Source organism: Azolla caroliniana, unplaced genomic scaffold (assembly GCF_043228905.1).
Source record: "Azolla caroliniana isolate FFs.n. ecotype wild unplaced genomic scaffold, voAzoCaro1.0.p SCAF_7, whole genome shotgun sequence".
Lineage (NCBI taxonomy): Eukaryota > Viridiplantae > Streptophyta > Polypodiopsida > Salviniales > Salviniaceae > Azolla > Azolla caroliniana.
Window position 1 is genome coordinate 13,003,998 of NW_028230442.1, and position 72,089 is coordinate 13,076,086.

Consider the following 72,089-nt stretch of genomic DNA (forward strand, 5'->3'; position numbering starts at 1 on the left):
TGCTTGTGTGGTGGGTCAACTCTTGTAGCGAGCGCGCCAGCACCAGGTACGACTCGACGCCACGACAGTGGTATGGGACGCTGATCGAGGCTCGAGTCCGTCTCGATCCCTTCGCTCGGGGGTGGTCGGGTGGATCGGCACCCTTCTTTCTCTTTCTCCTTTCTATCTTTCATTTCTTTATCCTTATCTTAAGCTTACTTTAGTACCTAGATCTATAATATTTGGTATCAGATTTTTGTACTAATGTTTCTTTGTTTTTCATTTGTCTTTTGATTGATGTTGATCGATCGTTGTGCGGTTGGCCTTGATCTAGACAACGATCAACAAAGAACTTCGGTAACTCTTTCCATAATTTTTCTTTCTATTCTCTCTTCTCCCATCTAATCATGTGTTTAGTTTATATGTAATTTTTTTCATTAAGTCAATGATGTTGTAGTGGTCTTTAATTGATTATCTAAAACGTTCACATATGTGCACGAGGTCAATACCTCGTTTGACATATTAATAATATGTGATGAGTGTCGTATGCGTACGAGGTTAATACCTCAATTACGTATTACGTTCACGAACATATGTTACGTTTGCGTATGAGTTTAATACCTTGATTTGTTGTAAACGATATGTGTTTGGTCTCGTATGCGTAAGAGGTCAATACCTCCATTGCGTATTACGATGATCTCTTATTTGTGGATGTTTCGTGTGCGTAGAGGTATATACCTCGATTACGTATCTCGATCACATCATTTGTGGCTATTTACTATAATGATATGTTTAATATAGGCATATGTGGTCACATATATACATATTTGATCGTATATATGTGATAAGTAAACATATGTGTATATTCGTTATTACGTGATTATATCGAAAGTTGTCATGGTCGGGAAAAGGATGTTGGTGGCCGTCCTCACATTTTTGTGAGAATGGCGTTGTCACCATCCCTTTTTCAACATTTTTTTATTGTTGATAACCCCGTTGACGACCTCGATTTCGTTACGTAAAGAAACGCCAATAGCCAAAATGATGTTGAGTATGTAGGGCTTGACCCACTTCAAGTGAGGTCGCTCCAATGACGCACGTATCCAACATCCCTCCCTCGTTACATGGATACGATGCCACCATGAGCTCGTTCTTACGAGAGGCATTCGTAATGACGTGACCATGTGATGGCCCACGTGAGCCTACTACGAAACAAGGGCTCATTTGGCTTGACCATTAGGTTGCACTTTGGCGTATGCCATCGTAATTACGAGACTTGAGGTTAGGTAACGTACCAACATAGTTTTGGTAAATGAGGGCGAAATAAGGACCCTTGACATATATGTTCTTTTAAAAAAACATATATGATCAATTGCTTCGCATATCTCTTATACGCATCAAACATTAAGCATTCGAGAAGAGCAACTTACTTGGTTGGCTCAAGTGTTTAATGTATTTGTTCTCGAGGTCTCGAGTTCAAATATGACCAAGACCATACAACATCCTTGATACATATGACTATAACACATGTTTAGACTTAAGGTCTAAGTGCACCTCGGGGTCCTCGTAATAGGACTTAAAGAGCCGAAACCACATATGTGGGCACCGAAACATAGTTTATTATTAACATTTTTTTCGTGTATAAAATATTCATGACGCGAACATACATGGTTGAGCCTCGGGGAGCCACCATGAAAAAATCGATATAGAGATCAGGGAAAGACATTTATTTGTCACCCCCATGGTTTTTAAAACACCTTTGTGTTACCATAGTAACCTGATCTTGAACCTCATCTCATACGTCTAGAGGGGTATTGACGTGAGATAATGATATCGATTAATGCTCGCCCATGATATGTTTACATCACGACATGATGTTATGACTATATCTCTGACCTTATCCTATTTCTTTTCCAGAAATAATTTTTAATGGCTCAAATTAACGACCCGATGTCATCCGCTCAAGCGGAAGGAACTCAAGGGAATCCTCCTGGACAAATGTCCACTGAGATGTATTTGGCACAAATAACCCAATACCTTAGTTTCACCGCTCAACAGATGACCGAACTTCGGCAATCTCAGAGTGCTCTTGGAGGCACGTGTCATTAGTCTACAACGTGAGACTAATAGACCTGATGAGCGACAAGGTGAACCATCATTTGTGGTTAAGCCATTTACGGGAGACAAAAAGGAAAGAACCGAAGAAGCAATCTGCACATGGCTGGGACGATGGGAGTCTCATTTTGAGCTCTATCCCACGCCAGATAGTACGAAGATTGCATATGTCGGCCGAGAACTCAGGGGTAAGGCCGCCGCCTGGTGGCGTGGCCTCCGTACTATGGGGAAATTGCCCGATACCTGGACAGATTTTGTCACGGTTTTTAAGGGCCAATTTCTGCAACCTCCCTCTCGAACCGAGGCAGCACAAGCTTTAATGAACCTCTCTAGCAGGAAATTTTCCTCGCTAGAAGACTATGTTCACCATGCTAGAACCCAAATCCAAAAATCGGGTCTAGAAGGGGACAATTGGTTGATAGCTTGTTTTGTCAATGGCATCCCCAATTCGGACTATCACTGGATAGTGCACGATAAGGATCCAAAATCCTTCGAAGAGGCCGTTGAAATAGTTCTTCGCTATCAACGCACTTCGAAGAAGGACCATAACAAACCCAACGAAGCGCCCGGGACTAAGCAAGACACCCAACGAATTCCTGGATCGCGATTGTAAGCGACAACATCCTTTTTGCGTATTCTGCAAAAAGAAGGGTCATACAAAAGATCAATGTCGAAAGCTCCAATGGAAAGAGCACGACAACAAAGCTAAAGCTGTAGACCATAAAGGTCAGATTCCTAATGTCCTTCAGGTCTATACACATCATTTAAGTAATTGTCAATGTTCTTTCCCTCACTATGTATTGGGTCCCAATGATTTACTATGTGCAAACGGGTATATCAATGGATCTCCCGTACAATTTTTATTTGATTCGGGAAGCTCACACAATTTTGTGAATGATCGTTTGGTTCAGATATGGGGAATCCAACCCACCGTAAGTGATCACACCTACACGGTGCACTTGGCTGATGGAAGAGTACAATACATCAACGGGGTGATTCATTCATTAGGAATTTCTATTGATACTTATATAGAGGAAGTAGACTTCCATGTAATGAATCTTTGTATCACCGATATAATACTAGGTTATCCCTGGTTTTATAATAAAAACTCTTCTTTATTGATTGATTGGGTTCGTCATTCCATTTCTTTTGTACTGAACGATTGTACGCATTTTATTCAATGTGTAAAAAAACAATCCCTCTCGATTGTTTCCTCGTGTCCATCAATATCCGAGTTGTCTTGTTCTACGTTATTTTATTGTGTACTTGATCCGGACATTCACGTTTACAATATCGATAATGTCCCGATTCAATTAACATATTTTGAACAACAACAACTTGATGAAATCTTAAATGATTTTCATGATGTTTTTCCAAGTGAACTACCTGATGGGTTACCTCCTAAACGTAATATAGACCATCGTATAGATATTGTACCTGGTGTTGCACCAATAAGTATACCTCCGTATCGCTTAAGTCGATCTGAAGAAGATGAGGTATCTAAGCAACTCAAGGACTATTTACGAATGGGTTATATACGTTATAGTAAATCTCCATGGGGTGCACCAGTTCTCTTGGTTAAAAAGAAAGAGGGCACATGGCGTATGTGTATTAATTACCGATGCTTGAATAAAGTGACGATCAAGAATTCGTATCCATTGCCCCGGGCTGACGATCTAATTGACCGTGTCCAGGGAGCTCGGTATTTTACGAAACTTGATCTCTGTACTGGCTACCATCAAATACGAATAAGTGAGGACGATGTTCCTAAAACGGCATTTCGTACGCGCTATGGCCATTACGAGTTTTTGGTTATGCCTTTTGGTTTGACCAATGCTCAGGCTACTTTTCAACAAGAAATGAATGACATTTTCCGAGAACAACTTGGAAAATTTGTCGTTATTTTCTTGGATGATATTTTAGTTTATAGCCGTACATTACAAGAACATGCTAGACATGTCCGCTTTGTTTTACAAACATTGCGTGACAAACAGTTTTATGAGAAGATCTCAAAATGTGAGTTCTTCAAGAAATCAATTACTTATCTAGGACATCTCATAACCGAACAAGGAGTTGAAATTGATCCTTCTCGCATTGAGAAAATCAAGCTTTGGCCCACTCTTCGGAATATTCGAGAAGTTCGATCATTCCTTGGTTTTGTGGGGTTTTTGCGAAAGTCTCTTCGTAATTACTCCCAATTGACGACGCCGTTTACTGATCTTTTAAAAGGTCAAACGCGTAAGTCTACAAAACCTATTGTGTGGAATGCTACACTAGACCTCGCCTTTAAGGAACTCAAGGACCTGGTTTGCAAGGCTCCTTCACTTCTTTTACCTGATCCTTCAAAACCTTTTGAGGTTGAAACCGATGCAAGTGATTATGCTATAGGTGCTGTCTTGTATCAAGATGGTAAACCAATAGCATTCGAGAGTAAGAAACTTGATTTTGCTCAATGTCGGTATACCGTTCAAGAAAAGGAATTATTTGCAGTTATACATGTGCTCAAAACATGGCGCCATTATCTTTATGGAAATCGTTTTGTGGTAACTACGGACCATGAGTCCTTGAAATATTTTTGTGACCAACAAGACCTGAAAGGTCGTAAGGCACGATGGGCTGATCTCATCTAGGACTTTGATTTTTCCATACGATATCATAAAGGTTCCATGAACACTGTCGCTGATGCACTAAGTCGCATCTGTGAAGTTAACATGCTTAGCTTCACTGAAATAACATCAGATCTTTATGATCACCTTCAAGGAAAGTATCCTGATGACAGTTATTTTGCAAAATACTGGGCAAGAGTTGAGTCTGGAACAGACACCACCACATCCTCGAAGGAATACTTCCACATTGCTAACGGTTTGCTCTACCGTAATGGGAAGGTTTGTGTTCCAGATTTACCCGAGGTCAAAAAGAGGATTCGTTTTTAATGCCATGATGCACCCTCAGCAGGGCACCTTGGAATACATCGTACACTCATTCTCATCTCCACTCAATTTTATTGGCCTAAGATGCGTCCTGACATACATAACTATGTGCTAAATGTCACCAATGTCAGGTTAACAAAGCCGAGCGACTTAAAGCCGCAGGACTTTTACATCCCTTGGACATTCCCAACAATAAGTGGGAAAGTATATCCATGGATTTTATTGTTAGCCTTCCTCGCACCCAAAAAGGTCATGATGCCATCTGGTTTGTCGTTGATCGACTAACTAAAATGGCCAGATTTATTGCTACTAAAACCACGGTAACAGCTCCTGAATTGGCTTACCAATTCGTTGACGAATTGTTTCGTTTTTATGGGTTACCGATGGATATCGTGAGTGATCGAGATCCAAAGTTTACTAGTGACTTCTAGACACAAGCCTTTAAGAAGTTAGAAACTACGTTGAGCATGAGCTCCACGGATCATCCTCAATCCGATGGACAGACAGAACGAGTAAATCAAATTATTGAGGACATGCTTCGAGCATACGTTGGTGCAAAACCAACAAAATGGGAACGTTATCTCCCAATTTTGGAGTTTGCTTATAACAGCTCCAAGCATACGTCGACGGGATATAGTCCTTTTATGTTGATGTATGGTTGCCAGCCACGAGCCCCGATTGATGTTAATATACATCATGATGAGTTGCGAAGTACGCAAAACTTCCTTCGGGATATGCAAGATATGTTGCATATTGCACGAGATAATATAAAAACAGCTCAAGATAGAGCGCGTTTTTATGCCGATCATCATAGGCAACCTCGTGTATTCAACCTTGGACAGAAGGTATTTTTACGTGTACCTCACAATTCTAAGACATTGTCTACGGGTAAGTGCGCTAAGTTAGCCCCACGGTTTTGTGGACCTTTTACAGTCCTCAAACGCATTGGGTCATCAGCCTATCGTCTCGCTCTTCCCGATGGTGTCGGAATTCATCCAGTCTTTCATGTGAGTCGTCTAAAAGAACTTCTAGGTTCTGGCGACAATACAATTACGACTGAAACTCTGGTTACTTCTGAAGAATTATCTTCTAAACCACATGTACTAGAAAGAATTCTAGATGTTAAAACAAAAAAATTACGTACTAAAGAAATCCGAGAATTTAAAATAAAATGGATCGATAAATCAATAAAAGATGCCACATGGGAACGCGAAAATACTCTTAGAACTAACTTCCCTAACTTTCCATTGCAAGAGTGCAATGTTTTAAAGAGGGGGAGTATGTTATGGGCATGACCATATAATATCCCGTGGTAAGAATTTACCGTAGTATTCTATACACGTGGATAAGTGTGAGGGTTAAACGAGAGTGTAAAGAAGGGGAGGATTACTTTTAATCCTCGGGATTGAGACAACCCATTAGGTCAAGTGTGAACTTGCTTGGGGGCCTTGGGTATCGCTATAAATAAGAGGCCTAGCTACCCTCATTTGATCATCTTTTGACTACATCGAGACTCTGGTCATGTGGTGGGTCAACTCTTGTAGCGAGCGCGCCAACACTAGGTACGACTCGACGCCACGGCGGTGGTATGGGACGCCGATCGAGGCTCGAGTCCGTCTCGATCCCTTCGCTCGGGGGTGGTCGGGTGGATCGGCACCCTTCTTTCTCTTTCTCCTTTCTATCTTTCATTTCTTTATCCTTATCTTAAGCTTACTTTAGTACCTAGATCTATAATAGGGAAGTTGGCTCAGTGGATGTTGTTACTACAAGAGTTCGAATTCGACATCCAGCATCAGCCAGGCGTTTAGCATGTCGTCACGGATTACCGGAGCCACATCGAGAACGGGGAAGACGCCGCCGACAACGGCGATGATTTTCCGGATAACGGAATTCAAGCAATGCCAAGGCGGATAAAGCAACGCCAGAAGACAAATGGCTCGAGGATATGAGTCATTTCCTAACCACCGCCTTACCTCCCCCATGGGTGCGAGCAGACGACAAGAAGCAATTGGAAGTCTAAACTCGAAATTTTTGTCTACTCTAGGACACGCTTTACCACAAAGGGAGCGACGACATTTGGCGGCGATGCATTCGACGCGATGAAAAGGAAGTGATGTTATGAGAAGCGCACCATGGGATAGCCGAGGACCATTACGCTGGCAAAGCAACAACAAAGAAAATATGGCAAAGCAGCCTATGCTAGCCAACCACACAAAAAGATACCCATATGTACTACCGACAGTGCGACTTATGCCAGGGGATGGGCCAACCCATGCAACAGGCTTGTATGCCTCATCAATCTGTATTGCCATTGAAACCATTCAAAAAATGGGGCCTTCACTTCATGGGCCCATTCACCCAAGCCGTGGCATGCATAATAAAAAAATATATCATAGTTGCAACGTATTATTGCATGAAGTGGGTAGAATCAAAACCCTTATGGGACAACACGGACGTATCTATCGCAAAATTCCTCTACGAAAACATCTGGTGTTGGTTCCGATGTCCCATCGAACTCATCAGTGATCAAGGAGGTCATTTCCTTAATAATGTTGCACATGGACTCACAAATCACTACACCGTAGTTCATAAGAAGAGCACCCCGTATTACCCTCAAGCAAATGGACTTGCAGAATCAATGAACAAAACCAGGTACAGAACATTTTGAAGAAAATCGTAAACGAACATCGCACCAACTAAGACACAAAGCTTCAAAGCGCCCTATGGGCATATCAGTCATGTTTTAAAACTAGCACCAATCCATCCCATTCAGGTTAGCCTTTGGCCTCGAAGCAGTGATGCCAGTCGAATTTTGGATTCCGAGTCTATGCGTACAGATCCGTGCAAACCTCCCTGAAAATAAGTCGGAGCAACTACATCTACAACAATTCATGGAACTCGATGAAAGTACGGTACTAAGCATGGCGGTTTTGGAACAAGAACAACGTTGTTGTAACGGATTTGTCGACTAACATTGAGGAGGAAACGAAAAAGCTTTCGAAATCGGAAAGGTCAGACTCGTGTTCCAGGCATGTATGGGAAAATGCCATTCAAACCCCGATTTCAATGGACGGAACCGGATTGGATAATAGGCGTCAAAAACGGCGCCTTTGAACTAGGAACCCTAACAAGAGAAATTTTGCGACAAAAGGTCAACGTCTTTCGACTAACACCCTACTCGGGGCCGACGCCTCCAAATCCGTTCAAAAATTCCACTGAGTTAATAGGTGAAGACGTCGGTCCACTTCCTGCCAAATCAACCTGGGGTGGCGAACCTACCTTCCATTAATACGAACCCTGTTGTTCAATATTGTAATATTAGTGTAAACTATTAATAACAATTACCGTTATATATTAAAAATGAAAAATAAAGAAAAGGAAAAAGAAAAAGTCACTCAACTTGAGGGCTATAATTAAGGTTTTGCATGCAGGCACACAAACCAAGAAAACAAGTACTCTCTCAATTCCCACGCATGGACAACATGGCTCCAAGGATCTTGAACATTATCGTTCCCACTACACAAAAAGGTAATCCAAGTAACCTATCTAACCGTGCACAACATAGAAGCTCTCATCACTACCCTTGCTCTCCTCACTCTCTCTGCCTTGAAAAACCGAGAGTATCACAATGATCCGAGAAGGCCTTGCACAGGGCTATCAAGCCTTGGCCGACCGCCACTCGAATGAAATCAAGCAGCTATTGGCGAAAATTGGCGACAGCCAGATCGAAACCTTGCTCGAACTCGAGGCATATGAATATGAATGCAAATAGGCGGAGCAAGGAGAAGGGACAAAAACCATAATACTCCCCCCGACCACGACTCCAACACACACGCAAAGGAAGAGACGCCCACTATTGTCGTGCTAGAGCTGACGCACAAAACCCCATTCCCTTAGAGATGCCTAACATTGTCCCCACCATCACAACCCACTGGAGCCAAGCATCCTACACATTTTCGATGACACATAGATTTCCCTGTGGGTTCGGCCATGCAGTCACTGTCGCACAGGTGTGCCATGTGTTGGCCACCTTAGATGACCAAGTCGGAAAGGACAAAGCGGAAAAAGACAAGTGGACAGTTACGGTCGAGTAAAGAAGACAGATGGGGGCCGAAAAGTAGTAAAGAAGAGAAAATGTAAAATGGCTAGGACATTCAGGAGGGACAACAGTTCACGCTCTGTGTATAACTCTCCATGACCCTATATAAAGGGCATGGAAAACCTATAAAAGAATCGAATCATAGTTTTTGAAGAACTTTTGAATCTAGAATTTGTTTGCCTATTTGTTGTGTCTCTATTCTGTGTTGAGCTTTATCTGTGTTGAGTCCGTGTACCCTGTGGAAAGTTCGTACGAGTCGGATGTAGCCATCTTTGTAAACCTCCACAGTACCCAAGATTGAGATACCTATCACGATTCTTGCTCACAATAACCCAGCCTACAAGTAAGCCCCTTCACACTCCTTCCCTGACCATGATACCCTTGAGCCAAACCACAAGGACTGAGTATTTGGTGCCGTGTTATTCTAAGCCGATAACAATACGTATCTCTTAAAATCATATATATCTTTTAGGTGGATCACATTCGGACGTGGTGTGTATGCATCACAAATGATATCAAATAACTTTGGTAATGTGAAGGCATCATTTCGGCTCAACTGTCTTGAGAAAGTACTGAACATCTGATCAATATGGTCACTTTCACTTTCCTAAACAATCATTGGTTGACCAACATACTCAGATATCCAAAGACAGTTGAGATTTTGTTCTCCCTAGCTGTGTTGTCCAATTGAATGTAGAGTACAGGGGGCAATGAATGTCCCAAACACATCAAAACCGTTTGAATCACTGTGACTGTCAAGTTTGGGTCATTGTGGAAATTTGGGCTAGTTACGAAGACATGAGGTCTAATGGACCCATTATAATCCAATCAACCCACCAAATGCATCTAAACGAGACATTCATCATTGATGTCTTTAGGAAGTCATTGCATGTGTAGTAGACATTGTCTTATTTTGGTCCATACCATCGATTGTTAGACACATGTATTGTTCAGGATTCTTCAATGGTTTCTCTTTGTGATGCATTGCTTTCTTTTGGTCCAAAGATTGAGCTTCGTGATGGTCATGTAACAACTTCTTATTTAAGTCCTTTTCCTTTGATGATTTTGGCACCCTTAGCCATGCTCTTTGGATTTGCACCAATTGAGCATTACCCCATGCGTACTTTCCGTGGTATAATAATGTTTGTAAAGCAAGTTGTCCACAAACTTGTGAATTGGCTATACGTGACGTATCTATCATTCGACGCACACATATTTGATTTGTAGGAGTCATATACCTCTTGTCGTGTGTAATTATCTGAGAGATGCATTCTGCCCGTAGTTGGCAATTTCTCTGATGTAACTAGGTCGAACCTCACTCGATGTATTCTACGAGGAATCCTTTGTATGTGCATGGGGCTTGCCAACTGGCTACTGTGTGCATTATCCACTAGTGGATTTGCATTGGAGTCGGAATGTCGGCCTTTGCATGTCCCTCAATAATCTGGGGTGTTTGAGTGGCACTTTCTTAAGATTTTGTATCGACATTGTAGTTGTACTCCTCAATAGAGAAATCTTAACCTATGTCAATATTTCTTCAAGTTTGGGAATATTCCTCAACAGAAAAAGGCGACCCTCTTGGGAAAGAATACTCCTCAATAGAAAATGGTGAATTTTGACTCATAGCTGAAATTTTTTTTATCTCTGACTATAATGCTCTCTTGATCAACTTAGAGCTTCTAACAAATGGATCAGTATAAATGATTATACGTTCTCTTATATTATTTTTTATAACATAATGACATTTATTTATATTTGTAATTATGTTTATAAAATAATAAATAAATATTTAAATATATATTCTAGTACTTAAATATATATTTAAATTTATATAGATAAATATAAATATAAGAGCCATATATGTATTCTAAGCCTATAATTTAATATCTATGAACATGTAATATATTGTTTAGTAGTATATAGTTATAAAGAATAGCTATATAGTTATATCAATACATATATATGTGTTAATATGTCTATAGCTTTATATGTCTCTATAGTTGTATTAATATATACACATTATAATAAATATATATTTAACAAGTTTATATACACTATATATATACTCTACCTATATATAATTGTATATATTATATATGTATATATACTATTACATAAAGATAATCTACCTATATATAAGTATATAAACTCTATATATACATACACATACTCTATATATACATATATGTATTGTATATATATACTCCACTTAGAAATCCACTATATGTAAAGTAACTATTTATATATATTTAAATTAACTAACCCCAGTTAACGAAACCATAGTCACCTAACCCATGTGGGACCTATATATAGGGCACTCTCCTCCATTTGAGGAACACATGCAAACAAGAGCACAAAACACAACATAACTTCCCGACCGAGCACTCAAACACCTCTCACCCAAACTCCACGCTTCTCCCCAAACCCCAACAAACGAATATGTCAAGTTACGAAGAAGATCGATCGTACTGAGTCTAGGTAGGTACCCCAATTGTATGGATGATACAATGCACATTCCAATTTCCAACAACGCACCAACTTGCTACTTTGTATTGAGTTGGATTTTATAGTGGTGTCCTTCCCACCAACTCACTACAAAGTGTCGAGTTGATGTTTACAAAACCGAAATTAAACGCCAAGTTGATACTTTGTATCGAGTTGGGATTTGATTTTTGTATTTTAGACACTAACTTGAACTTTGTATCGACTTGGGGTTTGATTTCTGTGTTTTAAACCGTAACTCAATCTAAAGTATCGAGTTGGGGTTTGATTTCTGTGTTTTAAACCGTAACTCAATCTAAAGTATCGAGTTGGGGTTTAATTCCTGTGTTTTAAACCCGATGTCAATAGTTTGTATCGAGTTGGGGTTTAATTTCTGTGTTTTAAACCCCAACTCGATACTTTGTATCAAGTGGAGGTTTAATTTCTATGTTTTAAACCCCAACTCGATAGTTTTCATTGAGTTGGAGTTTAATTTCTGTGTTTTAAACACCAACTCGTTACTTTGCATCGTGTTGGGGTTTAAACTCGATACATTGCATCGAATTTCCGTTTAATATCATATTTTTCAACTGGAACTCGATACATTGTAACAATTTCATGTTGAATTTAAGGTGTCTTGAATGAAAATGCACTTGAAACTACATATTTTGATGCAAACCACCTATACATAAAACTTACATAGAGATCATTTTTAATACATTTATAATACATTTATAATAGCTTTGGACCTAACAAATCTCATAATTGACTAGAAAAACTCATAAGTGACCCTAATTTTCCTTTTGATCCTTACAACTGACAAGGAAACCTAATATTGAGTTGCATCACAACTACATTCTATAGTTGGTATAAGATACGTGGATGGAATGTGAACATTGACTCATTAAAGCAATGTTGTGTGGTTTTTCACACAGGATATGAAAACTAGTAAAATAATTATTTAACGGAACCGGATGACGACCGAACCGGACCGGACGGATCATGCAGCGAACTAAAGTAAACGAAACTAAACTAAAGTAAAGGTTGTGTGAACGCATGCAACTAAAGTCAAACTTTATGTAAAGTAAAGGTCATGTGGATGCATGCAATTGAACTTAAAAAATGGAAACTAGAGTTCCTTCATGCAAGTGTGAGAAGGGAGGAGAAAAGCTAGCTCTCGATAATCCATAGATAAGAATGGTCCTTAGGAGATCGAAGCCATCTTTTGGGGGGGGGGCGGGGGGGGGAGAACTCTAATTTTCTTATTGGATGTATCCCTCGAGGAAGCCATAAACACTAATTTTTTTATCGAAGCCATAAACCTTAATTTTCCTTACGAAAGCTATCCTTACATAAACCCTAATTTTCCTTACAGAAGCCATATCATCCAGAAACCTTAATTTTCCTTACGGAAGCTATCCTTATATAAGCCCTAATTTTCCTTATGGAAGCTATCTCTCAAAAACCCTAATTTTTCCTTTCTATTAATCTTAGTAAACCTAAAACTTCTGAATACCAATCTTGGGACATATTGGAATTTTCTCTTCCTTTGCTAATGAAAAATTACTAAATTTTCTCATTTTTGTGAATTGTTAAAAGTATAAATGCACGAATGTGATATCCTCTAGTCGGAGGCCCCGGGGTCTTGCCTCAAGTTCACATATCCTCGTCGTATTTTAATGACATCTTGGTGAAACCGACATGAAACGAGGCGGCAGGAGGATATCTCATGGAGGCATATAGATACAAAGAGCCGAAGAGATGCAGCCTATACGAGTTCGACCAATGGGTATCTTCATTAAAGAACCACCCCAAAGGGCCATGAATGCTTCTATTGAGTTCGAGTGTCACTTTGCACAACTCTCGGAGCAGGATCAAAGATTGGTGGGGGTGGAAAAAGTCCTAATGTTTGTGAAGTCAATCGATCGGAAGGAAAGGAAGTCCATTGGAATCTGACTTAAGGATGATGATGGTGCAAATGGCCTCACCGAGGATTTGACGAAATTGGAAAGAGTATGTCAACTACATGATAAGAGGAAGACAAGCAACACAACCCACGAGGGATGGTGAAGGGAGGACAGGAAGCAACAGTTACAAACTACCACCTAAAGAAGAGAGTTTGAAGAGGGAAGGTTTGATGGTACTCGACATAGAGACCTTCATAAACGAGGCATATGATAATTTAAAGGTGCAAGTCGAGGCGAAAGAGAATCTTATAATGGAACCAAGACCGATTTAAATGGTTATCAAGGAAGAAGAGACCTCCCAACAAAGGTGGACTAATGATACGGCCAATACGAAGGCCCAAGTTCGGTACAACAACACCACCGGAGAAGGTGAGGAACAAGACGCCTTCTCGTCTTGCAAAGAAACAATGATGAAGAATGAAAGCAATGAATCAAGGGTGGCGAATGCCACTTCAAGCGAGGACAAATGTTTCAGAACACACATCGTGTCTGAAACATCAAGTGATGAAGGTGCAAGCATGAGCAAAGCTTGCATGATCAAGTGAGATAAAAAGTGTGAGGCCGACATGATTGAGGAGATAGCCACGAAAACGGACATTGAGTCAGAGGTTGCTATGGACAAGTCAATGGCGAATGGTCGTGTCGAGACTTTCTCCACATTTGTTCGAGAGACTTGGGTAGATGCGTCAGAAAGCAAACGTGAGACCAAATAGACGGAAGGTGGCGGCGAGGAAGTGAAGGCCGAAGCTAACACATTGGAAGAAGAGGGAGATGTCAAGATGAAGAGGGTAGAAGATGATCATGAAGAGACTTTCCCCACAAAAGTTCTTGAGACTTGCGCATTAACCGATGTAAGACCCAAGAGACGGAAGGTGGCGGTGAGGAAGCAAAGATCAAAGCCAATGCGAACAACCATAAGGTGGAACTGGCTAAGGGTAGCACGACAAAGACAATGGAAAACTAGAAAATCATATAAATCCCTCCACACTTGTTTGAGAGACTTGGGCATTAACCAATGTAAGACCCAAGAGAAGGAGGGTGGCGGCGAGGAAGCAAGGGTTGAAGCTAGTGCGTGCAATAAGGAACACTTTCGCGTTCACAAGTGGAAGGATCACGCATAAATGGAAGGATAAGGGAAACTTTGGTTCATTTTAGGGCTTTTTCAATGATTTTACAGAACACATTGATACCAGTATCATACATGTTCCAACATACTATGAAAAAGGTTAAAAATCCACTATTTTCGTGATTTAGAAGTAACTAAAAAAAGACGAATTTCAAAAAGTTACATTCTCAATTTATATCACAAACTTTACAACCAATGTTATTTTATAAGAAACGATTTTTTAGAAATCATAAGAATTCAAAACACATGCTTTGATATTACTCGATTTGTTACAAGCAGAATGTGGTTACACTTAATAGCCAAATATACATTCATGATCACTCCTTTACGGAGAATCACTACTATAACTAATATACAATGACGATTCCTCCTCGTCATCCTCGGATGTATCAATCAGTGCATTATCTTCGTCACTATAAAATACATCCCACCATGACGTGTCTTGTTGTGCGACATATTTCTTGGCGGCCTCAATATGCTTTCTTTTTTCTTCTAAGGCTTGGAGCCATGACCGTTTTTGTTCCGATACCAAGTCACTTTGCAATTATCCTTTCTTCTCAATTGGCATTTGCTTAGCTCCATAGACAATTGAACTCGACATACAAAGTAATAACTGGCAACCACCTTCAGGTTCCCATGTTGTAGAAGATGAATATTGTTTAGCATACAAAAGTGTAGAACCACTTATTCCATTTTTCTTTATCATAAAAATGTGATTGAAACTTATATTGTTTAACTGAGCAAGCACTTTAACATTCCCACCACCCCCATCTGATATATATCTCTTAAAGTCATATACCTCCTTCAAGTGTAACACTTTTGGGCGTGGTGTATATGCATCACAAATGACATCAAATAGTTTAGGTAAAGTGAAAGAATCATGCTGAGACAACTGTCTGGAGAATGTGCTAAACATCTGATCTATATGGTCATGTGTGTGGCCAACCGAAAGAAAATTGACTTTCACTTTCCTAAACAATTCTTGGTTGACCAACATACTTAGATAGCCAAACACAATTGAATTTTTGTTCTCTCTAGCAGTATTGTCCAATTGAATGTATAGAACAGGCGGGAAAGGTTGGCCCCAAGACATCAAAACTCGGTGAATGACTGTAACTGTTAGATTAGGGTCATTGTGACCATTGGGGTATGTAATGAAGACGTGAGGTCCAACAGACGTATTATAAGCCAAGCATCCAATTTTGAATGCAACTCTACATATCTGTTGCGCATGGAAGATATAATACTCGAATGATACTTTGATCCCCATACATTTGTCAAATACTAGTTGCATATGTGACCCGAGGTAAGTGTCTTGCTCATCACTAGTCATCGAAAAATAGTATCGCCTTAATTCTCGCAACTTTGATTTTCCAATCATAGACATACAACGACGGGCACAACATATTTTTTTGACATCAAATCCAATCTGTTTATCTGATGTCACAAAGCTAAATCTTGCTAGACGAATTCTTCGTGGGATTCTTCTAATATGCATAGGGCTTCCAGATTTCTCTTCCTGCATAAAGGTTGTGTAACCTTGTTACAATCTAATTCTTTGTTGTGACCATCGCCAATGTTATTCGATGTTTCATTGACACTACCTTCATTCTCCGTATCTTTATTAATATCGTATTCTTCAATAGAGAACTCTTCACTTGTGTCATTATTTACATTCCTTGTAGGTGAAGATGAGCTCAGACAATATTCTTCGATAGAATATGGTGAGTCTGTCGACAGACAATATTCTTCAATAGAATATGGTGAGTCTATCGACAAACAATACTCTTCAGTAGAAAACGATGAGTCTGATGACAAACAATATTCTTCAATCGAGAACGGTGAATCTTCACTCATGGCTTAAGGTCTAGATAGGGCTCTGTAAGTTATGTGCTTAGTCTAAGGCAAAAAACTAATAAGCTCCTCTCTAAATATAAACTTCTCTCTAAACAAAAGCTCCCTCAATAGAATGTCTATATTATTTAATATTATATTAATACAATACATAGAAATATTATTTTTAATATAGTATTTGTATTTAAAATATCAATAATTATTTAAACTAGGTCTATATGAAGTTAAATCAAGTATAATATAAATCCAATCATTACCAAGCCATAAATATGTTGGATTAAAGTTAAAATCATTGGCTAATTAATGGCACCCATATTTGATATGGAACCTCTCAGTCATTGGTTCATTAATGCTCACCATTGTAAATATTAGACTTATCAATCATTGGTTAATTCATGCCCACATCTTTAATACATATCAATTGAGAGTCATAAAAATGTTGCTTTTAGTAATCAATCATTGGTACATTCATGAACCTCTATCATTGTCTTCTTCATGACCTTTAAAGTCATTGTAAGTTGTTATGACTATAAAAGATTTATCAATATGTTAGTTTGACTTTGTAATCATTGATGTAATCATAAGTTACTCTAGTTAATGTGATTGTGGTTACCAACTAACTAACCTCAAACTTACCAACCTTGGTTAGGGTGACTATGGTTACTTTAACCACTGTGGTCAATCCCTATAAATAGGAAGACCTCGTCATATTTCACTCACAAGAGCACACAAGACCATACAAGAGCACAAAGAGCGAAGAGAGCACACAAAGCACACAAAACATATAGAGCACGAAGCACAAAAGCGCGATCTCTGCCTCCACTGCCACAAGATCAACCATGTCTTCAAAGAGAATTGAACGCCAAGACTCCAGGTAGGCCTCTGACACTGTGGACATTTTTGTAAATATGTTTTGTCACTCAAGAACTCGATACGTTGTATCGAGTTCCTGTATAAAATACAAACTTTATACAGGAAAGAAGAAGGGGGAGGGGCAGCTTGGAAGGAAACCCCATTTATGTATGGCCGTATTCTACGATTTTGACTACGAAGATGCAGATTCGGCCAACATACTGGTAATGATAGAGTGCTCCAAGGGGGTACGTAAAGTGTTCCTTTTAGAAGATCTTCTAGTAAAGGAATCTTGTTGGCTAGAAGCGTTCAAAAAAGATCTTGAAAGATCTATCATTACAGCAAAGAAGAAGGGGGAGGGGCAGCTTGGAAAGGAAACCCCATTTATGTATGGCCGTATTCTACGATTTGACTATGAAGATGCAGATTCGGCCAACATATTGATAATGATAGAGTGCTCCAAGGGGGTACGTAAAGTGTTCCTTTCAGAAGATCTTCTAGTAAAGGAATCTTGTGGGCCAGAAGTGTTCAAAAATGATCTTGAAAGCTCACAAAACCTTATTGCTACCTTGAGGCCTTATATACAAGGCCATGTAACTCTAAGAGATGAAGTGCCCTCCCCAATGAAGCCCACAAAAAGGGTATCTAAAGTACAATCAAGACCACCAAAGAAGAAGACAACCAAAATGTCGGAGTCCGATTCAACAAGTGAAAACGAAGAGGAGGACACTAAGGGGACGCCAAGAGCTGAGCTGGCATCGGGTGTGTTGTCATCCGAGCAGAATAAGATAAGGAGAGAGTTAATGCAGCGTAAACTGGTCAGGAAAGGGCAAGTGTTTAATTTTCCTATAACACACATCCATTGGCCCCCTATTGATGAAAAAACAAGTCGAAGACCACTTGAGATTAGAGAGCCACACCGCATGCATGTTCAAAATCTCAAGAAAAAAATGAAAATTAATCCTCATGCCACTGTGGTGCCTTTTATTGTTATGGTAGATCCTAAAGAATGTGAAACCATTAAAGATTTTGATATTAGAAAGCATGATCAATATAATTACTTTGTCATTGGTGGATCGCATTCAGCGGAGGCACGTCGACAACTTGTGAGAGAACATCCAACGACTTTCTTCTTCAAGTATGCCGAGTGCAAAATTTATGTGGGGCTCACAACTGAAGAGGCAAATTTTTTGGCATGGGACCATAATAATGATAATGACTATAGGCAGAAAATGTCGTCGATTGAGCGTATACGGTTCTTCCACCACGAGTATTTGGACGTGAAACAAAAGTTTGGTGTGAAGCTACATCCAGGTCTACGATGTCAATGCCTGCATGAAGTCGATATTGTTGTAGATGATAATGTTAAGTCCGATGGCCTTCGAAAATATGAGTCTTGGTTTCAACTGGCCTTTAGAGATGGAGAAGTATGGGACCTACAGGATCAAACTTCTCAATGTGGGAGAATAAGGAGGTAAAGGGTCAACGACAAAAGAAATGTAAGGTTGATCCTCAACTAGAGTTAAAGTCACAAGCTGCCAAGAAAATTGACTTGACAATTGAAGAAGCGGCTGACGAGATGAAGTTGTCTCTGTGGAGAGCGATGCAAGGTATTAAGGACGAGCAGCTTCTTGTGTCTGTTTTGTCAAGGGTTGTGGCGAAAGATTTAAGCCTTGAAGAAATGGTCACTGAGTTCAATAAGTAAGTCTTTCAAATACTGAAATTGAAGTCTGTTTACGTACCCATATTTAACGTTTAAATACATATAATACCTCATCATTTGTATAGTGCGTACTATACCTCAATGTTGTTCAGTCAAATATTATGTACATTTGTCAAATACGGTATAATACGTATTTATAAAAAAAACAGGTATAATACGTATTTATAAAGAAAATGTAAGTAAAACCCCAACACAAAGCAAAAGAAAAAAAAGATTTTAAGTGAAAAAGAAGTCAAAGGAAGGAAGAAAGAAGAATAGAAGAGACGATGATGAAGAAGATGAAGAAGAAGAAGAAGAGAGAAAAGAAGACATAAACGTATCCTAACTCTGAGTGTGATAATCGCAAAAGATAAAAGAAGAAGAAGAAAACAAAGAAAAGAGAAACCTATCATGAGTGTGATAATCATAGATGATTCCTCAATCTATGAAGGCATAATTCTAAATAATTACAATTTGAAGTAGAACATCATGATACACACTTACACTGATTTATAGAATAAGGGAATGTCGACATCCATATTACTACAAATATTTTAGGATGTGAAATGTTCAAATGTCTTATATGCATTTTAGGATGTAGAACTATATTGTACATCACAAATTTGTGTAAACATAAATGTTTTTTACAATATTATAGATATTTTTTAGAAAGGTAAATAATTTTCAAATTCTAGAAGTATTTAACGTACTATATGTAAAATACATATTTTACGTATTTTATAAGTATTTAACATATTAAGAAAACGTATTTAACGTATTTTTAAATTGGGAGGTACTATACGGGTATTAATACGTTATATACATATATGGTATCCGTAGTGTACCTAACAACCTTGGACCATACATTCAAGGCCATATGACATTAAGAGAACCATCACCATCACCAGTAAAGATGGCACCAAAAAAGGTGGCCAATCAGTCAAGACCTGCCAAAAAGAAAGTGACAAAAATGTCTGAGTTTGAGTCCTCAAGTTCGACAAATGATGAGGAAATGCGGGCAACACTAGGGGTAGAGTTGGTCTCTAGTGTGTTATCCTCTAAACAAAATAAGATTCAGAGAGAAATCATGCAAAAGAAACTTGTGAGGAAGGGATCAGTATTTAACCTCCCCATCACTCACATCCAGACCCCCTATCAACGCTAAAACAGGAAGAAGAACACTTGAGATAAGAGAGCCACACAAACTCCATGTTCAGAACTTAAAGGAAAAGTTGAAGATTAATCCCCATTCCATTGTTGTACCCTTCATTGTTATGGTTGATCCTATTGAGTGTGCTTTTGTAGAAGAATTCGATGTTAGAAAAGCATGACCAATACAACTACTTTGTTATTGGTGACTCACATTCGGTTGAAGCATGAAGGCAACTAGTACGAGAACATCCTATGACCTTCTTCTTCAAATATGCCGAATGCAAAATTTATGTGGGCTTAACAACTAAAGAGGCAAAATTATTGGCTTGGGATCATCATAATGGTAATGATTATAGATAGAAACTGTCTTCCATCGAGCGAATAAGATTCTTCCATCATGAATATTTGGACGCCAAACAAAAAAATGGTCTGAAGTTGCACCCAATGCTCAGGCATCAATTTCTTCATGAGGTTGGCATCGTCGCGGATGACAATGTGAAGTCTGATGGTCTCAGAAAATATGAATCTTGGTTCCACCTAGCGTTTAGAGATATGTATGTCTAGGATCTACAAGATCAAATATTCACAATGTGGGAAAGTAAGGAGGTCAAGGGACAAAGACAAAAGAAAACTTGAGTGGACCCCCAACTAGAATTGAAGTCAACAATGGACAAAAAGATCGACCTCACTATTGAAGAAGCGGCCGATGATATGAAGCTAACACTGTGGAGAGCTATGCAAGGGATTAAATATGAGCAACTACTTGTGTTGGTTTTGTCGAGGGTCGTGACCAAGGAATTAAGCTTGGAAAAAATGGTCACAGACTTCAACAAGTAAGTCTAGTGAGTTTATTAATTCCTAAGTCTTGTTTAGTTATATATCCAGAGTTCTAATGTGTCATAATGATTTTATAGCCACAAGGTATATATGAAAATCCAAGAAGTTATGATGAAACAACTTGGATGCATTACTTGGGAGCAAGTGACCGAGGATTATCCGATGACGTCTTCTTATAAGGCGTTGTCTGAATACTTTATTGCATTCAAGGATTGGGTTAGTATTTTTCTTTTAATTGGCATTTTACTATGGTATATATTATTATAGTTAACTAAAGTTTTCTTTGTTGTTGCAACTATTAGAAACCTTGTCGTGGTAAGAAACTAGTAGAGGTCAAAGATATACACAACTTTCCAAGATCCTTCCTTGCACATCTTGAGAGATCTAGAAAAGAAATGGATCAATGCTTAGCGAAAGCGTATGATGTTGAAGATGAAGGAACTCTCAAGAAATTCAGCCACAAAAAGGACATTACTAAAGACTTATACTATGATGTCTTCTCTAGAGATGTAGCAGACATGAACTTGAAACTACCAAAGGACTATAGTTTGCTTATACAAAATATACCGTACAGATTTCAAATGGCAGGTTCATCCTATGATTATGAGCCATTCAGGTTCAAACAACTAGAGAAAATGGTCAAAGATTTTACGGAACTAACCACAATGTCCTTGTGGAGAATCATTGTGTTTCATAGCATGGACCAAGGGTACTCTACGGCTCAGGCATTGAGATCTCATTACCATGGCATCGAGAACCTTGCTTGGTAAGGATTTTATTTTGTTACATCTTGAATAAATTGATTTGTCTATGATTCTTCCTACTTCATTATAAACCGTGTCTTTTGGTTCGTTCTGATAGGCAGGATCAAAACCAACGTGAATAGAGGACTCACATTTCGGTTCGAGTACATAATGGTTAGTTATTTCGACGAAATAAAGAAGCAAAGGATTAAAAAGCATTCTAATGAAGTTGGAGGTTCAAATTTGATGGTGTATCCAACAGTTACTCGCAAACTGCGACATCTTGCCACAACCAAGTCTTAGATCACTTCTTTGAGAATCAAACACAAAAATGGGAATAGAGATGAATACTCATACACCAAAAGAAAGTACACAGGATGTTTACATGGAAAACCCTAATAGGGATAAACCACGGGAGCCCACAGACCTCAAACTAACACTATATGAGAAAGTTGCAATCAAAGACTCGGAGGCAATGACCTTGACCTCTGTTTCTTCACCAAGCGTCGGTTACAATAGTGTATCGTTCTATATCTCCTCTCTCTCTATACAACAATTTTGCACATACAACACTTCACAGTTCACACAGTAAAGTGATTGCCCTAAGTCATATTTATACTTATATGAACTTAGGGCTATTTACAAATATCGCCTCAATAGGCTTACTCAACACATTTGCAAATATGTCTTCTCTTCCGGTTCTCATCGGATCCATCCGATCCAGTTTCTGAATCTCTTCCAGTTCTCACCGGGTCCTCTTCATTCCTAATTGAATCCCATCCGGAGGGACCAACTTCACAACAATCTCCCCCTTCACTCCGGCATGGATGTCTCGTCAACTTGATCTGATTTCGGCACGCGTCCAGCTTGTCGGTTGTCAACACCTTGGTAAACATATCCGACCCGTTCTCCTCCGTGTGGATCTTCGTCAACATGAACTCTTGATCTTCTACTCTCTCCCGGATCCAGTGGTACCTCCGTTGGATATGTTTCGTCCAGGAATGGTAGGCCACGTTCCTTGCAAGGTGGACGACACTTTGACTGTCGTAGTAGAGCCAGTATTCCTCTTGTTGAATCCCTAGCTCTCCGATGAAGTCCTTCATCCAAATTAACTCCTTGCTGGCTTCCACAACTACCATGTACTCCGCCTCTGTGGTTGACAATGCAACCGTCTTCTGCAGCCTCGACTGCCACGAAACAACTCCCCCTACATAAGTATTAGAGATCTAAGTACTAAAGTAAGCTTAAGATAACGACAAACAAATGATAGATAGAAAGGAGAAAGAGAAAGAAGAGTGTCGATCCACCCGACCACCCCCGAGCGAAGGGATCAAGACGGACTCGAGCCTCGATCGGCGTCCCATACCACCGTCGTGGCGTCGAGTCGTACTTGGTGATGGCGCGCTCGCTACAAGAGTTGACCCACCACAAGAGCAGAGTCTCGATGTAGTCAAAAGATGATCAAATGAGGGTAGCTAGGCCTCTTATTTATAGCGATACCTAAGGCCCCCCAGGCAAGTTCACACTTGACCTAATGGGTTGTCTCAATCCCGAGGATTAAAAGTAATCCTCCCCTTCTTTACACTCTCGTTTAACCCCCTTACTTATCCACGTGTATAGAATACTACGGTAAATTCTCACCACGGGATATTAAATAGTCATGCCCGTAACATACTCCCCCTCTTTAAAACATTGCACTCTTGCAATGGAAAGTTAGGGAAATTAGTTCTGAGAGTATTTTCGCGTTCCCATGTGGCATCTTCCATCCATTTTATTTTAAATTCTCGGATTTCTTTAGTACGTAATTTTTTTGTTTTAACATCAAGAATTCTTTGTGGTACATGTGGTTTAGAAGATAATTCTTCAGAAGTATAAAGAGTTTCAGTTGTAACTATATTGTCGCAAGAACCTAGAAGTTCTTTTAGACGACTCACATGAAAGACTGGATGAATTCTGACACCATCGGGAAGAGCGAGACGATAAGCTGATGACCCAATGCGTTTGAGGACTATAAAAGGTCCACAAAACCGTGGGGCTAACTTAGTGCACTTACCCGTAGACAATGTCTTAGAATTGTGAGGTACACGTAAAAATACCTTCTATCCAGGTGTTGAATACACGAGGTTGCCTATGATGATCGGCATAAAAACGCGCTCTATCTTGAGCTGTTTTTATATTATCTCGTGCAATATGCAACATATCTTGCATATCCCGAAGAAAGTTTTGCGTACTTCGCAACTCATCATGATGTATATTAACATCAATCGGGGCTCGTGGCTGAAAACCATACATCAACATAAAAGGAGTATATCCCGTCGACGTATGCTTGGAGCTGTTATAAGCAAACTCCAAAATTGGGAGATAACGTTCCCATTTTGTTGGTTTTGCACCAACGTATGCTCGAAGCATGTCCTCAATAATTTGATTTACTCGTTCTGTCTGTCCATTGGATTGAGGATGATCCGTGGAGCTCATGCTCAACGTAGTTTCTAACTTCTTAAAGACTTGCGTCCAAAAGTCACTAGTAAACTTTGGATCTCGATCACTCACGATATCCATCGGTAACCCATAAAAACGAAACAATTCGTCAACGAATTGGTAAGCCAATTCAGGAGCTGTTACCGTGGTTTTAGTAGCAATAAATCTGGCCATTTTAGTTAGTCGATCAACGACAAACCAGATGGCATCATGACCTTTTTGGGTGCGAGGAAGGCTAACAATAAAATCCATGGATATACTTTCCCACTTATTGTTGGGAATGTCCAAGGGATGTAAAAGTCCTGCGGCTTTAAGTCGCTCGGCTTTGTTAACCTGACATTGGTGACATTTAGTCACATAGCTATGTATGTCAGGACGCATCTTAGGCCAATAAAATTGAGTGGAGATGAGAATGAGTGTACGATGTATTCCAGGGTGCCCTGCTGAGGGTGCATCATGGCATTAAAAAAGAATCCTCTTTTTGACCTCGGGTAAATCTAGAACACAAACCTTCCCATTACGGTAGAGCAAACCGTTAGCAATGTGGAAGTATTCCTTCGACGATGTGGTGGTGTCTGTTCCAGACTCAACTCTTGCCCAGTATTTTGCAAAATAACTGTCATCAGGATACTTTCCTCGAAGGTGATCATAAAGATCTGATGTTATTTCAGTGAAGCTAAGCATGTTAACTTCACAGATGCGACTTAGTGCATCAGTGACAGTGTTCATGGAACCTTTATGATATCTGTTGGGATTACGGTCCCTCCGGATGGGATGGTCGGATGTCCGGGAATCGGGATGAAGACCCCGGTTCCGGATCCGGATGACGAAGACCCCGGCTACGGAGCCGGATGACGAAGACCCCGGCTACGGAGCCGGATGATGAAGACCCCAGCTACGGAGCCGGATGACGAATGTACCCGGAGAGAGATCCGGATGCGGGGACATATTTGTGAATATGTTTGCCAAGGGCCCTTGAGGCTATATTTGTAAATAGCCCGAAAGTCATATGTGTATAAATATGACTTAGGGCAAACAGTTTGTTGTTGTTACTCGTTTTTCTGGTTTTCCACTTAGAGGGGGCTAAGTGAGCAGCCGAGAGAGAGAAAGAGAGAGAGAGAGACGAAGAGGTCGTTGCCTCTGTGTATTACCGCCGCCTGTGGCGAAGACAGTGAGCTCAAGGTTGTTGCCTTGTAGCTTCACCATTGTACATCTTTGTTTATAGTGATAGTTGGAGTTTGAGGACTCCCGTGGTTTTTCCCATTTAGGGTTTTCCACGTAAAACATCCTGTGTACTCTTCTCTCTATTGTCTTCGTGCATTTTGTATTTCCTGTTTTCTGTGAGTTGATCCTATTCCTTGGTGGTGTCTGAGCACTGTGTTCAACAATATCGTATGGAAAAATCAAAGTCCTAGATGAGATCAGCCCATCATGCCTTACGACCTTTCAGGTCTTGTTGGTCACAAAAATATTTCAAGGACTCATGGTCCGTAGTTACCACAAAGCGATTTCCATAAAGATAATGGCGCCATGTTTTGAGCGCATGTATAACTGCAAATAATTCCTTTTCTTGAACGGTATACCGACATTGAGCAAAATCAAGTTTCTTACTCTCGAATGCTATTGGTTTACAATCTTGATACAAGACAGCACCTATAGCATAATCACTTGCATCGGTTTCAACCTCAAAAGGTTTTGAAGGATCAGGTAAAAGAAGTGAAGGAGCCTTGCAAACCAGGTCCTTGAGTTCCTTAAAGGCGAGGTCTAGTGTAGCATTCCACACAATAGGTTTTGTAGACTTACGCGTTTGACCTTTTAAAAGATCAGTAAACGCCATCGTCAATTGGGAGTAATTACGAAGAGACTTTCGCAAAAACCCCACAAAACCAAGGAATGATCGAACTTCTCGAATATTCCGAAGAGTGGGCCAAAACTTGATTTTCTCAATGCGAGAAGGATCAATTTCAACTCCTCGTTCGGTTATGAGATGTCCTAGATAAGTAATTGATTTCTTGAAGAACTCACATTTTGAGATCTTCGCATAAAACTGTTTGTCACGCAATGTTTGTAAAACAAAGCGGACATGTCTAGCATGTTCTTTTAATGTACGGCTATAAACTAAAATATCATCCAAGAAAATAATGACAAATTTTCCAAGTTGTTCTCGGAAAATGTCATTCATTTCTTGTTGAAAAGTAGCTGGAGCATTGGTCAAACCAAAAGGCATAACCAAAAACTCGTAATGGCCATAGCGCGTACGAAATGCCATTTTAGGAACATCGTCCTCACTTATTCGTATTTGATGGTAGCCAGTACGGAGATCAAGTTTCGTAAAATACCGAGCTCCCTGGAGACGGTCAATTAGATCGTCAGCCCGGGGCAATAGATACGAATTCTTGATTGTCACTTTATTCAAGCGTCAGTAATTAATACACATACGCCATGTGCCCTCTTTCTTTTTAACCAAGAGAACTGGTGCACCCCATGGAGATTTACTATAACGTATATAACCCATTCGTAAATAGTCCTTGAGTTGCTTAGATACCTCATCTTCTTCAGATCGACTTAAGCGATACGGAGGTATACTTATTGGTGCAACACCAGGTACAATATCTATACGATGGTCTATATTACGTTTAGGAGGTAACCCATCAGGTAGTTCACTTGGAAAAACATCATGAAAATCATTTAAGATTTCATCAAGTTGTTGTTGTTCAAAATATGTTAATTGAATCGGGACATTATCGATATTGTAAACGTGAATGTCCGGATCAAGTACACAATAAAATAACGTAGAACAAGACAACTCGGATATTGATGGACAAGAGGAAACAATCGAGAGGGATTGTTTTTTTACACATTGAATAAAATGCGTACAATCGTTCAGTACAAAAGAAATCGAATGGCAAACCCAATCAATAAATAAAGAAGAGTTTTTATTATAAAACCAGGGATAACCCAATATTACATCGGTGGTACAAAGATTCATTACATGGAAGTCTACTTCCTCGATATAAGTATCAATAGAAATTCCTAATGAATGAATCGCCCCGTTGATGTATTGTACTCTTCCATCAGCCAAGTGCACCGTGTAGGTGTGATCACTTACGGTGGGTTGGATTCCCCATATCTGAACCAAACGATCATTCACAAAATTGTGTGAGCTTCCTGAATCAAATAAAAATTGTACGGGAGATCCATTGATATACCCGTTTGCACGTAGTAAATCACTGGGACCCAATACATAGTGAGGGAAAGAACATTGACAATTACTTAAATGATGTGTATAAACCTGAAGGACATTAGGAATCTGACCTTTATGGTCTGCAGCTTTAACTTTGTTGTCGTGCTCTTTCCATTGGAGCTTTCGACATTGATCTTTTGTATGACCCTTCTTTTTGCAGAATACGCAAAAAGGATGTTGTCGCTTACAATCGCGATCCGGGAATTCGTTGGGTGTCTTGCGTTTCCCAACAAATTGCGACTGCTTAGTCTCGGGCGCTTCATTGGGTTTGTTATGGTCCTTCTTCGAACTGCGTTGATAGCGAAGAACTATTTCAACGGCCTCTTCCAAGGATTTTGGATCCTTATCGTGCACTATCCAGTGATAGTCCGAATTGGGGATGCCATTGACAAAACAAGCTATCAACCAATTGACAAATACATTAAACACTTGAGCCAACCAAGTAAGTTGGTCTTCTCGAATGCTTAATGTTTGATGCGTATAAGAGATATGCGAGGCAATTGATCATATATGTTTTTTTTAAAAGAACATATATGTCAAGGGTCCTTATTTTGCCCTCATTTACCAAAACTATGTTGGTACGTTACCTAACCTCAAGTCTCGTAATTACAATGGCATACGCCAAAGTGCAACCTAATGGTCAAGCGAAATGAGCCCTCGTTTCGTAGTAGGCTCACGTGGGCCATCACATGGTCACGTCATTACGAATGCCTCTCGTAAGAACGAGCTCATGGTGGCATCGTATCCATGTAACGAGGGAGGGATGTTGGATACGTGCGTCATTGGAGCGACCTCACTTGAAGTGGGTCAAGCCCTACATACTCAACATCATTATGGCTATTGGCGTTTCTTTACGTAACGAAATCGAGGTCATCAACGGGGTTATCAACAATAAAAAATTGTTGAAAAAGGGATGGTGACAACGCCATTCTCACAAAAATGTGAGGACGGCCACCAACATCCTTTTCCCGACAAGGACCACTTTCGATATAATCACGTAATAACGAATATACACATATGTTTACTTATCACATATATACGATCAAATACGTATATATGTGACCACATATGCCTATATTAAACATATCGTTATATTAAATAGCCACAAATGATGTGATCGAGATACGTAATTGAGGTATATACCTCTACGCACACAAAACATCCACAAATAAGAGATCATCGTAATATGCAATTGAGGTATTGACCTCTTACGCATATGAGACCAACCGCATATCGTTTACAACAAATCAAGGTATTAAACTCATACGCAAACGTAACATATGTTCGTGAACGTAATACGTAATTGAGGTATTAACCTCGTACGCATACGGCACTCATCACATATTATTAATATTTCAAACGAGGTATTGACCTCGTGCACATATGTAAACGTTTTAGATAATCAATTAAAGACCACTACAACATCATTGACTTAATGAAAAAAAATGACATATAAACTAAACACATGATTAGATGCGAGAAGAGAGAATAGAAAAAAAAATTCTAGAAAGAGTTACCGAAGTGATAGGCAGGATCAAAACCAACGTGAATAGAGGACTCACATTTCGGTTCGAGTACATAATGGTTAGTTATTTCGACGAAATAAAGAAGCAAAGGATTAAAAAGCATTCTAATGAAGTTGGAGGTTCAAATTTGATGGTGTATCCAGCAGTTACACGCAAACTGCGACATCTTGCCACAACCGAGTCTTAGATCACTTCTTTGAGAATCAAACACAGAAATGGGAATAGAGATGAATACTCATACACCAAAAGAAAGTACACAAGATGTTTACATGGAAAACCCTAATAGGGATAAACCACGGGAGCCCACGGACCTTAAACTAACACTATATGAGAAAGTTGCAATCAAAGACTCGGAGGCAATGACCTTGAGCTCTGTTTCTTCGCCAAGCGTCGGTTACAATAGTGTATCGCTCTATATCTCCTCTCTCTCTATACAACAATTTTGCAAATACAACACTTCACAGTTCACACAGTAAAGTGATTGCCCTAAGTCATATTTATACTTATATGAACTTAGGGCTATTTACAAATATCGCCTCAATAGGCTTACTCAACACATTTGCAAATATGTCTTCTCTTCCGGTTCTCACCGGATCCATCCGATCCAGTTTCGGAATCTCTTCCAGTTCTCACCGGGTCCTCTTCATTCCTAATTGAATCCCATCCGGAGAGACCAACTTCACAACAATCTCCCCCTTCACTCCGGCATGGATGTCTCGTCAACTCGATCTGATTTCAGCACGCGTCCAGCTTGTCGGTTGTCAACACCTTGGTCAACATATCCGACCCGTTCTCCTCCGTGTGGATCTTCGTCAACATGAACTCTTGATCTTCTACTCTCTCCCGGATCCAGTGGTACCTCCGTTGGATATGTTTCGTCCAGGAATGGTAGGCCACGTTCCTTGCAAGGTGGACGACACTTTGACTGTCGTAGTAGAGCTAGTATTCCTCTTGTTGAATCCCTAGCTCTCCGATGAAGTCCTTCATCCAAATTAACTCCTTGTTGGCTTCCACAACTACCATGTACTCCGCCTCTGTGGTTGACAATGCAACCGTCTTCTGTAGCCTCGACTGCCACGAAACAACTCCCCCTACATAAGTATTAGAGATCTAAGTACTAAAGTAAGCTTAAGATAAGGATAAACAAATGATAGATAGAAAGGAGAAAGAGAAAGAAGGGTGCCGATCCACCCGACCACCCCCGAGCGAAGGGATCAAGACGGACTCGAGCCTCGATCGGCGTCCCATACCACCGTCGTGGCGTCGAGTCGTACTTGGTGATGGCGCGCTCGCTACAAGAGTTGACCCACCACAAGAGCAGAGTCTCGATGTAGTCAAAAGATGATCAAATGAGGGTAGCTAGGCCTCTTATTTATAGCGATACCCAAGGCCCCCAGGCAAGTTCACACTTGACCTAATGGGTTGTCTCAATCCCGAGGATTAAAAGTAATCCTCCCCTTCTTTACACTCTCGTTTAACCCTCACACTTATCCACGTGTATAGAATACTACGGTAAATTCTCACCACGGGATATTAAATGGTCATGCCCGTAACAATAAGTCATGACATATCTGGATGGTGACCAGCTGGTATCCGCATCAGCCGTCATATCCGAATCAGTGAAGCCTTCCATGAGGGGTTTACCGGAGCCGAATGGAAGGCACATACTTAAGGTACCTTTCAAATACCGGAGTATCCACTTGACCGTGTCTCAGTGCTCTCTTCCGGGATTGCTCATGACCCGGCTGACTATACCTACAGCGTAACCGATGTTCGACCGGGTGCACACCATCACATACATCAAGCTCCCGACGACAGAGGCATATGGTGTCTTCATCATATCCATCTTCTCTACGTTTTTCTTCAGGCTTTGCTTTCCGGACAACTTGCAATTTTTTGGAAGTGTCGATCAGACTGATTTCGTCTTCGACATGTTGAACCTTTGAAGCATCTTTGTCACGTACTTCTCCTATGACAACCACAACAGCTTCTCTGACCAGTCCCGGATGATGTGCATTCCCAATATATCTCTTGTTGGACCCAAGTCTTTCATTGAGAAGGTTCGGTTCAGAGCCTTCTTTAGCATCCGAATTTTGCCTTGGTCTCATCTGAAGATCAACATATCATCCACATATAGGAGTATCAAGAGATCTCCTCCGTCAAATTTCTTCACAAAAACACAGTGATCGGCCTGCGTCTTGTGGTACCTGTGGTCGGTCATGAACGAGTCGAACTTCCGATACCATTGCCAGGGAGCTTGCTTTAGTCCGTATAAGCTCTTCTTCAACCGGCACACCAAATGCTCCTTCCCTTTCTTCACAAATTCTTCCAGTAGATGCATGTAGATCTCTTCTTCGAGGTCACCATGTAGGAATGTTGTCTTTACGTCTAGTTGCTCTACCTCGAAGTCCATGCTTGCCGCTATGCTAAACACTGTCCGGATGGAAGTCATCTTAACTACCAGGGAAAAGATCTCGACGAAATCCACTCCTTTCTTTTGGTGAAACCCCTTCACCATAATCCGCGCTTTGTATCTCAGTGGGTTTCCAACATCTCTCGTTTTTAGCTTGTGCACCCACTTGTTCCAAAGTGCCCTCTTTCCTTTCGGCAACTCTTATCAGTTCATATTGTTGGGATTTCGGTCCCTCCGGATGGGATGTCCGGAGATGAATGACGGCAAGCCCGGAGGCTGTTACGGAACCGTATGATGAAGAGTACCCGGCATGAAGCCGGATGAAGAGTACCCGGTTACGGAGCCGGATGATGAAGACCCCGGTTACGGAGCCGGATGATGAAGACCCCGGTTACGGAGCCGGATGCTGAAGACCCCGGTTACGGAGCCGGATGCTGGGACATATTTGTGAATATGTTTGCTAAGAGCCCTTGAGGCTATATTTGTAAATAGCCCGAAAGTCATATATGTATAAATATGACTTAGGGCAAACAGTTTTATGTTGTTGCTCATTTTTTTCTGTTTTCCATTTAGAGGGAGCGAAGTGAGAGCAGCCGAGAGAAAGAGAGAGAGAGAGAGAAAGGAAGAGGTCGACGCCTCTGTGTAATACCGCCGCCTGTGGCGAGGACAACGAGCTCAAGGTCGTCACCTTGCAGCTCGCCATTGTACATTCCCTGCGTATAGTGATAGTTGGAGTCTTGCACTCCCGTGGTTTTTCCCGCTTAGGGTTTTCCACGTTAATCACTGTGTATTCGTGTGTTTCTCTCTGTGGTCCCTATTTTCTACTGCATTGATTCGCGATTACTTGGTTGTGGCCGAGTGGTGAAGGTGAATCGGGCGGCCGATTCCCGACAAACTGGTATCAGAGCGACTGTAGTGCAGAGAATGGAAGGCGGCAGCAGCGGGCAGCCGGGGATGATGGTGCTGAATGCGCAGAACTACGCCGACTGGAAGATAAAGATGGAGGATCTGCTCATTGTTCGGGACCTGTATGAACCGATCGACAGGTCGGAAATACCCAAGGGGGTACTTGAGACGGAATGGAGGCTTCTGAACCGGAAAACCGTTGCAACCATTCGGCAATACATCGACGTGAGCGTCCTACAACATGTGGCGAACGACACCAACGCATATGAGATGTGGCGGAAGCTGTCGGGCCTCTACGAGAGGAAGAATGCGTTGAACCGGACCTCCCTGATGAGGAAGATAGTGAATCTCAAGTACCGGGACGGCGAGAGTATGGTGGAACACGTAAGCACGTTCATGGGATTCGTGAACCAGCTTGCGGCGATCAAGTTCCCGTTGGAGGATGCAATGCAAGCCATCATCCTGATGTGTACATTGCCGGAAAGCTGGGAGAACTTGGTGGTGACTCTCAGCACCTCCTGCACCGAAGATAACTTGTCCCTACAAACGGTAAAGACAAGTATTTTGAACGAAGAAGCGCGTCGGAGAGATAAAGAACCGGTCTCCGACTCGAAGGCGCTGCTTACCGAATCGGAACGGGGAAGACAATGGAACCGGAGTCCGCAAAGACGGGAGAAGTCGGGGACCCGGTCGCAGTCAAGAGGAAGACCCACATGCTTCCACTGTGGAAAGCCGGGGCACTTCCGGAAGAATTGTCGGCATTATCGAAAGGACAACGGAGCCGACGACACCGATTCGAAGAAGTCACCGGAGAGAAACGGTGCATACCGGGGAGCCACGGACCGGAGAGGTCCGGATCGGCGAGGGCAGGACCGGAAAGGAACAACAGCACTCGCGGCAAGTGAGGAAGAAATCATGCTCATCACCGAAGAAGGTGAACTGAACATTGCCGGCGATGAGACGACCTGGGTGGTCGATTCCGGAGCATCGTTCCACCTGACCCCGGAGAGAAGATACTTCTCATCCTACACAGCCGGTGAACATGGCTGTGTTCGGATGGGAAATGAAGGTACGTGCCGGATTGCCGGCATAGGAGACGTGTGGTTGACAACCCCGACCGGATGCAAAATGCTGCTGAAGGATGTCCGACACGTTCCGGAGGTTCGATTGAACCTGATTTCGGCCGGGAGGCTAGACGATGAAGGCTACACAGGTAGCATCCGGAACGGCGTAATGAAGTTCAGCAAGGGGAGCCTGATAGTGGCTCGGGCCCGGAAAGACAACACACTGTACCTGATGAATGCCCGGTTATGTCCGGAAGAGCTGAATGTGGCAGCTGACACTGCCGGTGAGCTATGGCACAAGAGACTGTGCCACATGAGCGAGAAGGGGATGAAGAGACTTGCCGAAGACAACCTGATACCGGTAAAGCACGTACACTTGGGGAACTGTACCGACTGTCTGGCCGGTAAGCAGAACCGAACCTCCTTCCGCTCAAGACCACCGATGAGACGTAGTGTACCATTGGAGTTGGTGCACACTGATGTGTGTCAGGTAGAAACGAAGTCACATGGCGGAGCCCAGTACTTCGTAACATTCATAGATGACCATAGCCGGAAGCTGTGGACGGCACCGTTGAAGACAAAGGACCAAGTATTGTCTGTCTTCAAAGAACTCCACGCGAGAGTGGAAAGGGAATCCGGCAAGAAGCTGAAAGCGATACGAGCGGATAACGGAGGGGAATACCGGGGGCAGTTCCAGGAGTACTGTCTCTCGAAGGGAATCCGGCTCGAGTTTACTGTGCCGAAGACGCCGGAACTGAACGGGCTGGCCGAGAGGATGAACCGGACCATAATGGAGAGGGTCCGGAGTATGCTGGCGCATGCGAAATTACCCAAGGGATTTTGGGCTGAGGCAATGTGGACGGCGACGTATGTGATAAATAGATCACCCTCAGTACCTTTGGACGGAGACACGCCGCAGAAAGTGTGGACCGGTAAGGAAGTGTCCTACCGGCATCTGAAGGTGTTCGGGTGTCTCGCATACGTGCATGTGGCAAAGGACCGGAGAGGAAAGTTGGATCCAAAGACCCGGCCATGCATATTCCTCGGTTACGGCGACAATGAGTTCGGCTACCGAGTATGGGACCCGGTCGACAAGAAGATATTCAGGAGTCGAGATATCATCTTCATGGAGGACAAGACACTCGCCGACTGGGAGTCGGAGAAGAAGATGAAGAGCTCCAAGTCGACCGGTGAGGATAAACTCTACGAGGAGCAGTCCCGACCGGCAAGGGACCGGTTAGCACTCGAGGATCCGGCCGAAGACGGTGAAGAAACAGAACCGGCCGAGGAAGATGATACTGATACCGGAACCGGCCCCGATCCCGAAATGGATTCGGATGAAGAAGAAACGGAAGAGCCGGTTACCGAAGCTCCGGAACGGAGATATCCTCTAAGAGAGAGAAGGGCCCCCGGAGATTTCCGGAACCAGAACACGTGCTGCTAACCGACGAGGGGGAGCCAGAGAGTTTTGAAGAAGCAAAGCTTGACACCCATAGCCGCAGGTGGTTAAGTGCCATGCAGGAGGAGATGGATTCCCTGCATGAGAACCACACATATGAACTTGTGGAGTTGCCGAAAGGAAAGCGGGCACTTCGAAACAAGTGGGTGTTCAAGCTGAAACCGGGAGATGCCGGAAACCCCCCGAGATACAAAGCCAGGATCGTGGTGAAGGGGTTCCAGCAGAAGAAGGGCGTCGACTTCGACGAGATATTTGCCCCGGTAGTGAAGATGACCTCCATCCGGACGGTGCTGAGCATAGCGGCAAGCATGGACCTCGAAGTGGAACAAATGGACGTGAAGACGGCATTCCTTCACGGTGACCTCGATGAAGAGATCTACATGCAGCAACCGGAAGGATTCGAGAAGAAAGGGAAGGAGCACCTGGTATGCCGGCTGAAGAAGAGCCTTTACGGACTAAAGCAGGCTCCCCGGCAATGGTACCGGAAGTTCGATTCCTTCATGACCGACGAAGGGTACCACAAAACGCAGTCTGATCACTGCGTGTTTGTGAAGAAGTTCGAAGGAGGAGACTCTCTAATACTCCTCCTGTACGTGGACGACATGTTGATTGTCGGACGGGACCAGGTCAAGATACGGGCGCTGAAGAAAGCGCTTCACCGAACCTTCTCAATGAAGGACCTGGGTCCGGCGAGGCAAATACTAGGGATGCACATCATCCGGGACCGGAAGAAGAAGCAGTTGTGGCTGTCACAGGAGAAGTACGTGACAAAGGTGCTTCACCGGTTCAACATGTCGGAAGCAAGACCGGTCGGGTCAACCCTCCCGGCAAACTGCAAGTTGTCTAGCAATCAAAGCCCCAAGACAAAGGCTGAGAAGGAGGACATGATGAAAGTACCATATGCCTCTGCCGTCGGAAGCCTGATGTACGCAATGGTGTGTACAAGACCGGACATAGGATATGCAGTCGGAGTGGTGAGCCGGTACATGAGCAATCCCGGCAAAGAGCACCGGAACGCGGTCAAGTGGATACTCCGATACCTGAAGGGCACGGCAAACGTGTGCCTCCGATTCGGCTCCGGTAAGCCCGAATTCGACGGCTTTACCGATTCGGATATGTCGGCTGATGCAGATACCAGCCGGTCCACATCAGGGTATGTGATGACGTATGCAGGTGGAGCTGTTTCGTGGCAGTCGAGGCTGCAGAAGACGGTTGCGCTGTCAACCACGGAGGCGGAGTACATGGCGGCTGTTGAAGCCGGCAAGGAAATAATATGGATGAAGGACTTCATTAGAGAGCTCGGTATCCGGCAGGAGGAGTACCGACTTTACTGCGACAGTCAGAGTGCCATCCACCTTGCGAAGAACGCGGCCTACCATTCCCGGACGAAACACATCCAGCGTAGATACCACTGGATCCGGGAGAGGATAGAAGACGAGGAGTTCGTGCTGACGAAGATCCACACGGACGAGAACGGGTCGGATATGCTGACCAAGGTGCTCACACCCGACAAGCTGGAAGCATGCCGGAAGAGGATCGGGTTGGAGAGACATCCCATGCCGAAGTGAAGGGGGAGTTTGTTGGGATTTCGGTCCCTCCGGATGGGATGTCCGGAGATGAATGACGGCAAGCCCGGAGGCTGTTACGGAACCGTATGATGAAGAGTACCCGGCATGAAGCCGGATGAAGAGTACCCGGTTACGAAGCCGGATGATGAAGTACCCGGTTACGGAGCCGGATGATGAAGACCCCGGTTACGGAGCCGGATGATGAAGACCCCGGTTACGGAGCCGGATGCTGAAGACCCCGGTTACGGAGCCGGATGCTGGGACATATTTGTGAATATGTTTGCTAAGAGCCCTTGAGGCTATATTTGTAAATAGCCCGAAAGTCATATATGTATAAATATGACTTAGGGCAAACAGTTTTATGTTGTTGCTCATTTTTTTCTGTTTTCCATTTAGAGGGAGCGAAGTGAGAGCAGCCGAGAGAAAGAGAGAGAGAGAGAGAAAGGAAGAGGTCGACGCCTCTGTGTAATACCGCCGCCTGTGGCGAGGACAGCGAGCTCAAGGTCGTTGCCTTGCAGCTCGCCATTGTACATTCCCTGCGTATAGTGATAGTTGGAGTCTTGCACTCCCGTGGTTTTTCCCGCTTAGGGTTTTCCACGTTAATCACTGTGTATTCGTGTGTTTCTCTCTGTGGTCCCTATTTTCTGCTGCATTGATTCGCGATTACTTGGTTGTGGCCGAGTGGTGAAGGTGAATCGGGCGGCCGATTCCCGACACATATGTGTGGTTCTGTAAAAGAATGCGTTGTACGGAAGCGTGTGCGAAAAACACAGAGTACACAGTTTGGAGGAATAAGACAATTAAGTAAAACACAGGAAACGCTGAGATGGAGATGGAGAGAGAGCAAACAACAGAAAACTCAAATTCCAAATAATGACACTGTTCTGTGTACATACTTCGTGCTCAGTGAGCACCTTATATACAAGCCCTGACAATCGGGCTAACACAAGTACTGACAGTATTTGACGCTCATAAATAAGCCACGACACTCACTCCCAAAATTATTCCTTACAAGGAATAACTTTCCAATGGCCTGTCGGTTTACGCACCGATACGACCAAGTTTTGCATCCTAACTTACGCGTTCAGCCTACGCACTGGGTTACGCGTTATATTACACACCCAATGTTGAGCTTGCATCTCAACACTCACCCTCAAGCTCAACTTGAGGTTCCGTCCACTCTTCCGAATCTACACTCCGGTTCCTTCTGGCTTCACGCCTCGCTCACGCTCCTCGAACCGTTCGATTCCATGCGCTTCGACCGTTCCGGTCGGCTTGTTTGCTTGTTTGGCCCTTCTCAGCTCCCTTGCTTTTGTGGTGTCGGCGCGTCCTTCGCTGCCCTTTTCTCTGCATGGCCTTCAGTTGATTCGACGTATCCAAATCGAACATTCCGATTGAATCGAACGCTTCCAATTCAATTCCGCTCACATCTGAATTGGCTGTCTCCAATTCATCTCCTCTCTTTAGGCCTTTGACTACATTAGACCACGTCTTGGTCTTGGCCTTTACACCCTTCTTGGCTGTATCTCCCCCTGATTTGGCTGTCCTTGGCTCTTCCCTACGATTGCGGCCCCTCCTTTCTTCTTCGGTTTCTTCAGCCGGTCCGAAATCGAATTCTTCATCCGATTCCTCATCACGGTCACTTCCGCCGTGATGAACACCTCCACTCCTTTCACGCTCTTGTTCCTATTTGTCTTCCTTTCTCCCCCTCATGTTCGGCATGTCGAAGTGATGCAACCCTAGCTCACCCGAGAAATGTCGTCACTTGTCGAGACCAAGAGGCTTGGTGAAGATGTTGGCAACCTGCCGATCAGTCGGAACATGCACCAGTCCGACTTCACCTGAAAGGACCCGCTCGTGAACAAAATGGTAATGCACCTCAATGTGCTTGGTCCAAGCGTGAAAAATGGGGTTCTTCACAAGGTGGATACTGTTGAGGTTGTCACAAAAGATCGTCGTCGGATCAGACACCTCTACCTGCAGATCCCGTAATAGCCGTTTCAGCCAAATGACTTCGCACATAGCGACAGTTGCCCCTCGATATTCGACCTCCGTGCTCGACATTACTACTGTCTGCTGCTTTTTGCTGCTCCACGCGATCGCCGCACTGCCTAACGAGAAGGTGTATCCGGATGGGGATCTACAATCACTGGTGTTTCCAGCCCAATCGGCATCTGTGTAGCCGACTAGTTGTTCGGCTACGCCTGCTCGATATAGCAACGCCATGTCTTTCGTGCCACTGACATAACGCAGTATCCATTGCGCGCACTGAAAGTGCTCAGTAGTAGACTGTGACATGAATTGACTGATTAAGCCGACCGGGGTAGCTAAGATCCGGCCGAGTAATCGTCAAATAGATAAGGCTCCTGACAATCTGTCGAAACTGTGTTGGGTCGCACGCCTTGCCCGAATCTGGGTGAAGCTTCATGTTTCTATCCTGAGGGGTCGAGATGGGCTTACAGTTTGCCATACCAAACTTGAAGAGCATATTTAGCTCGTAATGACATTGGCTGAGCAATATGCCTTCGGGGGTATGGATCACTTCGATCCCGAGGAAGTAATGAAGGTCTCCGAGATCTTTCATTTCAAATGAGGCCGCAAGTTGAGACTTCACGCGACGGATTTCGTCAAGGTCGACACTGGCGATGACTAAATCATTAACGTACAGGAGCAGGCTAACCGGTCCATATTGTCCTTGCCGAACAAATAGAGAAGAGTCTGATTTCGATGGCGCAAACCCCATCCTACGCAATTGTTGCGTAATCTTTGCATTCCAAGCTCGCGGGGCTTGCTTTAGTCCATATAAGGCTTTCTTCAATCGGCAGACTGCCAAGGTGTTTTGTTCGGATAGAAATCCGGGGGTCTATACCATGTAGACCTGTTCCTGAAGATCACCTTGTAGGAACGCATTCCTTACATCCATCTGATGTAAGTGCCACCCCTTTGCCACTACTAAGGCTAGCAGGACTCGCACGGTAGTCATCTTTGCGACAGGCGTGAAGGTCTCTTCATAGTCCACGTTGTGCTTCTGTGCGTAGCCTTTTGCTACTAAACGGGCCTTATAGCGGTTGACGGAGCCGTCCGTGTTGTGTTTCACTTTATACACCCACCAACAGCCGATCGACATCACACCCTTCAGTGCATCAACTAGGTCCCATGTCTCGTTCTGCGTTAAGGCACACATCTCTTCCTCCATTACGGCACGCCAATTTGCATCCTTCACCGCTTCTTCGTAGATCTCCAACTCACGCACTTCCGCCGCTCGTGTCATGTACCTTTCATTTGGCCCGCTAAGGCGAAATGAGATCGGACTCTCTCTCAGAGTTCCAACATCCTCATCATGCGGAGGCATTTCAGCCTTGCTGATCTCTTATTCAGAAATCGGAATGGAGTTTTGAGGTTTTGGAGGTGAACGCAAGTACCACAAAGCGGATTCGTCGAACACGATATCTCGACTCACGCGTACTTCCTTTATTCGGGGGTTATAACATTTATATCCCTTCTGTTCATCTGGATGGAGGTGAAGGCAAGTACCACGAAGCGGATTCGTCAAACACGATATCTCAACTTACGCGTACTTCCTTTGTTTGGGGGTTATAACATTTATACCCCTTCTGTTCATCTGGATAGCCGACTAAGATGCACTTTTCGGCTTTGGCGTCCAGCTGTCATGATATGACAAGACTCGAACCCATTACCTTATGCTACAAGGGTCGAGCTCTTGACCATTAGACCATAGATTGTAATACGTAGAATATTATTTTTATTTATGTTTTATTATAGAAAATTGATGTATATTCCAAATTTCTCTGGAACATTCTAGAAACTTCATGAGTATTCCTCAAAACACTATAAAAGGAGGCACAAGGCATTATTTCGAACCAAATCGGTTCAATGCCAGTCTTAAACCTCCTAAATACTATTGTACATTCTCTTCACATAATATATATCTTTTCTTATCATCACTCTCTCTCTCTCGATCTCCATCTCCCTCCCTCTCACTCACTCTTTCCTTCTCTCGAGAGTTCTTCACCTCTCTTAGTACTAATACTTCTTTTAGTACTAATTCCTTCTCTGTCTTAGTACTGTTGCTGACAGTTTGAACCGATTTTGCCTCGTTCTTCCTTCCATATCTTCCTTTCCTCATCTTCCTTTTATCTTCTTATTAATCCTCTTATCCTCCCTAATAAAATGGAAACTGTTAGTGCTGAGGAATACCAATCTATTTTCTCGGAGCTCCAGTGCTTAAAAGAGAAATTTGTAGCACTAGAACAAGAAAATCATCGTTTGTTGGGGGATCTTCAACAAATAGTGCTGGAAAAACAACAACAACATGGGGAGCTGACGTTACGTGTACAACAACTCAAAGCGGCTATCATATCATTAAAACAACAAGGATCAAGCACTCAAGGGATTCACAAAGAACCCAAGATCGATCTTGCTACAAAATTTGATGGGACCCGATCACAGTTTAGAGGGTTTTTGAATCAGGTACGTTTAGTGATGCAAATGCATCCTTCTCGATATCCCACCGATGCATCACGAGTGGGACTAGTAGCCACTCTCCTTAGTGGCTCGACATTAGCATGGTTTGCTCCCTTGTTGGAAAAGGAATCTCCATTACTAAATAGTTTTGAAGAATTTATAAGTGAGTTTAGGGCCTGTTTTGGAGATACTGACAGCATAAGGACTGCAATCAACAAAATCTGACAATTACGCCAAGATGACCGTCCAACCTCCGCATACGCTGCAGATTTCCGCCTACTCACTATCGATATCCCTTGGGATGATCCCGCATTGATGGAGCAATTTCGTTATGGCTTACGCAACGATGTCAAGGATTTACTCTTGACCTTCCCCGAAGAGCCAAAGTCATTAACAGAAGCAATCAGTCACATGGTGAGATGTGACAACCGCCTCTTCGAACAACGTTTGGAATGACAATTCCAGATTCTGAGGGCAAGATCAGAGCCTACCTATGCCTTAGTGGTATCGAAACCTTTTCTGAGGGAGTCATATAATGCACATCCAGTAAGTACTCCAACTCTGATGGAAATTGACACCACACGTCGTCGTGGACCGCTATCGGAAGAAGAAAAGCAACGACGCCGAGCAAACTGACTATGTCTTTATTGCAGTGGACCAGGGCATATCGCGGTAAACTGGCCCCATAGGCCAAGAAGGCAGGTAAACCAAATAGTTGTTAGTTCTGATTCTACTAAACCTGAGTCCATTTCAGTAGGATTATATCTGATAGTCCTAATAGTACTAATAGCCCAAATCTAGCGAACAAATTTGATGTCCTTAGTCAGTTAGAAGAAGAGTTAAACGACTAAGTCCAGCCAAAATAGGAGCTGTTTGGTTGGACAACCCTAGATCTGTGCAACCCATTAGTGATTCCATTCCCTCTAAGCAGGTTAGTAATGTGTTCGTAGCCCAAGTAACAGTTAGTACTAAAAGTACCCCTCCAGTACATGTCTTAGCACTTCTAGATTCCGAAGCTAATTCTCCCCATTAGTGATTCCATTCCCTCTAAGCAAGTTAGTAATGTGTTCGTAGCCCAAGTAACAGTTAGTACTAAAAGTACCCCTCCAGTACATGTCTTAGCACTTCTAGATTCCGAAGCTAATTCTCGCTTCATGGATAGGAACTTTGCCCAAGCTCATCAAATATCAGTTAGAAAACTTCCGTGTCCAGCCTCTCTAGTAGTCATTGATGGTCGTCCCATTGATTCCGGAAATATTATAGAAGAGTCAGAGCTCGTTAATATTGTCCTTGATAATCTAGCATGTGTAGTATCATTTAATATAATTAGCATCCCAGAACACCCCATTGTTTTAGGATTACCATGGTTCGAATTATATAACCCAGACATAGATTGGAGAACAAGAGAAATCCGGTATCGAAAAGCCCGAGGGTCTACTCATGAGATTGCAACCCTTTCGCTACATCAATTGCGGGAAGAAGGACGCAAGGAAGACATGTTTCTCTTCGCAAATATCAGTAAAGCCCTCAGACACCATTAAAGAGGAGTCCACCATTCAACTTCCAAAGAAGTATCATCATTATGCCGATGTGTTCGATAAAGTACAAGCCAATACGCTTCCTCACCATCGACCGTATGATTGCCCCATCGATTTACAACCAGGGAAAGAACCACCATGGGGACCGATCTACAATTCGTCACCAACCGAGCTAGAAGTCCTATGAGCCTATATAGAGGAGAATTTGGAAAATGGTTTCATTCGGCATTCAAAATCTCCTACTGGCGCACCCATTTTCATTGTCAAGAAAAAGGATGGATCACTTCGTCTCGTTGTAGATTATCCTGGCTTGAATAAGGTGACAATCAGAAATAGGTATGCACTTCCCCTTATCTCAAGTCTTTTTGAACGGATCAATGGTGCCAGGTTCTTCACGAAGATCGACTTACGGGGGAGCCTATAACCTCGTACGGATCCGACCAGGAGATGAATGGAAGCCCGCGTTTCGCACCAAATATGGGCACTTCGAGTATACAGTCATGCCGTTCGGCCTCACTAATGCGCCAACAATCTTCCAGCACATGGCAAATGATATATTCCGAGATCTCTTGGATGTTTGTTTGGATGATCTACTGGTTTATTCGAAGACCCAAGCAGAGCATGATTCTCATGTACTGTTAGTACTAAAACGACTTTGAGAACATGGTCTTTATGCAAAGTTGGAAAAATGTAATTTTGGGGGCAACCAAGTGGAATTTCTAGGCTATCTCATTTCCTCGGAAGGCATCTCCATGGACCTAGCTAAGGTCAAAACTTTGGTAGAGTGGCCGACTCCGTGTTCGGTGCGAGATGTGCAATGCTTTTTAGGCTTTGCCAATTTTTACTGGAAGTTCATACAGGATTACTCAAAGCTCGTTCTGCCTCTCACACAGCTTTCGAGAGTCTTAAAAAGGCATTTACATCGGCTCCAATTCTAGCTCATGTCGATCCAAAAAAACCATTCATTATCGAAGCAGACGCATCGGATTTCGCATTGGGGAGGATTCTGTCACAATGGGGTAATGACGAGAAGCTACATCCTATGGCTTTTCACTCACGCAAGTTTGACGCTGCCGAAATCAACTACGAAATTCATGATAAGGAGCTATTGGCAATAGTGGACTCTTTTACACAATGGAGGCATTTTCTAGAGAGATCCTCTCATCAAGTCACCGTATTCAGTGACTACAAAAACCTTGCCTACTTTCAGGACGCTCGTGTGTTAAATCAACGTCAAGCTCGGTGGGCCCACTTCCTCACGCGTTTCGACCTCAAAATTACATATCGTCCGGGGAAGCACCAAGGGAAGGCAGATGCATTATCACAACGTTCGTACCTAGCACCACGTCCTGGCAAGCCAACATTTGATAACCAAAAGCAAGTAATCTTGGGACCGACACAACTACAAGCAACACTAGTCTTTGGCATGCCAATGGATTCCCACATTATCGATACTATACATGAGAACTTGAAGACCGATGCTTTCACCCAAGCCATTCTAGCACAAATTGATCCCTCTCGAGCATCTTGTTCACAGTCACAACCACCAGGTACGGACTATCGGCAATTCAAATACCATGATGGATTGCTATTCTTTAATGAACTCTTCTATGTTCCTAATGGTTCTTGCCACCTTCGAGTAGTCCAAAACTGTCATGACACATATACAGCTGGGCATTTTGGTAGTACTAAAACATTAGATTTAGTACAACGATCATTTTGGTGGCCCCGTATGCGACAATTTGTCGAAGATTTTGTTCGGACTTGTGATACATGCTGCAAAGCGAAAATGCCAAGGCATCATCCATATAGTTTATTAGAACCATTACCAATTCCAAGCAAGTCATGGCAATCCATTGCTCTAGACTTCATCACAGATCTTCTAGTCTCTAAGGGGTTAAATGCGATTCTAACAGTCATAGATCGATATACGAAGATGGTCATTTCTTGCCATGTACTAAGGAAATATCCAGTGAAGAAACCGCTAAAATTGTCATGCGTGAAGTATGTCGGCATCATGGCCTTCCCGATAGTATCATAAGCGACCATGGACCCCAGTTCGTATCGAAATTCTGGAAGCACCTTTTTAAAATGCTCAAGGTCACGTGTAACCTCTACTCCGGCTACCACCCACAAACGGATGGCCAACCAGAACAAAAAAATCAAACACTGGAGCAGTATCCTCGGTGCTTTCTAACCAATCATCAGGATGACTCAGTAGATATTCTCCACTTCACGTATCGAAATTCTGGAAGCACCTTTTTAAAATGCTCAAGGTCACGTGTAACCTCTACTCCGGCTACCACCCACAAACGGATGGCCAACCAGAACAAAAAAATCAAACACTGGAGCAGTATCTTCGGTGCTTTCTAACCAATCATCAGGATGACTCAGTAGATATTCTCCACTTCACCGAATTTGCCTACAATAACTCTGTCCACGCATCGACTAAAGTTACACCATTTTATGCTTATACGAGTTCTCACCCCCGGTGGTGTGTATTTGAAACCCCAAAGTTGTCCACAAATCCTTGCACAGAGGATCTTTTAGAGCGGTTACGCAAGATACAAGCCGATTTATCTACTCATCTCCAACAAGCTCAACAAACACACAAGGCTTATGCGGATCGTCATCAACTTCCATCCAGTTTTAACATTGGAGATCGGGTATGGCTACTACGATGACACATCAAGACTACTCGCCCATGCAAGAAGTTGGATTATCGACAATTAGGTCCTTTCCGTATTATAGGAAAGATTAATGATGTAGTTTTTTGTCTCGATCTACCTCCGCAACTTCGGATACATCCGGTGTTTCATAGTTCTCTCCTCGAACCGTATCAAGAGAACACCATCCTAGGATGTATCACACAACCTCCACCCCTGATCGAGCTTGAAGATGGACCTGAGTACGAGGTTGCCGCCATCCTTGATTCCAAGATTGTTCGCAACAAACTCTATTATCTAGTCGATTGGCTAGGATATAGTCCTAGAGAGCGTACTTGGGAACCGATAGAGAATGTGACAAATGCTCGTGCTCTTCTTGAAGACTTCCATCGTCAATATCTAGACAAACCGGCTCCTCAATCCAAAACGACTCGTGACACTCGTCGTTTTAAAGGGGGGATAGTGTCATGATATGGCAAGACTCGAACCCATTACCTTATGCTACTTGGGTCGAGCTCTTGACCATTAGACCATACATTATAATACGTAAAATATTATTTTCATTTATGTTTTATTATATAAAATTGATGTATATTTCAGATTTCTCTGGAACATTCTAGAAACTTCAGGAGTATTCCTCAGAACACTATAAGAGGAGGCACAAGGCATTATTTCGAACCAAATCGGTTCAACACCAGTCTTAAGCCTCCTAGCTACTATTGTACATTCTCTTCACATAATATATATCTTTTCTTATCATCACTCTCTCTCTCTCGATCTCCATCTCCCTCCCTCTCACTCACTCTTTCCTTCTCTCGAGAGTTCTTCACCTCTCTTAGTACTAATACTTCTTTTAGTACTAATTCCTTCTCTGTCTTAGTACTGTTGCTGACACCAGCTTCCTCCTCTTTTCCTTCGGCACATGCACATATGCAATGCTACCGAAGATCGTTAAGTGTGCCAAGTTCGGCTTCTTCCCGAAATACAGCTGATGTGGCGACACTCCTCCATTAGGAGAAGTCTGATTTTGTAGGTAGATAGCCGTCTTGACGGCTTCAGCCCAATAGAATTTCGGCATATGCTTCTCTTCAAGGATTGCCCTAGCTAATTCTTCAATCGTTCTGCTGCGGCATGTATCTACATAAGAATTCGCGTCAAATTCCCTCCTTCCGTAGATAACATGTGAACTGGTCGGAGAAGTACTCCTTCCCGCCATCGGACCATAGGCATTTGATCTTACACCCCGTTTCCCTTTCCGCAAGGATCTTCACCTTCAGGAAACGTGCGAAGACTTCGCTCTTCTTCTCAATCATGCCTACCCACGTGTGCCGAGAGAAGTCATCGATAAAGGTTACAAAGTAACAACTTCCACCGAGACTCACGTTCTGTGTCGGACCCCACACATCCGAATGGATCAAATCTAGTGGACTTTGACTACAATTACGCTCATAGGGGAATGGGAGTCGGTGCTATTTTCCCATCTGACAGGCTTTGCAGACTTGGGCATTATGGCCCCGAAATTTTGGTAATCCGAATACAATGTTCTTCGTCTGCATTTCACGAAGCCGTGGGAAATTTACCTGGCCGAACCGCTTGTGCCACATGTCAATATTCGATTCGACCTTTTGTCCTTTCGCGTACAACGCGGTTTCGGCTTGATTAGTGTCGAGGATAAACATCCTCCCTTCACGGCGCCCTTGCGCGATTACTTTGCCTTCCTCTTCTATGAAGCAACTGAGATGCATGAATCGAACCTGCATTCCCTGGTCAATGATCTGACCGACCAACACTAGGTTCTTCGTTATTGTCGGGACGTGCAACACGTTCATGAGTTTCCCTTTCTTCCCGACGTGGCTGAGAGGAACTTCGTCGACATGTTCGATGGTATGCGGAGTGTCATCTCCCGTTTCGACCACTCCTTGTGATTCTGGTTTCTCCAGGTGAGAGAACCATTTCTCGTGACTCGTCATATGATTTGACGCTCCGGAATCAACATACCACACCTCGCTTGATTTTGAGGTGTTCACGGCCATAGGATTGGCCTTATGATTCATTACGAAGGCTGGGCCCGATTTTTTTCCGGCTCATTTAGAGCCTTTTACGTAGTGCGATCTCTGACGCCTCTCTGCGTCTCTTCGGCTTGATCCAGCTTTGTCTAAATCGGCTCATTTTTTCCAGCACTTGCTCTCCTTGTGGCCTTTCTTGCCACAGTACCAGCAATCTGGCGTGGTCTTCTCTTCCCGTCTTCCGGCGGCGCCATGACTCCCCTTGCTTACGGAGGAGGGTTCAGAATTGCTTCCGGCATCTCTATTATGCCGTACATTCTGCTCTTTTCGGCCGCCTCCATTGCGCGCCGATCCGCCTCGTCCACCACGACCACGGGGCCTATCATCCTCCGTGTAAAGCATCTTGCCATCGGTGTGTGCACTCGTCAACGCACCCACGTGGTTTTCTTCTACGAGCAACATTGATTGAAGCTCGAAAAATGAAGGCGTAATCTCCCTCATGCAGACAGCCATTTGGAAAGGTGCAAACTTTGACAGCAAGCCACCAAGACAAACCTGCACCATTTAATCTTCCTCGACGTTCACGTTGACGGAGGCAAGAGAGTCGCAGATTTCTTTGATCTTGGTGGTGTAATCAGCCACCGACATATCTCTTTGTCGTACATTGCTGAGCTCCTATCTGAGCTGCAACTTTCTGGCCGTTGTGTTGGTGGCGAAAATCCTTTTGAGATTCGCCCACGCGTCCTTCGACATCTTGGCATCCCGAATCTAGCTCAAAAGCTGATCGCTCACACAGGACGCGAAGCAGTACAACACTCTGCTTGCCGCTTGTTCCCAAGCCGGATAATCCCTATGTGTCGAGTCGGGTGCCACATCGTTTGCTCCTTCGACATAACTCCAGTAGCCATGGCCGAGCATGTACTGGTGCATGTTGTAAGACCAAGATGCGTAGTTGCTTTTGTCAAGCTTTTCAGTCGGAAGTGATCTTCCCATTCCTCTATCCATAGTATTGTCTTTTTCTTCTCCAAAAGCGAACAACTTCAACTCTGTTTCGTCACAAACTTTTCTTGTCAGTTGTAGAGGACTTCAACCCTCAGGCTCTGATACCATGTGAAAGAATACGTTGTGCGGAAGCGTGTGCAAAAAACACAGAGTACACAGTTCGGAGGAATAAGACAATTCAATAAAACACAGGAAACGTTGAGATGGAGATGGAGAGAGAGCAGACAACAGAAAACTCAAATTCAAAATAATGACACTCTGTTCTGTGTACATACTTCGTGCTCAGTGAGCACCTTATATACAAGCCTTGACAATCGGGCTGACACAAGTACTGACAGTACTTGACGCTCATAAATGAGCCACGACAATCACTCCCAAAATTATTCCTTACGATGAATAACTTTCCAACAGCCTGTTGGTTTATGCACCAATACGACCAAGTTGTGCGTACTAACTTATGCGTTCAGCCTACGCACTAGGTTACGCGTCATATTACACACCCAATGTTGAGCTTGCATCTCAACAGGTTCTCATGCATGGAATCCATCTCGTCCTGCATGGCACTCAACCACTTGCAGTTGTGGGTGTCTTTCTATGCTTCTTCGAAGCTTTCCGACTCCCCCTCATCGGTCAACAATACGTGCTCTACATCCAGAAATATCTGAGCGGCTCTTCTCTGTCGGGGAGGATATCTCTGTCCTTGGTTTTTGACTACCGTTTCCTCCGTTTGTTCCTCATCTGAGTCTGATTCGGGATCTTGTTCAATTATGGTGTCTTCTTCTTCTTCTTCTTCTTCGGTCGGTTTGTTTTCTTGTCCGCATCTGGCAGGTTCGTTGAGTGTCATCCGGTTGCCAGCCAACATCCGGTTTTCAATCGGGTAGGTCCTTGTATCCTCAAACCAGTTTTCATTGGATGATCTGGAGTTCATCATCTTCTTCTCTGACTCCTAGTCGGCAATGGTTTTGTCTTCCATGAAGACTATGTCCCGACTTCGGAACACCTTCTTGTCAGCCAGTAACCGAACTCATTATCACCGTATCGAAGGAATATGCATGGTCTGGACTCTGGACCCAACTTTGCTCTCTTGTCCTTTGTAACATCAACAAATGCAAGATACCCAAACACCTTCAGATGCCGGTAAGACACGTCCTTTCCGCTCCATACTCTCTGTGGTGTGTCTCCATCCAAGGGTATTGAGGGTGATCTGTTTATGATGTAAGTCACCATCTTCAGTGCCTCAGCCCAAAACTTCATGGGTAACTTGGCATGTGCAAGCATGCTCCAAAGTCTCTCCATTATGGTCCGGTTTATCCTTTCGGCCAGACCGTTTAGTTCCGGCGTCTTCGGCACAGTAAATTCGAGGCGGATTCCCTTCGACCGACAGTACTCCTCGAACTGCCCCTGGTATTCTCCTCCATTGTCTACTCGAACCGCCTTCAGGTTCCGGCCATTTTCTCTTTCCACTCTCGCGTGGAGCTCCTTGAAGATGGATAACACTTGATCCTTCGTCTTCAGTGGTGAGACCCACAGCTTCCGGCTGTGCTCATCTATGACCGTCACGAAGTACTATGATCCGGCATGTGACTTCGTGTCCACTTGACACACATCAGTATGCACCAGCTCCAGTGGTGCATTTCGTCTCATCGGTGGTCTTGACGGGAAGGAGGTTCGGTTTTGTTTGCCGACCAAGCAATCAGTGCACTTCTCAAGTTGCACGTCCTTCACCGCAATGAGATTGTCTTCGGCAAGTCTCTTCATCCCCTTCTTACTCATGTGACACAACCTCTTGTGCCACAACTCACTGGTAGTGTCCAAGCATGCATTAGGTACAATGTGTTGATCTTCTGGGCTCGCGCTAGAATCAAGCTTCCCTTGCTGAACTTCATGACTCTGTTCTAGATGCTACCCGTGTAGCCTTCATCATCCAACCAACCTGCTGATATTAGGTTTGGTCGAACCTCCGAAACATATCGAACATCCTTCAGAAACAACTTGCATCTGGTTGATGTTGTCAATAACACATCTCCTATGCCAACAATTCGGCATGTACCTTCATTCCCCATCGGGACACAACCATGATCACCGGCTCTGTAGGATGAGAAGAATTTATGGTTCGGAGTCAAGTGGAACGACGCTCCGGAATCAATAACCCACGTTTTCTCGTCGTTGACAAGGTTTAACTCATTCTCCTCAGTAATGAGCATCAGTTCTTCTTCACTTGTCGCGATCGCCGAAGTTCTTTTCCGATCCAACCCTTTCCGGTTCGAACTCTTCTTCGAATCGGCACTATCGGTTCCTTTCTCTTTCCGGAGATGCCGACAGTTCTTCTGGAAGTGCCCCGACTACCCACAATAAAAGCAGGTAGGCCTTCCCCTTGACTTTGACCTCATCCCCGAATTATCCCAGTTTTGGGGACTCCGATACCGGCCTCTTCCTCGGTTTTGATCATCTTCCTTGACCAACGCCTTCGGATTGGTTCCGAAATCCCGGTCCTTCCGATGAGCTTCTTCATCTAGCAGACTTGATTTTACCCTTGCTAGGGACAACAGCTTTCCTTCCAGCCCAACATTGCCCAACGTGACAACTATTGTCTCCCAGCTATCCGGGAGGGAACCGAGCAGGAGTAATGTGAGCACCTCATTGGCGAGAGGTACTTCCAACGAGGTGGCTTGGTGTATTAACCCCTGGAAGGCATTCATGTGCTCCACCATACTGGAGCCGTCTTGGTACCGGGGCCTCACTAGCTTCCGGAATACCGAAACCCGATTAACAACATTCTTGTTCTGGAACATGATGTCGATCTTCTCCCAGAGTTCATGAGCCTTACTGGGTGAAAGCATGCGAGTGGAAAACAGTTAGCTATGTCCTTGACATAGCTAATTAGCTATGCAAAAATCTACCATTGATAAATAGTCATTTTTGCAAATAGCTACCATTGATAAATTAGCTATGCAAAAAGCTAACATGGAAAATAGTAGAGAGTTTTAATTATATAATGAGCACCATAAATGTGCAACATAAATTGATATGTGCACCATAAATGTGCACCATAAATTATATACCGAATTCCTAGGTCCATTATGTATGATCCTTTGCCACATCACGTGGGCCATCTCTAGTTGAGTATTTTGGCTTAGATTACTACCATTGTTGCTAAACCCTATTGAGTCCACTCCTCCATTGCCGCCATTCTACACTCAGTTAGCGGCATTGTGTGGTCCAAGTATCATTTGCCATTGTTCGATCCGACAGAGTTCATTCCTCCATTGCCGCCACTCTACACTCAATTGCCGCTATTGTGAAGGTCGTATATTGCTGCCACTTTTGGATCCGATAGAGTTAACTCCTTCTCCACTACCGCCATTCTACTCTTAGTTGTCGTCACTGTGCGTTCCAAGCCTCATCTACCATTGTTCAATTTGACGGATTTCACTCCTCCATTGCCATCATTCTACACTTAGTTGCCGCTACTATTCGGTCCTGGATTGTTGCAAGTTTTTTATTCGACAAAGTTCACTCATCCATTGCAATCATTCTACACTTCATTGCCGCTACTGTTCGATCATGTATTGCTGCCACTTTTCGATCCGAGGGAGTTCACTCCTTCTCCACTGCCGCCATTCTACTCTCAGTTGTCATCACTGTGCGTTCAAAGCATCATCTGCCACTTTTCGATCTGACGGAGTTCACTCCTCCATTGCCATCATTCTACACTTAGTTGCCGCTACTATTCGGTCATGTATTACTACCACTTTTTGATCCGAAGGAGTTCACTCCTTGTCCACTACTGCCATTCTACTCTCAGTTATCGTCACTCTTCCACTACTACCATTCTACACTTAGTTGCCGCCACTATTCGACCCTGGATTACCGCCACTGTTTGGTCTTGGATTTGAATAACTATTCTGTCAATTGATTATCTTGTGTATTGTTGTGTATAATCTTGGGTATTGTTGAATATTTTTTTGTATTGTTGTTGCCCATAGCCATCTTTAATACGTGTCTTTTTTTGGGGAAAAATAGGGTTTAAACCTATCAAGCCAAATGGAAGGGGAAGGAGGGTGTTTAGAATTACCCCTCAATTATCATCAGGATAGGGATGACGCTATCAGGACACACCAAGCGATACGAAGGTATTGGGTAGAAAAAAAAAGAAAACATCGTCAATTGTTGAAGGATACGAAAGCCACACTCACTAGAGGTAAAGATATTATTGGTTGCGATATAAGTCTAACTATCACTGAGAATGGAAGTAATGAGACTACAATCATAGAGAGAAAGGTTATAGACTATTTCAATGTTCAAACCAAGCACATCAGCAATGAAGACAAGAAGGTAGTACTTTATGGAATATTAAATGATCCATTGATAAAGGAGTTAGTTGATTGTGATGGTCTTAATGCAAACATAACATCTGTACTAGTAAATAATCTCCGTAATAGTTTCGTATCCATGAGCAGGTCAGAAGATAATCTTGTCTTAAAAAGGTCTAGTCTAATGATGTTGACGATATTAACATCAGTGTGTTATCTAAGGTAATTGGTGTTAGTAGAAAAAGTGTGTACAATACATTGAACCGGATAGTTTCCTCGGGTGAAGGAACTAGTCTGCTAAAGCTAACAACAAGATGTAAGCCAATGACACCCATAACATCAGAAATCAAGGATATAATCACAATATTTTGGACTAATGAGAGTAGAGTTTCACCCAATAAGAAGGTTTTATGTAGGAAACATATCGGAAGGAGTCAATACCAGGAGCATCCCATTCATCTTCTTGATGTACCTCAGGAATTTACATTTATCTCAACATTTTTTTTTACTTTTGAGCTTAGTTAATTAGATTATTAGCTACCTCCGAATATGACCATACCCGAATAGCTAATTACCTACCTCAGAATATGACCATAGCTAACTAGCTACCAGTAATAGCTAATTAGCTCCCTAAGAATATCGCTACCAGAATAGCTAATTAGCTGCCTATAACAATAGCTAATTAGCTACCAGAGTAGCTAATTAGTTGCTTATGACTATAGCTAATTAGCTACTAGAATTGCTAATCCCCTACTAGAATAGCTACTATACTAAACTATGGTAGTAGCTAATTAGCTACTTTACTAAACTATGGTAGTAGCTAATTAACCACCATTTAGCTAATTAGATACTGTATTAAACTATGGTAGTAGCAAATTAGCTACCACTTAGCTAATTAGCTACTCAACTAAAGTATGGTAGTAGCCAACTAGTTACCACTTAGCTAATTAGCTACTTGTTGGGATTACGGTCCCTTCGGATGGGATGGTCGGATGTCGGAGATGAATGCCGACAAGCCCGGTTTCGGTTTCGGAACCGGATGATGAAGACCCCGGCTTCGGAGCTGGATGACGAATGTACCCGGAGCGAGATCCGGATGCGGGGACATATCTGTGAATATGTTTGCCAAGGGCCCTTGAGGCTATAGTTGTAAATAGCCCCAAAGTCATATGTGTATAAATATGACTTAGGGCAAACAGTTTTAAGTGTGCTACTCATTTTTCTGTTTTTCCACTCAAGAGGAGTGAAGAGAGAGCAGCCGTGAGAGAGAGAGATAGAGCGTGAGAGAGGAAGAGGTAGACGCCTCTGTGTATTTCCGCCTCCTGTGGCGAGGACAACGAGCTCAAGGTCGTCGCCTTGCAGCTCGCCATTGCATACTTCTCTGTGCATAGTATTGGTTCGGAGTCTTGTACTCCCGTGGTTTTTTCCCGTACAGGGTTTTCCACGTTAAATCGTGTGTCCGCTTATTTCCCATTTTCTACAACAACGATTCGTGTGGTTCCTTGGTTGTGGCCGAGAAGTGACGATTATTGCTCATCAATTTGGTATCAGAGCGGGCTGCTGCAGAAAATGGAAGGCGGCGGCAGCGGGCAGCCGGGGATGATGGTGCTGAATGCGCAGAATTACGCCGACTGGAAGATCAAGATGGAGGATCTTCTGATAGTTCGGGACCTGTACGAACCGATTGACAGGTCGGAAATACCGAAAGGGGTACTTGAGTCGGAATGGAGCCTTCTGAACCGGAAAGCCGTTGCAACCATTCGGCAATACGTCGACGTGAGCGTTCTACAACATGTGGCGAACGACACCAACACATATGAGATGTGGCGGAAGCTGTCGGGCCTCTACGAGAGGAAGAATGCGTTGAACCGGACCTCCCTGATGAGGAAGATAGTGAACCTCAAGTACCGGGACGGCGAGAGTATGGTGGAACACGTAAGCACGTTCATGGGATTCGTGAACCAGCTTGCGGCGATTAAGTTCCCGCTGGAGGATGCAATGCAAGCCATCATTCTGATGTGTACATTGCCGGAAAGCTGGGAGAACTTGGTGGTGACTCTCAGCACCTCCTGCACCGAAGATAACTTGTCCCTACAAACGGTAAAGACAAGTATTTTGAACGAAGAAGCGCGTCGGAGAGATAAAGAACCGGCCTCCGATCCGAAGATGCTGTTTACCGAATCGGATCGGGGAAGACAATGGAACCGGAGTCCGCAAAGACGGGAGAAGTCGGGGACCCGGTCGCAGTCAAGAGGAAGACCCACATGCTTCCACTGTGGGAAGCCGGGGCACTTCCGGAAGAATTGTCGGCATTACCGAAAGGACAACGGAATCGACGACATCGATTCGAAGAAGTCACCGGAGAGAAACGGTGCATACCGGGGAGCCACGGACCGGAGAGGTCCGGATCGGCGAGGGCAGGACCGGAAAGGAACGACGGCACTCGCGGCAAGTGAAGAGGAAATCATGCTCATCACCGAAGAAGGTGAACTAAACATTGCCGGCGATGAGACGACCTGGGTGGTCGATTCCGGAGCATCGTTCCACCTGACCCCGGAGAGAAGATACTTCTCATCCTACACAGCCGGTGAGCATGGCTGTGTTCGGATGGGAAATGAAGGTACGTGCCGAATTGCTGGCATAGGAGACGTGTGGTTGACAACCCCGATCGGATGCAAAATGCTGCTGAAGGATGTCCGACACGTTCCGGAGGTTCGTTTGAACCTGATTTCGGCCGGGAGGCTAGACGATGAAGGCTACACAGGTAGCATCCGGAACGGCGTAATGAAGTTCAGCAAGGGGAGCCTGATAGTGGCTCGGGCCCGGAAAGTCAACACACTGTACCTTATGAATGCCTGGTTGTGTCCGGAAGAGTTGAACGTGGCAGCCGACACTGCCGGTGAGCTGTGGCACAAGAGACTGTGCCACATGAGTGAGAAGGGGATGAAGAGGCTTGCAGAAGACAACCTTATTCCAGTGAAGCATGTGCACCTGGAGAAGTGCACCGATTGCCTGGCCGGTAAGCAGAACCGAACCTCCTTCCACTCAAGGCCACCGACGAGACGTAGCGCACCATTGGAGTTGGTGCATACTGATGTGTGTCAGGTAGAAACGAAGTCACATGGCGGAGCCCAGTACTTCGTAACATTCATTGATGATCATAGCCGGAAGCTGTGGACGGCACCGTTGAAGACAAAGGACCAAGTGTTGTGCGTCTTCAAAGAACTCCACGCGAGAGTGGAAAGGGAATCGGCAAGAAGCTGAAAGCGATATGAGCGGATAACGGAGGGGAATACCGGGGGCAGTTCCAGGAGTACTGTCGCTCGAAGGGAATCCGGCTCGAGTTTACTGTGCCGAAGACGCCGGAACTAAACGGGCTGGCCGAAAGGATGAACCGGACCATAATGGAGAGGGTCCGGAGTATGCTGGCGCATGCGGAATTACCCAAGGGGTTTTGGGCTGAGGCGATGTCGACGGCGACATACGTGATAAACAGATCACCCTCAGTACCTCTGGACGGAGACACGCCGCAGAAAGTGTGGACCAGTAAGGAAGTGTCCTACCGGCATCTGAAGGTATTCGGGTGTCTTGCATATGTGCATGTGGCAAAGGACCGGAGAGGAAAGCTAGATCCAAAGACCCGGCCATGCATATTCCTCGGTTATGGCGACGGTGAGTTCGGCTACCGAGTATGGGACCCGGTCGACAAGAAGATATTCAGGAGTCGAGACATCATCTTCATGGAGGACAAGACACTCGCCGACTGGGAGGCGGAGAAGAAGATGAAGAGCTCCAAGTCAACCGGTGAGGATCAACTCTACGAGGAGCAGTCCCGACCGGCAAGGGACCGGTTAGCACTCGAGGATCCGGCCGAAGACGGTGAAGAAACAGAACCGGCCGAAGAAGATGAAAATGATACCGGAACCGGCCCCGATCCCGAAATGGATTCGGATGAAGAAGAATCGGAAGAACCGGTTACCGAAGCTCCGGAACGGAGATATCCTCTAAGAGAGAGAAGGGCCCCCCGGAGATTTCCGGAACCAGAGCACGTGCTGCTAACCGACGAGGGGGAGCCGGAGAGCTTTGAAGAAGCAAAGCATGACACCCAGAGCCGCAGGTGGTTGAGTGCCATGCAGGACGAGATGGATTCCCTGCATGAGAACCACACATATGAACTTGTGGAGTTGCCGAAAGGAAAGCGGGCACTTCGAAACAAGTGGGTGTTCAAGCTGAAACCGGGAGATGCCGGAAACCCCCCGAGATACAAAGCCAGGATCGTGGTGAAGGGGTTTCAACAGAAGAAGGGCGTCGACTTCGACGAAATATTTGCCCCGGTAGTGAAGATGACCTCCATCCGGACGGTGCTGAGCATAGCGGCAAGCATGGACCTCGAGGTAGAACAGATGGACGTGAAGACGGCATTCCTTCACGGTGACCTCGAAGAAGAGATCTACATGCAGCAACCGCAAGGATTCGAGAAGAAAGGGAAGGAGCACCTGGTATGCCGGTTGAAGAAGAGCCTTTACGGACTGAAGCAGGCTCCCCGGCAATGGTACCGGAAGTTCGACTCCTTCATGACCGACGAAGGGTACCTCAAAACGCAGTCCGACCACTGCGTGTTTGTGAAGAAGTTCGAAGGAGGAGACTTTCTAATACTCCTCCTGTACGTGGACGACATGTTGATCGTCGGACGGGACCAGGTCAAGATACGGATGCTAAAGAAGGCTCTTCACCGAACCTTCTCAATGAAGGACTTGGGTCCGGCGAGGCAAATACTAGGGATGCACATCATCCGGTACCGGAAGAAGAAGCAGTTGTGGCTGTCACAGGAGAAGTACGTGACAAAGGTGCTTCACCGGTTCAACATGTCGGAAGCAAGACCGGTCGGGTCAGCACTCCCGACAAACTGCAAGCTTTCCAGCAAGCAAAGCCCCAAGACAAAGGCTGAGAAGGAGGACATGATGAAAGTACCATATGCCTCTGCCGTCGGGAGCTTGATGTACGCGATGGTGTGTACCCGACCGGACATAGGATACGCAGTCGGAGTGGTGAGCCGGTACATGAGCAATCCCGGCAAAGAGCATTGGAACGCGGCCAAGTGGATACTCCGATACCTGAAGTGCACGGCAAACGTGTGCCTCCGATTCGGCTCCGGTAAGCCCGAACTCGACGGTTTTACCGATTCGGATATGTCGGCTGATGCAGATACCAGCCGGTCCACATCAGGGTATGTGATGACGTATGCAGGGGGAGCTGTTTCATGGCAGTCGAGGCTGCAGAAGACGGTTGCGCTGTCAACCACGGAGGCGGAGTACATGGCGGCTGTTGAAGCCGGCAAGGAAATAATATGGATGAAGGACTTCATTAGAGAGCTCGGTATCCGGCAGGAGGAGTACCGACTCTACTGCGACAGTCAGAGTGCAATCCACCTTGCGAAGAACGCGGCCTATCACTCCCGGACGAAGCACATCCAGCGAAGATATCACTGGATCCGGGAAAGGATAGAAGACAAGGAGTTCGTGCTGACGAAGGTCCACACGGACGAGAACGGGTCGGATATGCTGACCAAGGTGCTCACACCCGACAAGCTGGAAGCATGCCGGACGAGGATCGGATTGGAGAGACATCCCATGCCGAAGTGAAGGGGGAGTTTGTTGGGATTACGGTCCCTTCGGATGGGATGGTCGGATGTCGGAGATGAATGCCGACAAGCCCGGTTTCGGTTTCGGAACCGGATGATGAAGACCCCGGCTTCGGAGCCGGATGACGAATGTACCCGGAGCGAGATCCGGATGCGGGGACATATCTGTGAATATGTTTGCCAAGGGCCCTTGAGGCTATAGTTGTAAATAGCCCCAAAGTCATATGTGTATAAATATGACTTAGGGCAAACAGTTTTAAGTGTGCTACTCATTTTTCTGTTTTTCCACTCAAGAGGAGTGAAGAGAGAGCAGTCGTGAGAGAGAGAGATAGAGCGTGAGAGAGGAAGAGGTAGACGCCTCTGTGTATTTCCGCCTCCTGTGGCGAGGACAGCGAGCTCAAGGTCGTCGCCTTGCAGCTCGCCATTGTATACTTCTCTGTGCATAGTATTGGTTCGGAGTCTTGTACTCCCGTGGTTTTTTCCCGTACAGGGTTTTCCACGTTAAATCGTGTGTCCGCTTATTTCCCATTTTCTGCAACAACGATTCGTGTGGTTCCTTGGTTGTGGCCGAGAAGTGACGATTATTGCTCATCACTACTGTACTAAACTATGGTACTAGCTAATTAGCTAAGTGGTAGTAGCTAATTAGCTAGCTAATTAGCTACCACCTAGCTAATTAGCTACTCAGGTAAAGTATGGTAGTAGCTAATTAGCTAAGTCATAGGTAATTAGCTATTGTACTAAACTATGGTAGTAGCTAATTAGCTACTGTATTGAACTATGGTAGTAACTAATTAGCTACCACTTAGCTATAGAGCTAATCAGTATGCCTTTTTTATTACACAAGTCGATTTATTTATTCGGTTCAGGCGAATGCATCCAAATATCAAAGTTGAACTACGAACATTCGAGTCTCTTAAGCCACACTTTGTGAGACACTTGAAGGATCGATCCACATGTTGTTGCATTTACCATCTACAAATGGGTTTTCTCAAGGACTCTGTTAATCTACTACGTCACCATAGCGCCTCCCTAACTAATGCAGTTTGCACTTGTGAGTGCCCACTTTGTCGATTGAGCCCGCCTGAGCACTGTAAATCATCTAAGCATGAGTTGTCTTTTAGATTCAATATTGTGTCTGAGACAAACCATCTTCCACAGTCATAAATGTGTCATGGGTTTATGTCAAGATTGAAGAGAATAGCGTGGAATATAGCTCAGCCACAACCGAGTAATGAATCACTTCAATGAGACTCAAACACAGAAATGGGAAGTGGAGAGTACACAAAGGGAATACACAGGATGTTTACGTGGAAAACCCAAATAGGGTAAAACCACGGGAGCCCACAAACTCCAACTATCACTATAGGACAAAGGTACAACAATAAAAGCCTCGGAGGCAACGACCTCGTGCTCTATATCTTCGCCAACCGGTGGTTACAATAGAGTATCTCTCTATATCTCACACACTCTCTCTCTGCCGCTCTCTCTATGCTACAATATGACAATAACAACAACAACATTACAAAGTGATTGCCCTAAGTCATATTTATATTTATGTGAACTTAGGGCTATTTACAAATATAGCCTCAATAGGCTTACTCAAAACATATTTACAAATATGTCTTCTCTTCCGGTTCTCACCAGGTCCTCTTTATTCATCACCGGATCCCATCCGAAGAAAACGATTTCACAACAATCTTCCCCTTCACTCCGGCATGGGATATCTTGTTAGCCCGATCCACTTTCGGCATGCGTTCAACTTGTTGGTTGTCAGGACCTTGGTCAACATGTCTGACCAGTTCTCCTTCGTGTGGATCTTCGTCAGCATGAACTCTTGATCTTCTACGCTCTCCCGGATCCAGTGGTACCTCCGCTAGATATGTTTCGTCGGGGAATGGTAGTTCTTTGCAAGGTGGATGGCACTTTGACTGTCACAATAGAGTCGGTATTCCTCCTGTTGGATCCCTAGCTCTCCGATGAAGTCCTTCATCCAGATTATCTCCTTGCCAGCTTCTACAGCTACCATGTACTCCGCCTCTGTGTCTTCGACAGCCTCAACTGCCACGAAACAACTCCCCCTGCATAAGTCATGACATATCCGAATGTCAACCGACTTGTATCCGCATCAGCCGACATATTTGAATCCGTGAATCCGTCAAGTTGCAGATTACCAGAGCCGAACCGGAGGCACATACTCGAGGTGCCTTTCAAGTTAAAGAGTATCCACTTGACCGCGTTCTAATGCTCTTTGCTGGGATTGCTCATGAACCTGCTCAACACTCCGACTACATATCTGGTATCCGGCCGGGTACATACCATTTCGTACATCAATCTCCCGATGGTAGAGGCATATGGTATCTTCATCATATCCATCTTCTCCGCCTTTCTCCTCGGGCTTTGTTTTCCGGATAGCTTGCAGTTTGCCGGAAGTGTCGATCTGACCGGTTTTGCCTCCGACATGTTGAACCATTGGAGTACCTTTGTCACGTACTTTTCCTATGACAACCAGAACAACTTCTTCGACCGGTCCCGGATGATGTGCATTCCCAATATCTGTCTTGCCGGCCGCAAGTCTTTCTTCAAGCTTTCTGGCTCCCCCTCATCGGTTAGCAACACATGCTCTACATCCGGAAATCTCTGGGGGGCTCTTCTCTCTCAGAGAGGATATCTCTATCCTTCGTTTCAGATGGTTGGTCCCTCCATTTGTTCCTCATCCAAATCCTATTCGGGATCTTGTTCGGTTCCGGTGTCTTCTTCTTCTTCTTCTTCTTCTTCTTCAGTCGATTCGGTTTCTTGTCCATATTTGACAGGTTCGTCGAGTGTCATCCGGTTACTGCCTAGCATCCGTTTTTCAACCGGGTAAGTCCTTGTGTCCTCAAGCCGGTTTTCATTGAATGATCCGGATTTCATCACCTTCTTCTCCAAATCCCAGTCGACAATGGTCCTGTCTTCCATGAAGACTATGTACCGACTCCGGAACACCTTCTTCTCAACCAGATCCCACACCTGGTAACTGAACTCATCATCGTTGTTTCCAACGAATATGCATGGCCTAGACTTCGGATCCAACTTTGCTCTCTTGTCCTTTGCAACATGCACATATGCGAGACACCCGAACACCTTCAGATGCCGGTAAGATACATCTTTATTGGTCCATACTTTTTGAGGTGAGTCTCCTCCCAAGGGTGTTGAGGGTGATCTATTTATCACATTGGTTGTCGTCGTCAACGCCTCAACCCAAAACGTCTTGGGTAACTTTGCATGTACTAGTAGTATGCTCTGGACGCTCTCCATTATGATTCAGTTCATCCTTTCAGCCAGCCCGTTTAGTTCCGGTATCTTCGGCACAGTAAACTCGAGCCAAATTCCCTTCGACCGGCACTACTCCTCGAACTGCCCCTAGTATTCTCCTCCGGTGTCTTCTCGAACCGCCTTCAGCTTCCGACCGGTTTCTCTTTCCACTCTTGCATGGAGCTCCTTGAAGACGGATAGCACCCGATCCTTCGTCTTCAATGGTGAGACCCACAACTTCCAGCTGTGGTCATCTATGAACGTCACAAAGTACTGTGATCCGGCATGTGGCTTCATGTCCACTTGACACACATCGGTATGCACCAGCTCTAGTGGTGCATTCCATCTCATCGGTGGTCTTGACCGGAAGGAGGTTCGGTTTTGATTGCCGTCCAAGCAATCAATGTGCTTCTCATGTTCCACATCCTTAATCGGAATGAGGTTGTCTTCGGCAAGCCTCTTCATCCCCTTCTCACTCATGTGACATAGTCTTTTGTGCCACAACTCACCGGCAATGTCGGATTCTACGTTCACTTCTTCCTGGCATATCCGGGCATTCATCAAGTACAGTGTGTTCCGACAAGGTTTAACTCATTCTCCTCGGTAATGAGCATCACTTCTTCTATACTTGTCACGATTGCCGACATTCCTTTTCCGATCCGACCCTTTCTGGTTGGAACTATTCCGGTTCGAACTCTTCTTCGAATCAACACTATCAGTTCCTTTCTCTTTTCAGAAGTGCCGACAATTCTCGTGGAAGTGTCCTAGCTTCCCGCAGTAGAAGTATGTGGGCCTTCACCTTGACTTCGACCTCGTCCCCAACTTGTCCCGGTTTTGGGGACTCCGATACCGTCCTCTTCCCCGGTTCAAGTCATCTTCTGTGACCAAGGTCTTCGGATCAGTTCTAGAATACCGGTCCTTCCGACGAGCTTCTTCATATACCAAGCTTGATTTTACCCTTTCTAGGGACAACTGTTTTCCTTCCGGCCCGACGTTTCCCAACGTGACAACTAACGTCTCCCAGCTATCCGTGAGGGAACCGAGCAAGAGCAATGCGAGTACCTCATCGGCAAGAGGTACTTCCAACGAGGTTTCCTAGTGGATTAGTCCCTAGAAGAAATTCATGTGCTCCGCCATACTGGAGCCATCGTGGTACCGGAGCATCACTAGCTTCCGGAACACCGAAACCTGATTAACATCATTCTTGTTCTGGAACATGATGCCGATCTTCTCCCAGAGTTCATGAGCCTTGCTCTCTTCATTGAAGTTGTTGTACAAGCTCATGTTCATGAAGCACCGAATGTATGCCGTTGTCTTCATGTGCATCACCTCCCACACTGTGGCGTCGATCTTATCCAGTCTCTTGTCCCCGAACTAAACCAACAACCAAAGATCTTTAACCACTAGCATATCCCTCATCTTCGACTTCCACACTGAGTAGTTGGAGTCGGTGAGCTTGAACATGCTGCCGAACGATTCTTCCATTTCCCGTGTTGTTCGTTCTTATACCAGTTTGAAGAGAATGGCGCGGAATATAGCTCAGCCACAGCCGAGTAATGAATCACTTCAATGAGAATCAAACACAGAAATGGGAAGTGGAGAGTACAGAAAGAGAATACACATGATGTTTACGTGGAAAATCCAAATAGGGAAAAACCACGGGAGCCCATGGACTCCAACTATTACTATAGGACAAAGGTACAATTAGAGCCTAGGACGCAACGACCTTGTGCTCTGTATCTTCGCCAACCGGTGGTTACAATAGAGTATCTCTCTATATATATATATCTCTCTCTCTCTCTCTCTCTCTGTCGCTCTCTCTATGCTACAATATGACAATAACAACAACAACATTACAAAGTGATTGCCCTAAGTCATATTTATACTTATGTGAACTTAGGGCTATTTACAAATATAGCTTCAATAGGCTTACTCAAAACATATTTACAGATATGTCTTCTCTTCCGATTCTCACCGCCTCTCTTCTAGTTCTCACCGGGTCTCCTCCGGTTTCCGAATCTTTTCCGGTTTTCACCGGGTCCTCTTTATTCATCACCGGATCCCATCCGGAGGGACCGATTTCCCAACAAAGATTGTGACCCTAGTAGATTTAGGTGGTGTCCAAATGAATTGAGTAGTGAAATATTAATCTTTGTCAAGTTATTTGAGTCAGTTGACACCAATTTCGAAGGAAAGGTGTGTAAAAGAAAGGATCTAGTTAGGAATTCTCTTAAACCAAGGGATTTGGCATCCCTATTTGTAGTATCTCTAGGAAAGTTCAGTAAACACAACTTCATTTATTCATGGCAAGCCCATCAGTTTAAGACTTGCATATCAGTTTAAGCCCATCACCTCAGTAGTGGCTTCCACGTCAGCCGCATCTTGCGCTAGATTTTCCAGTACATTGGGATTTGTTTGGACATTATCAGTAGTTGGGCTCAGTGGGGTGGAATCAAGGTTTTGGGATTCAAAGAAATGTTGCATCAAGTGTTCAAAAACACTATTGTTGTGAACCTGATATTTACATGTTGTTTCCCATATTTCATCGCTTTTCAAATCGTTGCCTAATTCAGTACCAGCTTCCAAAAGAATAGGGTGGACCGAATCTGAAGGAGATGTGATAGTAGGACTCTTACTTTCAGCCGCGTTGGCAACTATCTCCTGATTAGTTGCCGCGTCATCAGCACCAAACATCTCATGCGCCCTCCTTAATCCACAAGATTCTACAACAACATGGTCATGTTTACATCTTAGCTAACTAGCTATTCTTCTAGACTATGACAATAGCTAATTAGCTACTACTGAGCTAATTAGATACTTCACTTAGGTATGGTACTAGCTAATTAGCTATCACTTAGCTAATTAGCTACTCTTTGTCAATATGGTAGCAACTAATTAGCTACTCTACTAAAGTATGGTAGTAGCTAATTAGCTACTCAACTAAAGTATGGTACTAGCTAATTAGCCAGTATACCTAAAGTATGGTAGTAGCTAATTAGCTACCACTTAGCTAATTAACTACACGTTAGCTAATTAGCTACTACACTATGGTCACAAGCAACAATTTTACCTATTAGTTTTCTCCACTAATTTGGGAGAGTTGTACACAATCCCCCAAACAAAATGCAGCAATGTGATAGGCATATTGAAAACAAACGATACGGTATGTGTGCTGGCATGGTTGTAGGTGAACCAATAGAGTAGCAGATTTGTCCTCTACACGTAATCCACAAGCGATGCAACGTGCTTGAACAATCAATATATCATTTTCTAGTTCTCCTTCATGTGTTAAGGGAGCAAGAATGTTCAGGTCCAATTCTTGTCTACTTCGTACCAGATTCCCCTCCGCAAAATGTAGCTACTTCTTAAGGCAGCTAACTACCTGTTCTTGATGGGAATCTTGTTCCTTCAACGCAGCCGATAAATTTACCGATAAATTACTCCTTAATGAGGAAGATAGAACAACAAGAAACAAGAATCATTAACTTACCTATAGCTTGTCCAAATATTAATTTGCGATAGTATTTACACCTAGAAGGTCCAAGTTCATTGAAAGAACTTGGATCTCCGTCTGTAGTTGAATTTTCTGTTGGGGATCCAGCGACCCCTCAATTTCAAGCTCATGTTGAGCAACCTGTTCCAGATAATGGCTCACTAGCACATTTTCATGTACAAGTTATTTATAACATATTACATACTAGCAAAACAATAGGTATCTGAATCTTATTTCTGATTGTTGTAACTGCCAAAGTGACTTTGCTCGGCATCGCCGCAGCCAATGTTGCTTTCTCTAAATCAGTCTAAAAAAACTCCAATGTCTCACAAGCTTCATGGACATTTTTTAGCATATAGCTAATCAATGTCTCACCTGTATCATTGACATTGGCTTTCATTGTGTGTCGGCGTATACTTGCGGGTTTGTTGGGAGTCGGCAGATGCATCATCAACTGCCATGCTCCAAAATCTTGCCATGTTTTGTAGCAAGATCCCCAACTTCCAACATCTTTCTACCGATGCCTCACCATAAATTGCCCAAGCTACCCTGTACATTTCAGGGTCACAACATTCCTTCGTTGTTTTGCAATACTCGTATGCAAAAGCTCTGGCAAATGAAACAGACAACTCGTTGTTGACTGGGATCTCTTGATGTACTTTCAGGTGCAGTCTCATGCAGTCATCGTACAGGTTCGGTCATACATGCTTGAGCTTGAACTTGTCTTTCACTCTAGGCACTTTATATACTGACCTCCAGTCTACATCACTAATCAATCTATCTGTTAGAACAGGAGGGTGAGTACCCTTGAGCCATAGACCATATATGTTGTGAGAGTCCTCCTTTGTCTCGCAAAATTTTGCGAAGTTCAGTACTCTAGGATAGGGAAGAACAAGGCACCTGAAATAGAAAATCAGTAATCAGAATTGTTGCAAAAACATAATTTTTAATATGAATTTGGTACAAAATTACAACACTTTGAGATAGTAATCTTAAATTTGTAATCTGTCCTTTTCAACATGTATCAGAAATCAACCACTTCAAAAATCAAAAACCCTAATCAAATTTGGTGCAAAATTACAACACATTGCGACAGTAATCTGAAATTTGTAACTAGAAACTTGTAATCTGAAATTTGTAATCAGAAACCCTAAACCACTTAAGGGAAACACAAACCCTAATCATCACTAAAGGCATAAATCAACCATACTACAAAATTCTATCAATAAAAAACACACTTGCTACTACACCCCGATCTTCGAGACATCTTGCTTTGGGAGTCCAACGACTTCGCCCTATTCGATTTTTGGGAAAGATGAACAGGCACCAAAGTTACAGACAGTTATCAAAAAGGAAAAAAAAAACTTGTTTAATATGTAACTGATACATACTTCGACGAGGATCGACTTGGTCGTGAGTTGTAGCTCTGAAGTGCAACGTCGATCTCAGAGTTTTTGTGCTATTGCGGGAGCTTCGTCTACATTCATGCTCAAAGTACTCCATCTGTTTGGAGTTTGAACTCGAACTCAGGATTATGAGGAATTTGATGACATTCAAGTCGAGCTTAGATGATGGCACTATTCCCCATGTTCCACTACGTCAGAAACCAAAGTTCAAATATTTGAGTATTCTCATAAATAAAATGACATGCATTTAACTAATCAAACATAAAATTTCGTAAACCATCCTTATGATTTTCCCACAAAAAAACTAGCTAAAAAAATAGAAAATTCGCTATAATAGTGTTTCCAATCACATGCTTTTACCCTACTTTCTTCATTGAAGTTGTTGTACAAGCTCATGTCAATGAAGAACCAGATGTATGCCGTCATCTTCATGTGCATCACCTCCCACACTGTGGCGTCGATCTTCTTATCCGGTCTCTTGTCCCCGAACTGAATCGGCAACCAAAGATCTTTAACCACCAACATATCCCTCATCTTCAACTTCCACACTGAGTAGTTGGAGCCGGTAAGCTGGAACATGCCACCGAACGATTCTTCCATTTCCTATGTTGTTCTCTCCGATACCAGATTGTGTGGAAAATAGCGCTCGGCCACAACCGAGTCTTAGATCACTTCTTTGAGAATCGAACACAGAAATGGGAATAGAGATGAATACTCATACACCAAAAGAAAGTACACAGGATGTTTACGTGGAAAACCCTAATAGGGAAAAACCACGGGAGCCCATAGACCCCAAACTAACATTATATGAGAAAGGTACAATCAGAGACTCGAAGGCAACGACCTTGAGCTCTGTTTCTTCGCCAAGCGGTGGTTACAACAGAGTATCGCTCTGTATCTCCTCTCTCTCTATACAACAGTTATGCACATACAACAACACTTCACTGTTCACACACTAAAGTGATAGCCCTAAGTCATATTTATACTTATATGAACTTAGGGCTATTTACAAATATAGCATCAATACACTTACTCAACACATTTACAAATACATCTTCTCTTCCTGTTCTCACCGGGTCATTTTCATTCCTAACCGAATCCCATCCGAAGGGACCAATTTCACAACAGCCACTGTAGAATGGGGACTTTTCAATCCGAATCAGAAACCCCAACGCCTTATGATGCACCTGAGAGAAATATTTTCCAGTGAGGGCAATTGGATATTAGATTTATTATCTGGCACAGGTATAATTTAAAACTTGTTGGTTATTGTAACATACTCGAACACATTCTATTGGCAAAAAATGTCCTTCTTGTCACTTTGATTGTAGGTACTACATTTGCATGTGCTTCGAAGCTCTTCTGAAACACTATTGCATTTGAGAAGGATGAGGAGCAAGTGACCTTTATCAATATGAGGATAAAGGCCTTATGGGGATGTCTAGATTGAGGCGAAGAGATTGGCACAAAGGACATAGCTGATACAGAACGGTTTCAAGCTGCCTCTCGTGAGTAGATTCCTCCGTTACCTAGTGAACCTGGGGAGCTCAGTGATCTTGTGGATGAGGTTACAGAGGACCCTGCAGTTGCTCGCCTATCTGGAAAGGACACTAATGCACAAATATGCGATGACGGCTCTCGAAAGGAGGAAGAGGAAAATGATGTAGATACATTGATTGCTATGTGAAACATTTTTTCATTAAAGTCCTCTAAACTAATGTATAATATCTTTTGCAATACATTGATAATTCACATTTAAATGTAAGTTTTATTCTTTCCATTCTCTTGGTTTATTGTCTATACATATTGTATTTTTTTTTCTTTAACATTTTGAATTATAATATACCTTTAACTTTGGAAATTCATTGTTACATCCAAATCCATTTTCTTGGTTTATATTGCCACAACACCCATTTGGATCCAAATCCATTCCACAGGTTTATTTTAATTTATAATATACATTTAACTTTATAGTTCATTGTATCCTAAACCATTATCTTGGTTTATGATGTGGAGCACCCGTTTGGATCGAAATCCATTGAGATCTCGGTTTATTGTGAATTATAATATACCATTAACTTTACAATTTCATTGTATCCAAATACATTCACTTGGTTTATTGTTTGTCCCATTTGAATTGAAATATACATTTCTAGATAGTTGAAACTTTACAATTTCATTGTATCCAAATACATTCACTTGGTTTATTGTTTGTTCCATTTGAATTGAAATATACATTTCTAGATAGTTGAAACTTTACAATTTCATTGTATCCAAATACATTCACTTGGTTTATTGTTTGTCCCATTTGAATTGAAATATACATTTCTAGATAGTTGAAACTTTACAATTTCATTGTATCTAGTATTTTGAAATATTCTCTACATTTAGGATTGAAATGCCATTATTAGTCGTGTCTCCAACTTTATCCAATATATGATCCCAAATTGTAGGTGCTCTCAGTCCTGTTTGTTTATTGGTATTCTCTAAAAATCATGGGTACTCCTTGGTATGTATTGTTACTAGCCTAGGGTAACATGGTGTTGAATATTCGTCCCTTGATATCCGACTCAAGGTCTTGTATCTAGGGAAAGGTAACAATGTCACATCCTTTAGTGAAATCCAACGTTAATGACTCACATATGAATCGAACATAGCGTGACTGTGCGAACTGTGGAGATGAACTCGAGCCGGCTACCACCGGCTAGTTACATACACGTTATACAGGAACGTAAGAACTCAACACAGATAGATTATGACATAGAACATAATGTATTAGGCAAACAAAATTCTATTATCAAAGATGACCATAATACTTGGGGCAGTAACAAACGGAGCATGATCCATTACTAATATTAAATATTCACTTTTTTTACATCCCGCTCTCTTTACTGCTTCACACATGCACTTATCGGCCCTTTCACACTTGGTCATCTGAATCGGTCGAACCCATGGATGTGAAGAATGTGTTTCTTCAAGGTGACCTTGAAGTACATGTCTACATGATCTAGCCCCCGATTTTTAGTCGGAGATGAACAAGTCAGCAGTTTGTCGATTCAAGAAGTCGCTTTACGGCCTAAAGAAGCTCCCTGTGCTTGGAATTAGAAGATCTCACTCCGGTTGCATAAGATGGGGTTTGCGGTCTCGAAGTTAGACTCTTCACTCTTCACAGTCCGGTATGTATCCTGATATATGTGGACGATCTAGTTTTCACGGAACCTAGACTCACTGAAATCGGCCGAGCGAAGTCCCAATTGTTGGATGCATTCGAAATGACGGACCAAGGGGACCTTCATTACTTCCTCGGGATCGACGTGATCCATACCCGTCATGGCATATTGCTCTCACAACGACATTATGTGTTGAATATGCTGTACAAGTTTGGCATGAAGGATTGCCGACCAGTCTCCACACCCTTGGACCGGCACTTGAAGCTTCATGCCGACTCCGGACCACCCTGCAGCGAGAGACGGTTCCCACAAATTGTCATAAACCTTATATACTTAACAATCACTCGACCCGACATCAACTATTCGATGGGGATTATAAGTCAGTTTATGTAGAAGCCGACCGTTGAGCACCTTCAGTGCGCGCATTCAATATTCAGGTATGTTAGCGGCACTAAGGATTGGGGACTGCTATACCAACATAGTATAACAGAAAAACTATTCAATTATACAGATGCCGATTAGGCTAGTGATGCGTTTGATCGTTGGTTCACTTTTGGTTATATGTTTTCTCTGGGTAGCATGGCTGTTGCATGGAGTAGCAAGAAGCAACCTATAGTGGCCCTATCGAGCACTAAGGCTGAGTATCGGGGTGCTACCATTGCCACCTATGAAGCCATCTGGCTTCGGCGGCTCCTACAAGACCTCCATATCGAAGTACCGACTTTGATCCTGATCTACTGTGACAACATGAGCAACATGCAGCTTGCCAAAAATCCGGTGTTCCATGCTCGGACAAAGCATTTGGCTTCGGCGGCTCCTACAAGACCTCTAGATCGAATTACCGACTCTGATCCTAATCTACTGTGACAACATGAGTGACATGCAGCTCACCAAAAATCCGGTGTTCCATGCTCGGACATCTTCACAAGGCACTTGGAACTGACAAGTTGCAACATTTTTCGGAGATGCTTGGTTTACAACATCTTGACATGCCGTACTTGAGGGGGAGAACCAGAACAAGAACCGGCAAAATAGTTAATGGCACCAGACAAGCAGCCGGAGAGGAGGAAACCGAAACAAGGGAAGACAAGAAGAAAAAGGGAGCCGAGTCAACTGAAGAAGTCGGCACATCTGAACAAGTTGGAACAAGCGGTGATGACAACAGACTCAAGAAGGACAAAGCCGACCAGAAGAAGAAGGCCAAGACTTGGACGTGGTCCGATGTTGTGAAGGGCCTAAAGATTGAAGACGAATTGGAGACAGCGAATTCAGAGAAGAGTTGGAATGAATCGGAGGCACCCGATTCGGAGGCATTTGATTCGGAGAAGTTGAATCAACTAAAGGCCAAACAAACTAGAAGGTAATGGAAATCAACACTAACATGGAGGAACCGATGGGTCGAGAAGCGCCAAAGTCAAAGCAACAATGGCGCTGAGATGGGCCTATTAAGCAGATGAGCTGATCGAGAAGGTCGAGGTGCGCCGAACCGGGCGGGACGTGGAAAGTAGGATTGGATGGGTCGAGGTGTGCGAGCAAGGCGGGAAGACGTCAGGAGGAGTTGGAGGCAAGGACCAACAAAAACTGACACCACAATTCGACCTGAAGTTGAGCTTGAGGAGGAGTGTTGAGCGGACTAGCTCAACCAGATTACCTATCCGGAACGGGGAACCAGATAGGTATCCAGATCGGTACCTAGAACAAAGAGCCGGATCGGATTGTAACCGCTAGGCCGTTAGAGGCCTACATTCATAGCCTATTTTGTAGGCATATTTCTTGAGTTAGTGTCAGCCGCTCGTACGGGCATTGAAGTACATGTGAGTACTTTTGTCAGTCCTTTTAAGGACTTGTATAAAAGTGCTATTTGAGCTCATTCTATGTACAAAGTGATATTTTGAAATTGAGTTTATGTCGTTCTGCTCTCTCTGTCTCTCCCGTGTACTCCTTGTGTGTTTGGAAGCTTCCATTAAACTTGTGTATACTTTCTGTTAACATCCGATGAAGTTGGTTAGGTTTTCAAGCTTCTGTACGTAATTCTTTTCATGTAAGAACTCAACATAGATCGATTATGACAAAGAACACAATGTAACAGGCAAACAGAATTCTATTATCAAAGACGCCCGTGATAAAGTACCATTCAATTAGATTTTTATAGGCTTCCTGTGCCTCTTTTTATAGGGATCATGGGCGGTTACAAACAGAACGTGATCCATTACTAATATTACATATTCGCTATTTTTACTACTTCGCTCGGCCCCACCCACCCGCTTTCAATTCGTCCCTTTCACGCTTGGTCGTCAGAACCGGCCAACACATGGCACACCCATGGGAGAGTATATGCACAGTCGAACCCATGGGCCGATTACGCTTCTTCAAAAATATGCAAAATATTCATCTTGGTTGGAGTCGATCTGGTTGCGCCTGGCGGGGTCAGGGTTGGGGTTGGCTCCGGCTCGGCTGCATCCTCATTCCGTTCATTCTCCTACAGAACCAAGATTGGATCCAGCTTAGTTGTGGCTGACGTTCTTTTCGTTCTCCTGCGGGCTCTCCTGGAGTAGTGGCTGGGAGGGGATCATGGGCTGC